At 44.9% G+C, this 72,089-nt stretch overlaps 1 long non-coding RNA gene across 1 annotated transcript; it reads right to left on the reverse strand.

The window, feature by feature from the left end:
* Nucleotides 1-29,877: 29,877 nt before the first annotated feature.
* On the reverse strand, nucleotides 29,878-46,638 carry LOC115077951. The gene is made up of 2 exons (XR_003853010.1): nucleotides 46,439-46,638; nucleotides 29,878-33,456 (listed from the first exon to the last, which is right to left on the reverse strand). It is a non-coding gene; the product is annotated as an uncharacterized LOC115077951 (long non-coding RNA).
* Nucleotides 46,639-72,089: the final 25,451 nt, after the last annotated feature.

Genomic DNA, 72,089 nt, shown 5'->3' on the forward strand with positions numbered 1-72,089 from the left:
AGAAGTTTGTTGAGAGAAGCAATTTTATTGCATTTTTGGAAGTTTGGGGATTTTACCATCCAAGGTCCAGAGTTGAGGATGTTCAGAGACAGTGAGACTTGGCTTTTTGCCAAGAGCCACTTTCAGTCGCCCAGGAGTGTGGGCATTATGGAAGTTCCTACCTAATAGGGATTCTGGCTCAGAGAACATCATAGGCATTGTGGATTTTTTTGTGTCTTTGTGAAGATTTCTGAATTTTATCTTCTGAATGGATTTTTGCAGTTATTTTTTGTTACAGTAAATTTTAATTGAACATCATCTCCAGTGTCCTGCCTGTTTTTTTTTCTGAAGGAAGGTACCCATCCCTGTGAGCCATTGGACCGTGAGTTCAAAGCAGAAAGAGGGAGTGTGACTGGACTGAGACTGGGCCCCCCTTCCCCATTTCCTTGCATGCCTTGGGCCCAGGAGGTTACGCCTCCCCCCCCCCCCTCATTGAGAGAATCCATTCACTGGGATTGAAAGGACTGGTGCAAGAGAACTAGAACTTAGCCCCGGCACTGAGTGTGTCCCCTGCACAAATTTGGCATGAACACCAAATTGGGGGGGGGGGGGGCTACACTTACAAAGACCCAGGATACAGGGGTGGGCAGAGGCCCACAATGTTTTGAAGCACACGGTGCAGGCAGCAGAGGATGCTGTGCTCATATTAGAGGCTCCTCTCCCAAGTCCATTAAACCAGAACTCTCTCAGGATGTCAGGGGGTCTCATGGAAATTTCTCTCTCTATATGGTTTTTCTCAGATTGTGGAGATTTATGACCCCCCCCTCTCTCACAGGCTGGGGGAGGGGGTGGGGTGGGGAGAGTCTTCTGGAAATTTATCTCCTTTCCTCCCTCCTGCAGGAGGCTTCCCACACTGCCCGGCCAGAAGAAGAAGCAGCCCGCAGCCCAGCCAGGGCTCCTGCGAGGACCAGCAGGCCTGAAGAAAGCAACCCTCTCTTCCAGCCGGCAACTTGGGACTCTGCCCCAGCCCAGCCCCACCTTCCATGGGTGGCACCATCAGCCAGGGACTGGAAACAAAAGCCTGTAGCCACCAGAGGTGGATCACTGGTAATGGATTGCTGAAGGGGAGTGCCTAAAGGGATTTTCTTCTTTGAGCTCCTTCATGCCAAAGGGCCTGGATGAATGTATGACCTAGTGATAATACATCTGTTATCTTCTGCTTCCTACCATCCCAAGACATGCTTCACTGTGAATTGTTTCAGTCACCTCTTCTATTGTGACAATCACTGGCCAAAGGAGATATGCGTTGTAACGCGCTTAGAAATTGTTAAAATAAGAGCAAAAGACAAATGTTAAAATAAATAAATAAATATGCTCCCGACTGCACCTTCCATTCCCAGAGATTACTAAGACTCCAGAGATCCATCATCTATTCCCTGAGAGACGCAAGATGCCGACACTACCCAGCTATGCCATAACTGTCCAGAAAGTTTCCCTTTCTTTTGTACCCCCTACAGAAGCAAAAGTGACAGTGGGGTAACAATAATTTTTAGAGACACTCTGGACCTGAGCCATTCTTCCTCGAGAGAGCTGTAAAGGATAGAGTCCATACTACTGTAGGCTGACACCTATCCAAAGCAGGGTGGGGGGAGGGGGGGGGGTTTCATGGTATATCATCCTCCATTTCAGAGTTGAATGCCATTTAATAATAAGAGAGCTCTGTAACAAACAAATTATAGGGTCAGAAATCAAGATTTCTAAGAGACCTCTAGGTTATTCAGAACACTCTAGGAAGGTTGTAAAAGTACATGCAGATATTTATTATCAGGGTCTGAAAAATTCCTGCAGGCCTTACTTGCCAGAGATGAAATTAATTCACCATGCACTCCTGCCACTGTCCCCTCTCCTCCCAATAATTTTTTGGAGGGGGCATTGAGAGTACATAGTGAGTACGTTTCATCCCTGATGAGTACACCCCACCCATGTGTAGCCCTTTCTCTTCTTCCATTGCCCACCTCACCCAGGCACCTCCCTCTCTCTCCTCCTCCAGTACTCACCTTCTCAGTCTCTATATTCCTGCCTTCTCTCCCCTCCTCAATCTATCCTGCCCGGGAACCCAGTTGGAACTAAAAATGTTGTTGCCTGCTCTTCCTCCTTCTGCTCTAAGATGCCACCAGCTTGCTCTCCAAAAATTCCACTCATTCCAGGTAAGCGAGTGAGTGGATTTTTCAAATCCTGTTTAGTTTAGGTATTAGTCTTCTATAAAGCAAAAGTTGAAAATGGCAAGGCCTGAAATAGTCTACTAGCGGAGGCAGTGGAGGCCATCACTCAGAGCTACTAAGTTATCCAGTTTCAGGAGGGAGATTTATTTGGCTAGTTCTGGTTTTGAATTTGCATCCCTGACTCTACCCATTGAAATCAGTACTACAAGAACCAGAATGCATCAGGTTGTCAGACATCCAGGGCCTAAAGTCTCCTTTTTGGCTTTGGGTAACTTGGCAGCTTTGATTCAAGGTAACAGATTTAGAGTATGCCTGGACCATTTTGGTGTTTAAGTGCCATTATTTTTTTAACCCCCCACCATCTTTGTCGGGGGTCACCTTAGCAGCTGCAGGAGTGGTGAGTGACCTTTCTGCAGGTCCTGGAACAAACAAAAACCAGAGTTCAACCAGTTGGAGACTAGCAAAAGTTGCAATGCCCAAGGGGAAACTTACCTCATTTAAAACAAAAATCAGAGGTCCACACAAGATTTGTTGTTCCAAAAGAGATATAAAATGTATACAACGTTCACAAGAAAAAAAAAAATAAAGGCCAAGGAGAACAGAATAACAGTAGGAAAAAAAAAACCTGCTTCAGCAGCATAAAACCAGCACAAAAGTATTGTAGCTTTTCACTTCCAGTCTCCACACAGAAGTCACAAATGTTACTCACAGGGGCTTCTCCAATCCAGTCCCACCAAGATCCTTTCTCCTCAGGATCTTGAATGTTCCTCTCCTGATACACCTCTGGCCCAAGCTGTGGGCTCCCCAAAGCAGAACAGCAAAATCCCAGACTGCTGAGGGATTTTCTTTCCCCTTTGAAATCTTTTTGGGAATCTTCTCACTCTCCCTCCTAGGCTTCAGGTCTAAGTCTCAGCACCACAGGCCTCTTGATGCCTGGGAATTTCAGTCCTGTGCTTCTCAGTAAATGCAAAACAGCAACTCCTCTCAAGTGGTTGTAGATGCTCCTTTTATAACTCCCTCCCAATCTATTCCCTTTGCAGGGAAAGAACTCCTTAACCCTCAGCTCCCTGTGCACACCTCTAGAACCTCCCCACTCTGGAAAATTCCTCGTTTTAACCAATACACCATTACTCTTTATAGTAAGGCCTCATCTGCTTCAGTACTCTTTCATTATGTGGACTATATTCAAAGGTTTTATCTGGTAAACTACCAAAGTTAGCCACACAAATCTTGCTGTATCAATCCCCCCTCCCCTCCTCACCTGCTGACTGACTAAAATTTGTCTGGGCAAGTTGTAGCCTGAATAAAATGTAGTTGCACAAACAGAGGTTTCCCTGAGTTGTAGTGCTGATATTGAGCACCAACCAGTCCAAGTTACCCACTTAACTCTGGATGGCCAAATAACAGGCCTAAATTTAAGCAGTCAACTTTGTCCACTTAACTTTAGACTGAATATTCAACCCAACCTTTTTTTGGGCTGAATATCTGGACAAAGTTAACTGGGCAAAGTTGACCAGCTAACCTTGTCCACCCATGGCCAGCTGAATATTGGTCTCTATGTTACTATATATTTTAGAGATTACATAACAGAATATATTTGTGATAAGCATAACAATTAGGGTTGCCATCTGGCTCCAGATTTTCAGGACAGATTGATCCAGTCCTGGTTTTACCCCATTGCATACAGGGACTTGTTCTCATTTCTCTAGTGCATTCCCTAAGAAAAAGCAAGACTACAAGTCTCTGCATGTGGGGAGTAAAACCAGAACTGGATCAACCTGTCCTGAAAATTTGGATCCAGTTGGCAACCCTAATAACATTGAGCACATCCAACCATACTCAGGCATTATATAACCAATAATGTGCAAATCTCAGAGTGATGCATTTTAATCCACATTACATACCAAGAATTGGCTGGAAACTGTTTGCAGCACCCCAAATGTTGACTTCTTTCCTGCTATTGGATTTGCTACATTCCAAACCCTAACTCTCTAGACCTTTTGTGTTGAAACTTTGATTATAGTCTGTCATGTCAGTTTTGCAGTTCTAGTCTTTAAAATAAATAAATAAATAAATATGCTCCCAAACTGCACCTTCCATTCCCAGAGACTACTAAGACTCCAGAGATCCATCATCTATTCCCTGAGAGACGCAAGATGCCGACACTTCCCAGCTATGCTATAACTGCCCAGAAAGTTTTCCTTTCTTTTACACCCCCTACAGAAGCAAAATTGACAGTGGGGTAACAATAATTTTTAGAGACACTCTGGACCTGAGCCATTCTTCCTCTACTGTTTGTGACCTCTTCCTTGACTCTGGTCCCTGACCTGCAATTTCAATCTACTTCTAGTACCTATTCCAGTCCTGTAAAACCAGCCCGCTGATCTGAGTTCCTGTCCTGCAGCCAAGTCTTGGATCCAGTTCTGCTCCAACCCTTGTTACCTGCTGACGACAAGATCTAGGCCTCTGTCTATCTGAGTGAAGCTCTAGACTCCTGGGTATTTCTCAGCCTGTGTGCCAACAACCGGGGCTTGGGCCTGAGCTCCGTAAGTATCTAAAGGGTGGGAACCTGACAAGATGTCAGCTTGGGTTTGTTTTACTATTGTATGATATGTTGTAACCTGCTACCTTTTAATGTTTGATCCCTCGCTACATCTGGGCGCTTGCCTTCATCATTCTACCTAATTATATGGTAAAACATTTTTTTGAAAGAATGTTTATGGTAAGAGAGTCTATCTAGTCTCTAAATTGCCAGTGAAATGGTAGTCAGTAATATTGTAAAGCTGTAAGTAGCTACTCAATAATTTCACTGCATAGTTATATTTACTAGCCACAAAATAAATGCTTTGCAGTAACTACCTCTTTAGGGAAGCATGAATACAATGTGCTGTGTGGCACTGCTCCTCTTGTCCTCTCAATCAGTAAACCCTGCTGAACTTAGAGGTAGTGCAATATCTATGTCTCCTTAAAAAAAAAGATTAAATGTAACTCCATCTCCTGCCTGTCCTAAGAGAGAGGGGCTCACATTTATTGCCAGGGATAAATCCTGGACTCTGTCTGATATAACTCTGATGCAGGTCCTCTGTTGTGGGGTGGGGGAAGAGGAAAGGATAAATATTTCAAGGTCCTAGGCCAGGGGTAGCTGACTCTGGTCCTCAAGCACCACCCATCCCGGTTTTCAGGATTGCCACAGTGAATATACATGAGATAGATTTGCATGCATTACTTCCATTGTATGAAAATCTATCTCATGCATATTCATTGTGGATATGCTGAAAAGCAGGCCTATTTGTGACTCTTAAAGAGCAGAGTTGGGCATCCCTGCTGTAGGTGTTATGTATACTCTGATCTTCTAAATGTCAATAAAGAAGCCTATGTTCCAGTATGAAACTTTACTGAGGAAGTTGTTCAAAATGATTAATATGGCACGTGATACGAGTTTCTCTGGTTATATCTATAATGCAATTAACGGCAGTAAACCTATGAATCTGTGGGCCTTTAATCGCTTCTCTGGATGCAATGTGAGGCACCCTGCACAAACTGGAAAGGGTCCTCCAATCTTCTTATGGATTCCCCTAAATACCTGAGATCCACAGGTTGATCTTGAACTCTTCAGTTCCCTCCTCTCCTCTCTCTTTCACCTTGTGGGCACCTCTGCAGCAGTTTGCTTTCAGGGAGTACCAGTATGGTGGCTCTTTTCTTCTGCTCTACTCCTGGTTATGTTCCAGCTTAGTACCTACTTCTTCTTCCACCAACAGCCAGATATGCAACAGAATTCCTTGGACAGAAGGACACTCAGACAAAACAAATCTCAACTCTTCACTCCTTCCTCTAGGGTAGGGCAATTAACAAAAATCACACAATAAGTAAACCACTCAAAAAAGAGAGCGAGGTCACCAAGCACTGGATAGGAGTTCAAAATAAATGTCTTAACTGACTAAGACTCCTCAGCCAAGACTTTGGGCCTGTATTATGCAAACTTAAGAGAACTGATAGGAAAGCTCTTACTTCTTCAACTCCAAACTGAAAAATCCACACAGAGACTAGGGGTCACTTACTACAATGTAAGAAGGAATAAAACATTGCAGCAATCTCTCATGGGAGTGCTATAGCAAAGATGGACATGCCTTTACTCTTTACTGCATGACCTTGCTTCTAGGTCACATTCCTGAACCCAGATCCTAATGAGGCCCTAAATAAAGTTTATGATTTTCTATAAATTATTTTATAGTGTGGCAGCTTCTTGGAAGGGGTGTCTCCCAGATGGATACCTCTTTAGAACTTCTATCAAAAACTGCCGAAAAGCTCAATTAAGCTTGGACAAGAAAGAATTGTTTCTGGATAACCATGGATGTTCAGTCCCTGCCTTTCCTTGACAAGCTCTTCTGTCTTCTGAAGTATAAGTAATCTGGCCAAGTTCAAGAAGATAATTTGGATCACATGAGAAGACTTGGATGATTGGATGAAAGTTGACCCAAGGCCAGTAAAACCAGATGGAGCTTGGGAGGTGTCCTGATATGCAGCTGTAACACTGGAGCAAGCTGAGAATCGGCAACCCAGGAGAGAGGTATGGAGGAAGAACACTGGAGCAGGACTGAAGAGCTGGATGCATAACACAAACACTGGAGCAGGACTATAGGACTGGATGCAGAGCAGGAACACTAGAGCAAAAGTGCAGGACTGGAAAACTGTTCTATGCAACCACCACCCTCTGTGTAAAGAAATATTTCCTTAGATTACTCCTGAGTCTACCCCCTTTCACTCTCTTCCCATGATCCCTTGTCTAGAGCCTCCTTTCTGTTGAAAAGTGCCTGCTTCCTGTGCATACCTTGGAGGTATTTAAATGTCTCTATCAATGCTCCCCTATTCCATCTTTCCTCTAAGGTATACATCTTTACATCTTTAAGTCTGTCCCCCCATATGCTTTATAACAATGACCACTGACCATTTTAGTAGATAGTGGTTTTAACTCTTGTTCAAACAAAGCGTTATAATGCCCCTCACTGTAATCTGAAGTGGCTCTGGCATAGTCCTTGGCTAGAACTTCTTGTAGCTCTAGTCTTCCTTTTATAGGTCCTGCAGCTGGGACTTCCTGTGGCACAGGCTGATGACATCACATCCTATATGAGTGTATAAGGAAGCTCAATATTACCAGCCAGTGCATCTGCAACAGATCTCCTGCTTGTTTGGCAGTGCTAGTTGCTACAGCGTGTTTGCCTTGTTCCTATTGGTTCCTGTATGTTCCTGCCTAGCCATTCCATTCCGGCCTGTCTTACCCATTCCTTCCTGCCGCGTCCATCTCCAACCTCCCTTTCCCACTCTTGTCTGTCCTGCTGTGTCTCATCTCCCCTGGACTGATTTCTTATTGCCGACCACAGCCTTGACCTTGACTTCGCCTTGCTCTCCATCTGCCTTTTCCTCAGTCTGGACTTTGACTTTGCTTTTCTTTTTGCCTGCTTTGACCCTAGCCTAGACTCTGACTGTCTTGCGGTGTCTCAGCTACTGCCTGTTATCTGGCTGTATCAAATTAACAGTGGTCCTAGGATTCACTAATCCCCAGAGCATGACAGGAGTATATTCTTCCAAACAGAATCTCTACAAGTCTATTGGGCAAACATAAACTCCATGACTACAGCCATCTTATCAAATATGTCCCAAATTTTTGAGTATTTCTCAGACAACTGTCCCACCTCTGCATTGGTTACTGTATAACACTTGAATACTTGTATGCTCTGCTTTGACTATTTGTCCTCTCCTAAATTGGAAAGACAATTCTGTTGGCAGAATGTGGTAGCAAAGGTCATTTGGTTCATCTTTCACTGAACATGCAGATCATGTCATCGCTGCCATAGTAATCCCAGGATGATTGCAAAGCTTGGGGCATGGATAAGATCAAAATGTATTAGCTCCTGATGGTCATGATTTGTCATCATTATCAATAGCTCAGCCTCTTGAGTCACTGGACCTGATGATAAAAGGAGCTGTCAATCTCTATTGCCATGTTCATCCCCTTCTCTTGCAATGTAACTTTGTGTTGCTGAGCAAATGTGAGGTTATGAAACATTCCAATTCACCACTTTAAGCTGTATCCCTATTACACTTGGTGATTAGTACTACCTGAAATATCAATCTTATATATTGTGATTAGGGCTATGCTGTCCCAGTACAAGCCACAGACTCCACACACATGTTTTATCACTCAACCAAAACACCATGCACACAACCACCTTAGTCAATAATTCTGCAATCATTCCCCCTCCCTCTTCCCAACAAATCCTTTCCAGACCACCCCAGTGATAGACCAACAGTTCCTCACAGCCAAAGTTAACAGTACAAAACAACTAACATCGTGGACCATTTCCCTTTTCCCCCTACTAATCAAGTCCCCCAGGTTTAGTTAGAACTCTCTTCCTATAGCAAGCTAGAGACACCTATGGATGCGTTCAAGTGCCATCCCCATATTCATCTGTGTGGGTATAGTAAGAGCAACACATATATGAACAGGTTACTTCACAGTGGATTAAAAAATTATCAACTTGCTGAACTGACACATAATAGAGCAGCATGAACAGTGGCTAGATCATATCAGCTATGCATCAGTGGACCGACTCAGAGATGCTACTCAGAAGCTTCTGTGCAGATTCCACATCCTCACAAACCAGTGAGGAATCGTTGTTCCAAATTTTCAGTTTCGCAGGATATTGCAGGGCAAACCTAATCTCCCGCTTCACTAGAGTTGAACACACCAGAACAAATTCCTTTCTTTTTGCAGTTACTTTTGCAGAGAAATCTTGAAAAATCAAAATTTTTTGTTCTTGAAATTTTAATTCTCTGTATTTGTGGTATGCTTTTAAAATTGCTACCTTATGCATATAATTCAGCAATTTAATGATTACCACTCGGGGTTTATTGCTGTTGGCCTGTGCTGTTCCCAGTCAGGGAGCGTGTTCAGTTTTAAATAGGTCTTCAATTGCCAACAACCCGAGGGTAACAGGCAGCCACGCTTCCAGTGTACTCAGCATATTGCTCTTAGTTTATTTTTATTTACTTTATTTAGATTTATATTCCGCTTTTCACACTTTTTTCAGCACTTCAAAGTGGATTACATTCAGCTGGGAATTCAGGATTACATTCAGCTGGGAATTCAGTTATGCCTACTGGTCTCAAATTACTCCTCCGAGATCTGTTTTCTAAATCTTCAAGCTTTTCAGCTGGCTCCATATCCTGCTTCTCCAAGTTATGAATTTTGCGCTGTGTTTCCATTGAGTCACCTTCCACGACAATCTGCCCTCAAACTGATCAACTCAGGGCCCAAACTCAGCAATCGAATTCTGAACTTCTAATATTTGTGCTAAGAGGGAGTCAAAGCACCTGTTCAGAGCTGTCACTACTGAGGCGGTCGGTGTTGCCACATGTGAATCACTTAGCTCAGTCTGAGAGACATTTTCCTTGCCAGCTGCCATCTTGGTTTCAGCGAGACGCGGTAAATGTTTTTCTTTCTTTGCCGATCTGGTACCCGTAACCGCTGCAAACAGGCAAAAAGTGAACCAGAACTCGAGTCACCACCAGTTACTTGCAATTTAAGCTTGGTTCCCTACAAAATTAAGCTGAATGGCAAATGATGTTAGGGGATGATGCCCGGACCCTGAGATTAAGCTGCCATCTGTGTTCACCGCATCACGTGACTGCCGCAAAGAATATACTTAGTACAAATAAAATAATACTACTGCAATTCTTATTGGTAAAATAAACAAATTGAATGAAAAAGAAACAAGTCAAGAAATTTAAAAATATAAAACAATAAGTGCTCCTTAAAAGAAAATTACTAATAAAACAAAATAAACTTACATTATAAAATAGGGTTGTGAAAACAAGATGGTCCTAAGGGATTTCCTGAACTTTTCTCCAAGGGGAAAGCAATCAGAAAAGAATTCCATATTTCCAGAGCTAATAATAAGAAACAGACCTCTCAGGTAGTCTCTAGCCTAATTTCCTTTTGGGGATGGTAACACTAATAGTTCTTATTGAGATGAGCACAAAGTTCACTGAGGATGGTAAGGTACCAGAAGGCTTGAAGGGAATGCCCCACTGAAGAGCTTTAAATGCCAAGCACCCAATCTTAAACTGTATGCGCATGGAGAGAGAAAAGCCAATGCAAGTCTTGAGGTATGGGGATAACATGGTCAGATTTCCATAAGTTAAAAATCAATTTAGCGGCTGTATTTTGAACTGTCTGAAGTCTTCTTAACTTCATGTAAGTGAGGCCATGAAATAGCACTGGCAGTAATGCTGCAGTGCCAATCCTAAATCCTAAGCAGGGTAAACCTGTGGCCACCTGGATGGTCCTGCTAAGCACTGCATATGCCTACTTGTACCTGCACACATGCTTCTATACTGGCAACATTCCACTCACCATCTGGGGTCTTGCTTGCCTCTGGGCAAGTTCCCCTTCTTCAAGCTATCCACTGGTGGTTTCTAGGGACACAGGGACCCCACACAACCCAAATGTCACACAGTTCCTAGAAAAACACCCACAGACCAAATACACACAATACCAGGATCAATAGTCAGTCCAAGACAGTCAGAGCTAACAAACTAATATACGTTTATTAAGAAAAGTGGGAATAGTGAATGGATAAAACACTTTTCACTACTTAATAGTGCCTGGGGAGATCAGAAAAAAAGGCTTTCCACAGAAGCTGAACAGTGCTTCAGCACAGAGATCTGTTCCCTTTGTACTCCCATCCGAGACTGGACAGTTCCAGAATACTCATGGCGAGTTCTCTGCAGGGCTATTCGGGGCACACAGCATTAGCAGTTAGCTTTCTGGCCAATGACACTGCAGGGTGTTTCTGCTTTACATTTTCTCAGGGCTGCTGGGATGTGTATGCTGATCAAGCCACCTTTACTCAAGGTCTTTGCTTGAACTACAGTGCAGAGGTCAAACACCACCTACAGGTCAGCACACAAGAAATGAGCTCTCTCAGGAAAAATGTCACAGGGCAGAACAATAAACCATAAAATATGCAAAACCCCTGTTTTGCCATACGCACATTACAGCAATCCAACTGAGATAGGATTAAAGAGCAATTGAGGGACTGAACATCAAAGCAATCAAGAAATAGTCTTAATGCAGAAAAAATAAGATGTTTGTAGTAGATGCAAAATATGATTACAGAAACTAAGTGATGAATTGATTCTAATTCTCAAGCTGGAATTAACTTCATGAACTTAAATAGGAGTATCTGCCATGATAGGTACATAAGAAATTAAGATATGCCATACTGGGTCAGACCAAGGGTCCATCATGCCCAGTATCCTGTCTCCAACAGTGGCCAATCCAAATCACAAGTACCTGGCAAGTATCTAAACATTAAGTAGATCCCATGGTGCTAATGCCAATAATAGCACTGGCTGTTCCCTAAGTCAGTTTAATATCAGTTTATGGACTTCTTCTCCAGGAACTTAACCAACTTTTTTTCAAACCCAGCTACACTAACTGCCCTAACCACATCCTCTAGCAACAAATTTCAGAGCTTAATTGTGCATTGAATGAAAAAGAATTTTCTCAAATTTGTTTTAAATGTGCTTCTTGCTAAACTCATGGCGCACCCCCTAGTCCTTGTATTATCTCAAAGAGTAAATATCCATTTCACATTTACCCCCTTCAAGTCCTTTCATGATTTTGTAGACCTCTATCATATCCCCCCTCAGCCGTCTCTTCTCCAATATGGACAGCCCTAACCTCTTTAGCCTTTCTGTATAGGGGAGCCATTCCAAGTAATGGAAACTGAGATATTGTAAATTTCTTAGAGAACCACATTGCCTTGGATTTACTAGGATTGAATTTAAGTTTAAATTTAACAGAACCAAGACAGTCAGAAGTAGCACTTAAAGCAGTTATTTAAATTCATTATAGACAAAGATAGAACAGAATCCCAGTTAGCTATTATCTGTGTATCTCCATAACTAGAAAATCCATGGCTTTGCACAAGAGCCACTAGAGGTGAAAGATGTAAATTGAATAGAATGGGAGAAAGTATATATATACTTGTGGAACGCCACATGAAAGCGAGATGAATATTGATCTGGTAGAGTTCCAAGCAATGGAAAAGATCTATCTTCTATAAAGGATTTGAACCAATTTAATGATAGATCACTGAACACCGACTTCATGCAGATTATTTAGTAATAATTGATGATCAAAAGTTTCGAATGCAATACTCACGTCTAAGCAGACCAGCAATATAGATTTTTCCCTTATCCAAAAGTAAGCTAATTTCATTAATCAATGCAGTGGGTGCGGTCTTCTTACTATGGCCTTTATAATAACTGGCTTGTGTAGGATTTAACGTGAAAGTATTCTCGAGAAACCCAGACAGCTGAGATAGTACAACCTTTTTGATAACCTTTGAAAGGGTTGGCACATTAGAAATAGGCCGCCCAAGGAGGCTACTTTCCTGGCCATTTCAACTGTTTAAGGACTGGCAATATTCACATCTAGTAAATGGATGGAATGCATTGTAACTGTTTGCATATAAAAAAAATTGGGCTATATTTATGAGCAGGAATTAATTTGTACACAAAAAGGAAGTGGAACTGTGGAGCAAGTGTAGGGTAAGAGCCAAGTGTAACACACACACACACACACACACATACACTGTGGCTGACAGGCATCGACCTCCTGTTTCTTCGGCCTTTCTCCCTCATGGCCTCAATTGCAAAAACCTGAAGGCCATGTGGCTACTCTCCTACCTGGGTAAGCAGCACCTTCACTCTCTGCTCTGCTTCCTTTGGGATCTGAGGATCCAGAAATGATCTGCGCCACCCATGGCTCTGCAGGGAGCTGGAACTGATTTGCACCGCCAGCTCTGCAGGAGGGAAAGAACTAATTTCTCCCGATAGCTCTACTCTGCTGCTTTGGGTCGCCAGAAAAGAGGTGGAAGGCAGCCATTATCAGCCCAGAGGTAACTTTCATATATACAAGACAGGATCTGTTTGAACTATCATGGCGAGTGCCATCTTGTGTGGAAGCCTATCCTCTGGGGACTTCTTGGTTCACGAGAGTCATAACTAACCCTCGTACCTCCTTACAGTTTGTATGGCCTCCTTCTGGCCTTTATTATAAAACAAAAACAAAACCTTTTAATGCAGTGACAGGCCCTTTAGATTCTGCCCATGTTTGCATCTGGGGAAGAGGGGAGGGCTTTCAAATGCAGGGTCTGTTTCAGAAATCTTAGACCTACAAGTACAGTAATGTGACTGTGGCAGCTTGATCTGGAGTTCACAATCTGTCAGAAAAATGATAGAGGCCAGAAGTGTTCATTCCAGCTGGCAACGCTGGCTGCCAGCTAAAGAAGGCACACAAGCCTGTTTAAACAGAATTCTGTACAGAAAGCAAAATCCGATTTAGCTTTTTTTTTTCTTTTTGGATTAGGTAAACTTGTTTCTTATACTACTGCAGCACTCTGTCCCCTCTCCCTTCCTAATCTGTATGTGCTGCCTGTGACCAGCTAAACCTTTTGTAATTTACACCATATGCGCTATTTTCTTTTCAGGAAAATTAAATTTCAAGGTTCCTCTTTTTCTTACAAAGCCAAGAGTTCTGCCTGCTTGAAATGCATCGCCTGGGGTTATTTCCAGGTTTATGTTATGATTGGAACTGGTGCATAAGCCATGTGCAGATTCTGTTATCTTTCACCTGGGATATGCAGATCCCTGCAGTAGCGGCAAGAGTTACAGCAATGCTAGAGTGCATAGGGAGAGTTATTACCAGTAAAAAAAAAAAGAGATGGTAATATACCTGTACATATCATTGATGAGATTCCATCTACAGAAGGACATAGAGTAGAAGCAGCCCGGAGAAGGGCTGCCAAAATGGAGCAGAGTCTACATCATTAACTCTATGAGGTGAGACGTAAGGACCTATATACGTGTACCCCAGAGCAGTGGTTCTCAAACTGTGGGATGCTCTCCTCCTTGCAAGACATTGTGGAAAGGGGAGAGGAGAGCACGAGATATTTGGTTTGTTGAAGCTTTATTTGCAGTTCATAGTACTATAATTGTTTAAAAAAAAAAAAAAGTAAATTTTATTGTTTTTTGGGGAAGGAGGGAGGGTCAAAAGCATTACAAAGAAGAAAAAGGGGGATAAAGCCTAAAAAAGTTGGAGAAGAGGAGGAAGAGCAGAGGGATATAACAGATGTATGTAGAAGATGATTTTCATAGCCATTTCCACAGGTAAAACAGGGCATCACCCTCAGCAATGGGCTTTTTGCAAACTTCCCATCCTGCATGCAGGTCACACTGTGATCACAATGCCTGTGCACGCTCACCTGCAGTAGGGGGAGGCATTCTTGGGGATGAGGTTTATAATTACGTGCACACTTGTGAAAATTCAAACATATGGGCATGCTTTTAGGCTGAAAACATTACCCGTTCAAAATAGCAGGTAGAAATGTGTGCAAGTAATTTTCCTTTGGTAATTTTCATCAAAAGTATGGGAGGACTTTCATGTTGAAAATTGGTGCAAAGTCAGCAAGTAAAACGTACCCTCAGATTTTGCAGTATGTTTTCAGTCTGAAAATTACAAATAATGCACACGTCTTCCATTTTTTTTTTTAAATAGAAAGGAAGCTCTAGAACCAAGGGGTCATGTTGTGAGGCTTATAAGGGATAGACTGAGGAGCAGGGATAGTGCAAGGGTATTAGACACCCTACATGAACCTTCAGCCTTGTGCCTTCCCACCCCTCTAAGATTTTAATAATTAAACTCAATCATGATGACCCCTGCCACCATCCCAGAACAACCCTATAAGAACAAATAATTGGACATCACATTTTTTAATATTAATCTTTTTAATCCATCTATCTATATTACAAATATGTTTCAGAAATTGTGTCAGCATTAGATGAATGTGTCATTTATGATTTTTGGAGGTAGAGTCCAAAAAAAGCAAGAATGCATACATTTATAAATTAAAAGAATCCATACAGCATTGGCTGAAGGAAAACTCTGAAATGGCTGACTGAGCTAAACTTAAATATTTTATTATTTACCATGCAAAAAGATTCAAATTCTGTTGTAACAGTAATACAAAATCCTTCCATTACCAGGCATTTTGTGAAGTAATATAATATCCTGCAAAAAAGTCACTCAGAACCTACATAGTAAACTTGCAATATCAAAAACAGCACTAACTTCTTGAACTCAAACAACGTCAACCCTACCTATGAAAAAGTAGCACTGCAAATATTGCACCATGACCTAAAAAAAAAAAAAAATCCCTCAAAGGAGTGGTTACAAAAGTTTAAGGTTTGCATGAGGCATGTTTAAAATCACCATATCTTGGAAGCCCAGAAAAGATGTATTTGATGCATTACAAAAGGTAGGAATTAGGCCAAATGGTTAAATGTTGAGGTCAAAGAAGATATTAAAGCCAAAAGGACAACTTTCAAAATATCTAAGGTGGATCCAAATGAGGAAAATAGGAAAGAGTATAAGCCCTGGGAAATTAATGTAAAGCATTAATAAGGCAGGCCAAAAGAGAATTTGAAAAAAAAAAGTTGCCAGAGAGGCAAAATCCCAAAATAAAACCTTTTTCAAGTATATTGCATGCAAGAAGCCTATGAAGGATTTGATTGGACTGTTGTGTGACTGAAGGATAAAAGACAAGGTCATAACAGACAAACAGGGAAGACAAGGCCATAGCAGAAAAACTAAATTAATTTTTTACTTTAGTGTTTACTGAGGAGGGTATTGGGGAAATACCTAAGATACACACATTCCTTGAGGGTGATGATTCAGAGGAACTGAAGCAAATCACGTTGAAGTGGGAAGATGTAATAAAACAAACTGACAAATTAAAGAGTGACAAATTGCTGAGTCTGAATGGAATGCACTCCAGAGTTCTGAAAGAACTAAAAAATGAAATTGCAGACTTACCACTAGTAATCTCTAACTTCTCATTCAAATCAGCCATGGTACCTGATAATTGGGGGATGACCAACATCACGGTCATTTTTAAAAAGGGTTCCAGGGGTGATTCAGGAAGCTATAGACCAATGAGCTTGATGTTGATACTGGGCAAATTGTAGACGATATTCTGAAGAACAAACATGGATTTAGCAAAGGGAAGTCTTCTCTTACAAATCTGTTGAATTTTTTTGAAGGGGTTAATAAAGATGTGGACCAGGGTGAACCAGTTGATATAGTGTATCTGGATTTTCAAAATTTGTTTAACAATCAGGGATAGGAGGCCATGTCCTGTTATGGATTGGTCACCAGTTAAAAGCTGGTAAACAGAGATTAGGTCTGAAAGGTCATTTCTCTCAGTAGAGAAAGGTAAATAGTGGAGTGCCCCAGGGACTGATGCTTTTTAATAAATTTATAAATGATCTGGAAAAGAGAGTTATGAGTGAGGCTATCAGATTTGCAGATGACACAATATTGTCAAAATAGTAAAATCACAAGCCGATTGTGAAGTATTGTAAGAGGACTTTGGAAGATTAGGGGATTGGGCATCTAAATGGCAGATTAAATTTAGGGGTAGATTTTAAAAGGAGCACGCGCAGTGTACATGTGTGCGTGTTATCTGGTGCTCGCACATGTACATCCGATTTTATAACATGTGCGCGCAGGCGCACACATGTTATTAAATCAGGGATCAGCACACGCAAGGGGGTGCACAATTGTGCACCTTGTGCGTGCCGACTTCCCCTGTTCCATATCCCCCCACCCCACCTTCCCTTCTCCTACCTCCCCCGCCCTTTCCCCCCTACCTTTTCCTTTTTTTTCTCGTAACTTACTTCAGCCCTGTGACTATGGCCGCTGTGCCAGGAGCCTGACCCTGCCCGCCCCGCCCCTTTTTGCAAGTGCCAGGATTTACACGCGTCCCAGGGCTTTACGTGTGTCGACGGGCCTTTTTAAAATAGGCCCGGCCCGTGTAAAACTTTTAAAATCCGGCCCTTAATGTGGACAGGTTCAAAGTGATGCATATAGGGAAAAGTAATCCAAACTATAGTCACAAGATGCTGAGTCCATATTAGACGTCACCACCCAGGAAAAGGATTTTGGAGTCACAGTGGACAATACTTTGAAATCCTTGGCTTAGTGTGCAGCGGCGGTCAGTACATAAAATAAAATAGGTTTTATATGGAAAGGATTGGAAAATAAAACAGAAGATATCATAATGCCTCTGTATCAATGCATAGTGTTAGTGCACACTGTGTAGTATGTGTAGTTCTGGTTGCCCCCCATCTCAAAAACTATATAGTGGAACTTGAAAAGGTGCAGAAAAGGGTGACGAAAATGATAAAAGGGATGGAATGGCTCCTCTATGAGGAAAGATTAAATAATTTAGGGCTCTAAACCTGCAGAAGAGACGTCTGAGAGGTGATAAAGATAGAGATCTCTAAAACCATGAGTGATGTGGAATGGGTAAATAGAGAATGGTTATTTAGCCTTTTCAATAGTACTAAGACTAGAGGGCACTCCTTGAAGCTAATGGATAGCAATTTTAAAACAAATCAGAGAAAGTATTTTTCAGTCAGCTTACAATTAAACTGTGGAATTTGTTCCCAGAGGATGTGGTGAAAGCAATTAGGGCTGGATTTTAAGAGGTAAGCGTGGGCGTACATTTGTGCGCGCAACCCGGCACGCACAAATGTACGCCCGATTTTATGACATGCGCACACAGCCGCGCGTATGTTATAAAATCCGGGGTCGATGCGTGCAAGGGGGCGTACACTTGTGCACCTTGCGTGTGCCGAGCCCTAGGGGAGCCCCGAATGCTTTCCCCGTTCCCTCCGAGGCCGCTCCGAAATCGGAGAGGCCTCGGAGGGAACTTTCCTTCTGCCCCCCACCTTCCCCTCCCTTCCCCTACCTAACCCACCCCCCAGCCCTATCTAAACCCCCCCTCACCTTTGTTTAATAAGTTGCGCCCCCCTCCTGGCAGGCGTAGGTTGCACGCGCCGGCCGAGTGCCGGCATGCAATCCCCTGGCACGGCCGCTGTGCCGGAGGCCTCTGTCTCGCCCCACCCCTTTCACAAAACCCTGGGACATACGCGCGTGCCGGGGCTTGCGTGTGTTGCCGGGCCTATGCAAAATAGGCTCAGTGCACGCAGGAGCGGTTTCGCGCGTAACCCTTTGAAAATCTGGCCCTTAGTGTAGCTGGGTTTACAGAAGGTTTGGACAAGTTCCTGGAGGAAATGTCCATAAATCACTATTAGTCATGTAGACTTGGGGAAGATACTGCTTTTCCTGGTTATAAGCAAAAATGTTTGGACCTATTCTTTGGGATCTTACCAGGTATTTGTGATCTGGCTGGATTAGCCACTGTCGGAGACAGGATGCTGGCCTTGATAGACTTTTGGTCTGACTCAATATGGCATTTCTTATGTTCTTACTATTACTTCTGTTAAACATTTATATAGTGCTACAAGGCATATGCAGTGCTGTACGGATACAAATGAAACCCTATTCCAAGAAGTTTATAATCTAGTCAAGGCAGACAGATAAAACAAATAACGGTAAGCCTTTAGAGAGAATAAGGGAAAACATTAGGAGGTCCATATTCAGTCACTGTCCGGATAGCAAAGTTAGCCGGATAAAGTTTAACTGGTTAACTTTAGGACAGCTCTTTGGCTGGCCAGACTTAGCTGGCTAACCCCGGGATTTATCAAAATGCTATAAATATAGCAAAAATAGCGCCTGTGATTAAAAAAAAGGGGGCATGGTTAAGATGATTTTCCTGATATCCTTCGCATAGGGAGTTCATGCAATTTATCGCACCCACGCTACTTTTCACGCTGTGCATTCTGTCTGTGTTAGCAAGGAAAAGATTTTTATCACACATATGTGTGAGAGAGAGAGAGATAGAACCTCTGAATAGACCTTAACATGTTACTATTTATATCACTGTAAGAGGGGGTACTTTTAGCTCTGTGTGCGGTTTCAGGATGGGGTAGGTTTTTTTTTTTTGGGGGGGGGGGGTGTTACAAACACAGTCAGAGTTATCAACAGCAAAGTTGACATAACTGAAGAATTTCTGTTTGAGTCAGTAAAAGGTACAAGAGGACTTTGAGGCTCATCCTGCCGGCGGCCTAGAAAAGAAGAGGTGGCCTAGCAGCATCCGAAAAAGAAGAACAGACTCAATGGGTTGTGGGCAGAGCCCATCCCACCGGTGGCCGAAAAAGAAGAGGAATCCCAGAGGGGAGTTGATGGCGCACATCCCGCTGGCGGACGGAAAGGAAAGAAGGTCCAGAGGGTTGCTGGCAGAGCCCATCTCGCCAGCAGCCAAAAAAGAAGAAGAGGCTCAGTGGCGGCTGAAGTAAAAAGAATTCAGCATATGCCCAGTCCAGTAGCCAAAAAATATAAGTGAGAAAGAGCACGTGTGAGTGAGGTAGAAGGAGAGTATGTTTGTGAGACAGCATATGCATGGGTGTATATGGGGAGAAAGCATGTGTTTGCATGTGTGAGAAAGAGCATGTGTGGGAGCATCTGTTTTGTGAGAGAGAGCAATTATGAGACCATCTGCATGCATGTGTGAGAGATAGCATGTGTGAATGCATCTGTGCATATGTGAGAGAACAGATGTGAGCCTCTGTGTTTGTTAAAGAGCATGGTGAGAGCATCTGTGCGTGTCTGAGAGAAAGCATGTATGAAACCATCTGTGTGCATGTGTGAGAGAAAGCATGTGTGAGAGCAAGCATGTATGAAACCATCTGTGTGCATGTGTGAGAGAAAGCATGTGTGAGAGCATCTGTGCATATGTGAGAAGGAGCAGATGTGAGCATTTGTATGTGAGTGTGAAAGGGCATGTGTGTGAACATCTGTGTTTGTAAAAGAGGATGTGTGAGAGCATCTGTGTGGGTATGTGAGAAAACATGTTTGAAAGCATCTATATGTGTGTGAGAGCATTATGAGACCATCTGTGTACATGTGTGAGAGAAAGCAGGTATGAGCATCTGTGAGTAAGTGTGAAGGAGCATGTGTGAGAGCATCTGTGTTAGTGAAAGAGCATGTGTGAAAGCATCTATGTATAAGAGAAAGAGTATGTGTGAGAGCATCTGAATGTATAAGTGAGAAAGCATGTTTGAGAGCATTTGTATGTGTGTGAAAGAGAGTGCATGTGAGAGCATCAGTGTGTGTGTGAGAGAACATGTATGAGATCATCTGTGTGCATGTGTGAGAGAGAGCATGTATATGTGTGAGAGAAGCAGGTATAAACATCTGTGTGTGAGTGTGAAAGAGCATATGTAAAAGAATCTGTGTGCGAGTATCTGTTTGTGAAAGAGCATGTGTGAGGGCATCTGTGTGCATGTGAAAGAGCATCTGTGTGTGTGAGAGAGAAAGTATCTCTGAGATTATCTGCACACGTATGAGAATATTTGTGAGAGCATCTGTTTGCGTGTGTAAGAGCATATGTGTGTGTGTATGTATATAAGAGGCAAAAGTCTACTCATCCTGCCTTCCCTACACTAATCTATGGAAATCTCAGTGACTGGAAATCAAAAGTTCCCAGGTAAGGAAAGGGGATTTTTTTATCCTCAGTTTTAATTATTTTGTGTTAATTGATGCCTGCAATTTTGAAATATTATCATTTGGGAAATTTTATAATTTTTATAAATTTTTAATGATTGGTTGTTATGAAATATTCTTTTTATTAGTATGTTTTGACTATTATGATTGATGTTTTCTATTGCTTGATTTTATTGTTTTGAGATATGGCATTTCTATTTTTCCATTGTTGCTGTGCATACAGTCTGACATGTTGAAGTTGTTGCGCGCCCGGCCCGCACACTGGCCTGCTCACCTTGCTAACTCCTCTGCATGTCACGGATCGGCCTCCCCAGCGGCAGCCGCAAGCTCCGCTAGGCCTCTGTGTCCTGCGGCGGCGGTCGGCGGGTCTTCCACTCGGATTCTGACCTCGGCTACCATTGACTACATTTCCTGATTCTGGCTCTGTCCCTTGCCTTGTCATCGCCTACGCTGTTTGGGCCTTCCTTTCCTCTCCAGGCCAACAGCGTGAAGTCCGACAGCGCTCCCTTGCTGATCGTGGGCACGCCTCTCTACTACCTCTCTGGGAGACCCTGCGAGGCCCACCTAAGTCCAAGTGCCCCGGATCCCTACGGGCTCCACCCGGGGGGGACCTCGGGTTTCCAGTGGTGAAACTCATCCAAGCCTCTGTCTCCTCCTGTGCTTTGCCCCCTGGTCCCTACCAGTGAGCCGTTCTCCACTGCTCCAGGACAAGGGTCCACCTCCAAGCGCAACAGAAGTTTCCAGTTCATTTCTCTTTATTCTGTATTTGGTGAGGGTCTGTCTGTGTTCTGCATGTGTGGCTGAGGTGAGGTATTCTGCTAGCTTCTGTGTAGGGATCTTTTAATAACTTGGCTTGCTCTATTTTCCTAATAGGCAGTGTGTTGGTGTTTAGGGCCTGGTGTAATATTTGCAGTGTTGCCTTTTCATAGTTGAGTTTTTACTGTTTGAGGGCTGGTAGTAGTTAGTGCTCTTTTAGTTTGAAGGTTTAGTATATTGTAATTGTAAATTGGTTTACTCTGGGCTTTCTGAGGGCAGAGCCCACATCCAACATGTATTACTATAATACCATATGCATTCCAGGTGTGTTTTTTTGCTGGGTTGTGATACTATTTTCTGATATTTTTACCTCTGAAGACTGTACTCTCAATGTCCTTTTTCATGTAAAATTGATTAGTATAAATGCAGAATTTTTAATTTTGTGTGATGAGGGCAGGAGGGGCATGGGCACAAGGCTGTAAAGTTCGGCTAGGTTGCCTAATGCCCTTGCACCGGCCCGGAGAGAGTGTACCACACAAAGAGCCCCCACCATTTGCCCATCTCCCACCTTTCCAGGGGAAAATGCTAGGGAAAAGTTGGGAGAAAGGTCTTACAATTCCTTGCAGGGTTGCCAGCTTCCTAGAAACATTACCCCTGACACTCTGTCTGCCACTCCTGGGGGGAACTCTGACCCTTGCATTCCTCCTTCTGCAGCATTTGAAATCACCGAAAGGACCAGACCACGGAGACCCTTCTTGCCTCTTTTGATAATTTGACCTGAACCATGCTGGGGGGGAGGGGAGGGGAGGGGAGTGGGCGCCATCTCATCCCTCGCCTCAAGCAGCAGCAGATTGCCTTGAGCCGCCCCTGGCTCTGAGGAAGAATTAATGATAGTGTTGGCTTTCAAGCACAAGGAAGCAGAAGCACATGGAATAATGCCACCTCCTGCACGTGCATTCCACATATTGTGGCAGGCGTATCTTCTGCACGTGCGCCCCTCCTCCTGTTTCCAGAAACTGACTGCTCACCGTAGCCATAGCAAGTGCAGTAGAGGAGGAGAGAGGGGAATGCTGCCTCCATCATTGTCACTTTTTACTGCACCTGGGGGCGCATTTTCTGGAAGAGGCAGGGGAAATGCTGTCACTATGTATGCCCTTCCTGTGGCTCACATACCCACAGGGGTACATGTACCACAGGTTGGGAAGCCCAAATGGATTCTTTAGTAGGTCATGTAGTCTATCACCCTACCTGCTGTTGGGCCGCCCACAGCAGAGGGGTTCTGGGTAATTGCCCAGGCTGCCCCAGAGGTAAGACCATCACTGAGCCTGGGATGCTCCTTATTTCCACTTTTGTTTAATTTTGCATTACAGTGTTTAATGTTGCCCCTGGACTGAGGTCCTATGTAAGAATCCATGAGGCATACACATAAATCCCAGGGCTAAATGGCCTTCCCACTTTACTTAATTTTTTGCACACATGCTTGATTTTATATTGTGCATGCAAGTACGTGTGCACCATTTAAAGTAGAGAGAGAGAGAGAGAGAGAGAGAGAAAGAAAGAGACTCTTTTAAAGGGCCAATCTGACACTCTATATATATCTCCCACTGAAATAGGGGAACTATCAACAGGGTGGATTTTGGGAGTGCGGTATTACATTGGTCCTGCCTAGGGTGCAAGAGTTGTAGACCCTTGCAACACTGCCCCCCAGTGTTCAGGATCCCAAAATCTCCAGACTTGCGCATCAGCCCAGTAGTAAATGTACGCAGGTAACATGGTGCGCATTGGCATGGTCAGCCTTGCAAAGTTCAGGGGTTACGCACGTACATCTTGGCCCCATCCCAGAATGCCCATTCCCCGCCCCTTTTGTGCCCCCTTATTCTTGACATGTGCACAGGTATGTACTCGCGTGCTTCCCGGCTTCTTAAAACTCGGGTTGCTTGCACGCGGCCTGCATATATGTGTATGGGGATGTTTTTGCGCAAGCAACACTTTTAAAAACCTACCTGTAAGAGAGGGAGCTAACCTCCTGGGTCCTGGGTGTGAAATTTCTGCTTCTTTAATAGGTGCTAGTAACCAAACTGGTGTTCCAACACAACTTTACTGATGATTTGGAGTAAACGTAAAATAAGGCACTCTGTACAAATGTCTTTGAGATGATACCTGTAAAGCAAGTCAAACTGTCAAGGCAAATATATGAATCTGTGATTCTTGGATCCCTTAAACCAATCCTCATGGTCCCTTCCTTATTCTGGATACAAATTTTGAAGCCTCCCTGGGGTACTGTAAATGGCAGGGCTGTCTTCCCAATTTTAAGTGCCATTTTCTGGACATCAGTTTTTCCAGTTCTCCTCTCCTTTTCTTGCTTTCTTGTATTGGATGGGCACAAGTGGTAGGCAACACCAGATGGGTCCTCCGGGCTCTCCTCTCTCTTGCCTCCACCACCTACACTGGAGTCCGGACAAAGCATTCTACCTTCTCCAATAATTCCACCTTCTCGGCACTGACCCTCTCAGGCTGAGAGAGAAGCAGACAAGACAATTAAACAAGTTCCCAAACAACAAAGAAAGGAAGGGTAGAAAAACGTCCTTTCAGCTGAAATACTGAAAGAGAAAAAAAAGTCATCTCTGACCTCAAAATGTAAAGTAATTCAAAAGGGCTCTCACATCTCCAAAATTCCTTGTCCACTGACTGGGCCCTAGGAGTTTCCAGAGATAGGAACTGAGAAGAATATTCCTCTCCCTCCGACTTCTAACCCAAAAAACCCACAACTCCTCTAGGGGGTCTCTGTCTTATAAAGACATAGGAAACCACCACTGCAGCCGCCTCACATGGGGGTGCAATGGCATAGATTGTATATTCCTCTCTCCTTCACTAAATAGAGAGTCTTTCTAGGGGCCAGACCTTCATAGAGATCCCAGTGGTGCCCTACATCAATTGCCATTAGGAAGACTAAAAATAATCCATGGGTTCAGGGTTAATGATTCTGAGAGGTCGATATTCAAAGGCTTTTTTCCAGATAACTTTTGCAGTTGCCTGCACCAAAGCTGAGATTTCAACATTTCTTACTGCTCCCCGGTCAAACTTTGTACAGGTAACTCAATACCCATATTAAATTTACCTGGTTAAAGAAGAGGTTCTGGGTGCAGGGATACATTTTAGCCTGTGAATGCTGGCTAAACTTAGGTGGAGAAGTCTGGTTGGAAAAATATCTATCCTGAAGTTACCTGGGTATTCCACACATTAAGAAAGTTGGAAGGAAGGCAAAGCGATTACCATCATGGTTAAAAGGTGAGGTGAAAGAGGCTATTTTAGCCAAAAAAAATCCTTCAAAAATTGGAAGAAGGATCCATCTGAAGAAAATAGGATAAAACATAAGCATTGTCAAGTTAAGTGTAAAACATTGATTAGACAGGGGAAGAGAGAATTTGAAATGAAGTTGGACATAGAGGCAAAAACTCATAATAAAAACTTTTAAAAATATATCTGAAGCAAGAAACCTGTGAGGGACCGAGGGGTTAAAGGGGCTCTTAGAGAAGATAAGGCCATTGCAGAAAGATTAAATGAATTCTTTGCTTCCATGTTTACTAATGAGGTTGTTGGGGGAGATACCAGTTCTGGAGATAGTTTTCAGGGGTGCTGAGTCAGACGAACGAAATAAAATCACTGTGAACCTGGAAGATGCAGTAGGCCAGATTGACAAATTAAGAGTAGCAAATCACCTGGACCAGATGGTATGCATTCTAGGGTATTGAAGGAACTAAAAAATGAAATTTCTGATCTACTAGTTAAAATTTGTAACCTATCATTAAAATCATCCATTATACCTGAAGGCTGGAGGATGGCTAATGTAAACCCAATATTTTAAAAAGGCTCCAGGGGCGATACGGGTAACTATAGACCAGTGAGCCTGACTTCAGTGCCAGGAAAAATAGTAGAAACTATTCTCAAGATCAAAATCGTAGAGCATATAGAAAGACATGGTTTAATGGAACACAGTCAACATGGATTTACCCAAGGGAAGTCTTGCCTAACAAATCTGCTTCATTTTCTTGAAGGGGTTAATAAACATGTGGATAAAGGTGAACAGTAGATGTAGTGTATTTGGATTTTCAGAAGGTGTTTGACAAAGTCCCTCATGAGAGGCTTCTAAGAAAACTAAAAAGTCATGGGATAGGAGGTGATGTCCTTTCATGGATTACAAACTGGTTAAAAGACAGGAAACAGAAAGTAGGATTAAATGGTCAATTTTCTCAGTGGAAAAGGGTAAACAGTGGAGTGCCTCAGGGATCTGTACTTGGACCGGTGCTTTTCAATATATATATAAATTATCTGGAAAGGAATACGATGAGTGAGGTTATCAAATTTGCGGATGATACAAAATTATCCAGAGTAGTTAAATCACAAGCAGATTGTGATACATTACAGGAGGAAGATTGGGCATCCAAATGGCAGATGAAATTTAATGTGGACAAGTGCAAGGTGTTGCATATAGGGAAAAATAACCCTTGCTGTAGTTACACGATGTTAGGTTCCATATTAGGAGCAACCACCCATGAAAAAGATCTAGGCATCATAGTAGATAATACTTTAAAATCGTAGGCTCAGTGTGCTGCAGCAGTCAAAAAAGCAAACAGAATGTTTGGAATTATTAGGAAGGGAATGGTTAATAAAACGGAAAATGTCATAATGCCTCTCTATTGCTCCATGATGAGACCGCACTTGAAAACTGTGTACAATTCTGGTCGCTGCATCTCAAAAAAGATATAGTTGCGATGGAGAAGGTACAGAGAAGGGCAACCAAAATGATAAAGGGGATGGAACAGCTCCCTTATGAGGAAAGGCTGAGGTTAGGGCAGTTCAGCTTGGAGAAGAGACAGCTGAGGGGGGATATGATAGAGGTCTTTAAGATCATGAGAGGTCTTGAAAGAGTAGATGTGAATTGGTTATTTACACTTTCGAATAATAGAAGGACTAGGGGGCATTCCATGAAGTTAGCAAGTAGCACATTTAAAATTAATCAGAGAAAATTCTTTTTCACTCAACGCACAATAAAACTCTGGAATTTGTTGCCAGAAGATGTGGTTAGTGCAGTTAGTGTAGCTGGGTTCAAAAAAGGTTTGGATAGGTTGTTGGAGGAGAAGGCCATTAACAGCTATTAATCAAGTTTACTTAGGGAATAGCCACTGCTATTAATTGCATCAGTAGCATGGGATCTTCTTAATGTTTGGGTAATTGCCAGGTTTTTGTGGCCTGATTTGGCCTCTGTTGGAAACAGGATGCTGGGCTTGATGGACCCTTGGTCTGACCCAGCTTGGCAATTTCTTATGTTCTTATTGCAGTAATATATGCCCTTGAATTGTCAATAGGTTTTACTTGTGAATGTGCACTTAATGTGGGTAAATGGGCTTTTGAAAATTGCTAAGATAGTATTTTACATTTACATTTTTCTTAGAAAATTACCTCCTTAGAAAATCAGGATATAAGTTAGGTGTTTCCAATTTTTAAAAGTTTACACATTATTGCCTTGTTTTTGGATCTGGCAAGTTACAAAATCAATTGGTCCAAATCAGAAGCCCCTTCCCTTAATATTCATTGTACAAAGGCCTCTATAGATCCGTACTAGAAAAGTGAATTAAGAAAGTGGACCACAAACATTTTGTAATTCCTCAGAAAAAAGAAACCTCCGCATATCGTGCTCTGAAACATGACGGGGCTGATGCAATACAGCGTGCTCAGCTGAGCACACTGTATAATCCACAGTTGGACACGGGTTGATAGGCGCTAACTAATCCCCTTATGCAATAAGGGGAATAGCGCCTCTACAACGCTCGTCCAACGCGGAGTGAATCTAATAGCGCTCATCACATGCAAATGCATGTGAATGAGACTGTTAGCTATTCACTCCCAATGCAAAAAAAAAAAGCATGCCTAGGTTGCACATTTAGCAATCAGAAATTAACGCCTTCCTGTATCTATGAGTAAATCCACCAGATTTACTCCCCATAGGATCAAGGAGTGAGCATACAAAAGGGTCACCAACCCCCAGCTCATCCACCTCAACTAGACAGGGAAGGACCCACTAGGATCCAAAAACCACCTGGGAGGAAGGCTCACAAAACCAAAATAAACTCATGACTGCAGAACTGTTGTAGAATGTACTTACTGGTGGCTGCCAGGTGCTGTGCCTCATTACTCACAGGGCAATGATGACACCAATAAAAATCTTCACATTAATTCTCAGGAATATGTTGGTTTTGTCACAAAGAGATAGGGACATTCTCATCGTGCAAGGGCATTTTGAATGGGGGCATGGGGTGGATTAAGAATACACTGAATATCCAATGTGAGTTTTCATTTGAAATTATTACTTGAACGTCGATAGCAATTACAGAAGATGTTTTTACTTGTACTAAGCATTGATAGATATTTTTACTATTTTTGAGATTAAAATGCATCCTTATCAATTGGAAGGATAGTTTTCTCCTAGAGATACATACTTGCTGGAATATGGTATGTTTGATGTACAAATGCAAAACTGTTGCAGCTGAAACATATAATAGAAAACTTCAGTAAGGTTTTATGTATCCTTGGTGCTCTAATTGCAACCTTCTTTTGTTGTATCATTAGATAAATTATGTTGAACAATAGTCGTGTCTTCTAAGATGAGTTAATTTTATGTTCACTTAAGGGAAACAGCATATAAAAAAAATTCTTGTGAATTCAGTAAAAATATATGAGCACAGTGTTATGATCTGCATGTATGTCCCAAACAGAATTTAGGTGCTGGAAATAAGCTGAATCTGATTGATGTGACCTTTTCCAGTCTGTTTCCCTTTCGTACAGGACATATCACTGACAGACTGAACTGGGTCACCACTTTGTAATGGCAAAGTGCTTCTCAGGGATCAGAAAACTGTGTACTTTCAGACTAGGATGGCTAGTACCATGGGAACAAGTGTCCCAGATTTGCCCACCAAAAATCTGGTCACTTTAATATTGCATTGGTTAAGTGCAGAAGAAAATTAAGCAAATGGAGATTCAGGAAGGCCAGCGAAATCAGCTTCTGCTAACTCGAGAATGAGATTGGTGCTTTGTAATGGTACCTTTTATTAAGAAACTGAATTTTCATTTGGCTCATTTCAGAAACTAGCCTTGAATACAACACGTGTTTCTGAAGTTTTGCTAAGTATAATGATAATAATCCAGACTCATGTGTCCTGTAATCATCCATCCTGGACGTTAATGAATTCCTTCTTTCCTTGCCTCTTTCATCTTGCCTTTCTGCCACTGCTGCCTGCATGAATTCTCGTTATCTGATGCTAAATCCCATCAAAACTGAGCTCCTGCACATCCTATCTAACCCCTCTGGCTCTGTTGCTTCCCCTGCTGCCCCCTCTGAAGTCATCACCCTTAGTAAATACCCCTCCGATTTTATCAAAAGCCCTTGACTTGTCCCTATGTACACCTCTGTTTCTCTATGAGCTTCTAGTTAACAGAATATCATGAAACCTTGTTCTTCCTTGCCTTTCATCTCCTGCTGCATTCTGCCTCAAGTGCATCTAGACTGGTTTATTGTAATGCCCTGCAGGTTGGTCTTTCTTGTTTTCTCTCAAACCCCTCCATGTCCGACCATGCTCTGAATCTCACCTTGTGTGTCAAGTCCTCCTCCTCCTCTGCCATGCCAGATCCCCCTTTCTGTAGGGCTCTCCTTGACTTCCGGTTCACTATAGCTGCAAGTTTAACATTCTTCTCCTCAAATTCAGGAGCAGCGGTCTCCCATGACAGGAGGAGAAAGAGGAGACAGGCAGTGCGGGGCTGTCCTTGTCCCTTTGATCTGCTGGTTAGAGTGGGGGAAGGAGAATGCTGCAGCCATCATCCGTCATGGGATGAAGTTTACCTGTGCTATGCAGCTTCACAGCACATCTGGTCCAGGAGGAGGAGGGGGGAAAACATTGAGGTCCATATTCAGAAACAGTCCGGATAGCAAAGTTAGCCGGATAAACTTAATCCGGCTAACTTTGGAGGTAAATTCAATAGTGCAGCCGGCTTACTCCTCCCAGTACGCTAAATTCTTGTTACCCCAACTTATTAGCTGGCCCAAATATTCATTCAGCTGGCCAACGTCTGAGGTAGCTGGCTAAATGCTTTTGAATATGGACCTCATTAAGGAGGTTAATCGGGTCACTATGCTGTGATCTGTACTCTTGGGGGCTCTATGTGCAGAAGCAGCCTGAACCACCTGGTGCCTTAACCTTGGTCTCATTGCCTGGGATGGTAGAAAATGCAGGGGAGGGATGTGCATTCGTTTGAACTGAATGGGTAAGTTAAAAAAAAGGCATTTTTGTTTTATTGTATTTAAAATGAAACAAATGGACAGTGCCCTTGAAAATAACAAAACATCTTTATTTGCATTCATTATCATTCAAGTCTACAGGGCAAGCAAAATCGCAGATTTTCTTTTTTTACTCAAGGCAAGCCACTGAAGCCTGACAGACCAGAGCTGGGGCTAGAAGGAACAAGGAAGGAGCAGGATCATTTGAGGTCAAGCAAATTTGTGCTGGGCTCTCCTTTGCTGGGGTGGATAAGCTCCCCCTGCTGCCAAGTACTGAAGCTAGGGCCTGTGTCAGGATAGCCCTGGGGGCAGGGGAAGATAAAAATGGAAGAGGAAGTGGTAGCTGACAGGGTGCTGCTCATGCTGATGATACTTTGTGGGGTGCCCACTCTTTTCCCCACTCCTCCGCCTCTGGTGCTTCCATTCTCACCTCCTTTCAGTGAATAAGACTGTTGGACTGTAAGGCAATACTACTTTTCACCTCTGGGTCACACAGGATGTCCATGGACAGCAAGTGCCAGTCTCTGCTCCTGCCTCTAACTTCTCCAGGATATCGACTGTAGGGATCACCTTGCTGAGGGTGGCTATTGTAGAACTCAAATCCCCCCTACTGCCAGCCACACCACGCTTACAGTCCCATATGTTTTTCGGTTTTCCTGGGGTAAAGGAAGGGAATTCCCACCCACTAACACTTTCTTCCCCAGCTGGAGGCGCCAGGCGCCCAAGGACTGATGGGAGCTTGACTTAGGGGAGGGGGGGGGAGGGCTCCTGTTAGACAGGTCTTGGACCCAGGAACGGCCCCCGCAAGATGACAGGGCATGGGGGGGTACACAAGTAGCTGTATTAAATGCTCAATCGTAATTTTCCCACCAGCGTGCAGCAGCCGAGTGTTGTAGGCGGGCGTCTCTCCTGGCTATTCCGTGGAGCCGCCGGAAATACTCCCAGGCAAAACCAAAGGAAACAGAGAAAAACAGCCCTCGCCAGGCATTACGTTTTAGAAAAGAAATGCTTCCTTTACTCCAAGCTTATAAAGAGTGTCAACTTCTGTATAGTGTTTAAAAAACAAACAAACAAACAAAAACACCCAGGTGAACGGAAAGCAAATTCTAACACCTACCTGGGTCTAACCTGCTCACCAGATTTCCTTCGGTGTGTCTAGGGGAAGGTAGCTCTCTCTCTATCTCTCTCTCTCACGCTCACTCTCTCTCTCTCTCACGCTCTCTCTTTTGCTCTATGTTTGCTGTTTCTGCTTCCCCCATCCCCCAAGCCTCTCTGACTTCCCTCTGGGCTGTTTTTAAGAGGAGCTTCCTTAATTGAAATCGCTTCTAATTAGGTGGTTTGGAGTCCCACCCCACCTTTTGCCTAGGAGTTCCCTCAGGGAACCCTTATTAGGATCCTTGCTGTTCCAGGCCCGGATCCATTTAATTACCTGCTTTTTCCCTGAGGTTTTCAGTATTTCTACCAATTTTCAATTCCCCTTCAGGAAACAGAGATCCCCGCATGCTTTGACTGACATTTCTGCCGGGTTGTACTCTTTCACAGTGCACAGTAAACTTTCAGCATCCTTGTAAAAAAAAATGTGGCCACTATTGTTTTGTTTTGAGATCGCTCACTCTAAATATCATTATCTTAGTGACTAGCATGGTAAATAAAATATTCCCTTTCATGCTAAAAAATTTAGCTCCTCCATGCTAAAAAAAAATATATTTAGCATGAGTTTTAATGAATCGGTCCTTAGCCAGATATGATTGATTTAGTGGGTTAACTCTAATTTTACCTGTAGAAAAAGCACCTTAGCCTTTGGAAATGTACCCCTTAACCTCAAACACAATGTTAATGACTAAACTAAGCCAGCTGAATGTCACTACAAATGTCAGACACCCTGGCAATCATAGGCAGCAGCACCTGAATACTTGCAGGTAGGTGTAGTTTAAAGGTTGATATTTTGTTCTCATTTTATTTCCTAACTGCCTGAGAAAAATCAAGTGATTTACAAGGCAGATCACTCTGAATTCCAATCTACCAACAGCCTAAAAGCAGACCCTTGAAATGGCAGGGAGGAGGAAGGTTGAGTGGATGGAAGGAACCTATTTCTATCTAGCTGAGATGTCACAAAGATAACTAAAGAGGCTAAAAGATTCTGTAAAGAGACAAGAAATGCACACAGCAAGTACTGAACCAGGCCGGGCCGGTGCGTCCCAATAGGAGAACTAAGCAGTCGCCCAGGGTGTCAGCCAATAGAGGGTGGTAAAGAGCAGCCATATGGGGCCGTGAGCAGAGCCCATCCAACTCACTTGCACAGATAGAGGGAAAGACTGTAAACCAAAAAGACCATCTGTGGTGCTGAGGACCTCGTTAATTGTGCCATTTCTTCGCCTGATTCATCATCAGTAAACTATTCTATTTGGGCACTCCTCCAGAGTCTCCCATGTATTATTTGGCACTGACAGCACACACAGTAGTGAAAGAAAGCATTACCTCTCCGCGGGGAAAAAGAGTAAGAAGGCACCCCTGCCACTCCGGGCCCTGAGAGGGAATTACGTTTCCCTCCTCCAACAAAAGACTCAGGCTCTGTGAAGGAAGGCGACCGTAAGAGCTAGCTCGTGTGATCCAGCCCTAAGAGACTTCCAAATTCTATTATGGCCTCATGGGTGTGCAGCCTACACCCGGAGATGGGGTCACACTCTCATTCAAAAAAGATACATCAAACTTTGTTACCTTGTTCACACATCCCTTCCAGCCTTCTTCTAAGTCTGGATCTTTAATCTGAAAGATCTTGCAGCAAAGGTTTTACTCCACACTTCTTGTGGGTAAAACGTCTAATGGGTGAGAAAGCTCTCACACAAAAGAAGGGGGTGCAATTGTCCATAGGTGCTTTAAATCTACGGCAAGTTTCAAAGGGATCCATGGGTAGATTTTACCAGTTTTCAACATGCTTGCACTTTGAAACTTGCCGTAGATTTAAAGCACCTGTGGACAATTGCACCCCCTTCTTTTGCGTGAGAGCTTTCTCTATGGAAAATAATGTATGGTACAATTGAAAAGGCACACTGGGATCAGCCCGTTGGCTCAGTGGCAGTGCAGCAGTGCCATCCGTAAGGTCTCCATTTCTATTCCCGAGTTGGGTCTTCTGCTTCCTGGGTTGGCCAGGACTGGGGATGCTTTGAAGGCAGCGTTCAGAGCCCTCTCACCCCCCCCCCCCCACTCCGGGGGGAGGCAGAGTCATGGTAATTGCCAATGGTTGGATGGATTCAGGGCTCATGATTTCAGGGTTCTGGAAAGAGCATAAGGCCCGGCCCATGACTGTCACTATAATACTCAGACTAGCTATGCTGGGGATAAGGGACATATAAAATAGAGAAAAAATCCCCAGGTAGTTGTGAATGAAGGGTCATGGTACCAGATCCCAGCCCTGCTTCTGACTCAGTTGGAAGCAGTAAAGAGCAGGAGGAAGCTGCTGGGTCTTCCCATAGATTTAATCCTCAGGATGACATTTATATACTCTAATATCTCAAAACAGCAAGCTTAGACCATACTTCAGAGACTACTACTGCCAGGTTGCTGCCTGGTGGACAACAAAGGCATTAATTATTTTTCTCCAACTGATGCCTTCCATGGAGGGTCACCGCCTGAAAAAACAAAAATTATTATTCATCTCAATTGCCTGGGTAGGACTTGAAAGATCCCTGTAAGGTTCAATTGCATTACTTATGATTTTTTTTTCTTACTGGAGCAGCTGAAAACCGTTATAGATTCTAAGACGTCAAGCTTGCCATCTCCCCTTCAGAATGTGAGCACAGAAGAGACAATCTTGTATGATGCAGACATTTTCATGCTATTGCCATTTCTATTTTTATTTTAGTGTCTTATTGCACCCCGTTTATATTTCTCCTCCTCTTCTTTTGGTTTTGTGGGCTAATAATGTTAATGAGAGAACTTTTTTCCCCCCTTATTCATTATGGGGTAGATTTTGAGAGAAGCATGCGCGCATGCTCTAAAATTGTTGGGCCGCATGCACACATGCGCACCGGATTTTCTAATCCATGTGCGCATGTGCGTGCAGCGCGTGCAAGGGGGTTAGATTTTTGCTAGTTTCGCACGGCGACGCATCCCGCCCTTCCTCAGTTCCCTCCCAATCCACTCTAATTAAGGAGAGGACTGGGAGGGAACTTCCCTACCCTACCCTCCCTTCCCCTTCCCCTCTCCTCCCAAACCCCAAATTCCTACCTTTCTCCTTGTTTTTTTTTTAATTTCACAACTTACTTCAGGGCCTGACCTGAAGTAAGTTGCGTGCGCTGGCAGCCTGCCGGCGCGTGATCCCCCGACACAGTGGCAAATGGCCGCTGTACCCGCTGCCTCCAGCTCCACCTCTCCCCGCCCCCCGGACCATCCCTTTTGCGAGGCCCGGCTCTTGTGTGCATAACGGGGGGGTTACACGCGCAGCCCGGCCCCTTCTAAAATGCGCACAGTGCGTGCAAGGCCCAGCCGCGCGCGCGCGTAACTCCCGGATTTTACACGCAGGGGGTTTTAAAATCGACCCACATGTTTCTAATTTTAATTTGATTTCAATGTAATTCTCATTTTTGTTTATGAGCAGAGTTGATTGCTTGATATTGCATGATATATAATTAATAAATATAAAGATATAAAAAAAAAAATAATCCTGTGAAATGAAACCCAGAATTGGTTAAAGAGGGCAACAGTAGTAGAGGTTCCCTTTTGTACCATATATCCTGTGAAAGGAGTCAGATTAGCACAGCAAAAGCTGAAACCAGGAGACCTCACAGGAACAAGAGTTATGTTTTTTTCAGTTTTGCGTTATTTTCAAATTAAAAGAACGGAGGTAAATTTTCAAAATGATTCCGCATGCGAAATTGGAAGGCACTCGCGTAAATCGTATTCACAAGAGCCTGAACTGTGAGCAAACGTGCATTGTCGCATGTAACGGTGAAAGGAAATAAGGGAAGGGGGGAGGGGGGAGGGGGTGCAGGGAGTGTTTGGTTTTGGAAGTTTGTGCATGGGTTTGCTATTTGTCCGTACTCTTTTACCCCTGCTAATGAAGTAGCAGAAGTGAAATTGCCTTTGGCTTTTTGGGTGAGATGTCTGGGTTAAGAGGTGGTGGTCATGGTAGTGGGGTGGGGGATCAGGGCGAAGTGCTGGAAGGTGTGGGTGAACCAGTGGAGGTATTGGCGAACTGGTGATTGAAATTACATGCACGAGTAAGTATTTTCACATGCAGAGTATACGCATTCGTTATAAAATGCAGGCGAGGACTGGAAGGCTCATCTGCATACCATTCCCAGCAGCTCCTGGGAGAAGACTCCAGAAGAAACAGCAAGTGATGCAGCCTTTGAGCTCCACAGCCTCAGCTTCCAGAGGCCCCGCACCACTTGTAGCAGAAGAAGACTGGAAAGCTCATCTGCATACCATCCCCAGCAGCCTCTGGGAGTGTTATGGTTAATGGTGTTTGGGTGGATCCTTGGAAACTGTGGCAGCTGACCACACCCACAGGGGGAAGTCCCGTGAGGGACCACAGTGTCAGGCTAAACTCCGGACAGACAAACACAGATTTGAATCTTTTATTAAACAGTGTGAATGACCACAAGTGGTGGCAGTAGTGAGTAGTGGTTGTAGAGCCCGGCTGGGCAGGTCTCTCACAGAACGCTGGAACAGCGAATCCTCTGCTAGGCTGTGCTGTAGTGGAAAGAGACTGAGAGTTATGAACACACAATAAGATTAGCATTCAGAGTCCCAAATAGAGTAGGAGAGCTCCGAGACAGGGAGAGCAGGACCTCGAGGAGCGAGTACCTTTTCCCTTAGAGCAAAGAGACTCAGTAGTGTTGTACTCACTAGCAGTAGCAGAGATTCCACTAGACGAGAGGTCTGGCATCGGAGCAGAGAGCAGGCCCTCGAGGAGCGAGTACCTGATTTCGGCGAAGCAGTACTGTGGAGAAAGATGTTTTCTGTACTCACTGATGTTGACTGTAAGTTTGTTCTTCCAAGTAGGAGGGTAGAGGTAGCAGGCACAGACACAGGGAACATGGGCCCTTGAGGAGCGAGTACCAGTTTCCTGATAGCACCTGAAAGAAGCAGAGAGGCCCCCAAGAAGCGGGTACCCCGTTAGTGACCCCGAAGGGTAGTAAGAGTTCCAGGTAAAGCTGGAGTGGCAGAGTAGCTTAGGAACGGAGAGCGAATCCCATCCATAAGAATCCTGTTGCTAGCTCAATGAGCTAGCAAATACTGTAGGCAGATGTACCCTGGAGTCATGACGTCAGAACAGGGGGATGAACCTGAGGTTCGCGCCAATGTGAAGTTAAAGATGAGGGCGGCGTGCGCACACACACCCTAGAGGTACCTTAAAGGAGAATGGCGGGAGGCAGCACCAAAGCGGGTCCGGGGACGCCGAAGAGAACAGCAAGCAGACACCATGGCGGCCATCAGTCCAAGGTGAGCGGGAGGAGCCGCAAGTAGAGAGAGGTAGGCGGGGCGAAGCCGTCGAAGACTGACGGACGCAACAGGGAGAGGACTCCAGAGGTCACAGAGAATGATCCAGGCTTCGAACTCCACAGCCCCAGCTTCCAGAGGCCTCACACCCCTTGCAGCAGAAGAGGACTGGAAAGCTCGTCTGCATACCATCCCCAGCAGCCTCTGGGAGAGGACTCCAGAGGTCACAGGGAGTGATCCAGGCTTCGATCTCCACAGCCCCAGCTTCCAGAGGGCCCACATTCCTTGCAGCAGAAGAGGACTGAAAGGCTTATCTGCATATTGTTTCTAGCAGCCCCTGTAAGAAGATTCTGGAGGTCACAACAAGCATTCCAGGCTTCAAACTCTACAGCCCCAGCCAGTGGCGTAGCCACAGGTGGGCCTGGGTGGGCAGCTGCCCACCCAATTTAGACCCAGGCCCACCCAACTGGCACCGGAACTGCAAGGCTGTCATGGGATCCCATCCCCGTGACAGTGAAGAGGAGGACCCAGGCCTGGCGCGCCATCACGGCACACATGGAGAAGCAGTGCTGCGGCCGTATGGCCGACCAATCTTCCTGTTTGGGGGGGGGGGGGGGGGGGGTGAGCAGAAGCGCCGTGCACAGCTTCCACTTCCTCCCCCCAGAGCAGGAAGATCAGTTAGCCTCTCCTGCTGCCACCGGCCTCCTGCTCTCTTCGGGCCGTACAGCCGACCGATCTTCCTGTTTGGGGGGGGGGGGGGGGGGAAGAGAGCAGAAGAGCCATGCACAGCTTCTGCTCCCCCCCCCCCAAGCAGGAAGATCAGTTGGCCGAACGGCCCGAAGATAGTAGGAGGCCGGTGGCAGCAGGAGAGGCCAACTGATCTTCCTGCTCTGGGGGGAGGAAGCGGAAACTGTGCACAGGCTTGAATGTGTATGTGTATGTGTGGATGAGAATGGGAGCCTTGGTGTGTTTGTGGGTGAAAATCGGAGCCTGGGTGTGTATGGGAGTGAGAATGGAGTCTTGAATGTGTGTGGGTGAGAATGGAAGCTTGAATTTGTGGGTGAGAATGGAAGCTTGAATATGTGGGTGAGAATGGAAGCTTGAATTTGTGGGTGAGATTGGAAGCTTGAATTTGTGGGTGAGAATGGAAGCTTGAATATGTGGGTGAGATTGGAAGCTTGAATTTGTGGGTGAGAGTGGAAGCTTGAATAGGTGGGTGAGAATGGAAGCTTGAATTTGTGGGTGAGAATGGGACCTTAAATGTGTATATGTGTGGGTGAGAATGGGAGTCTGGGTTTGTGTGTTTGGGTGAGAATGGGTGCTTGAATGTGCATCTGTGTGTGCTTGAGAATATAAGCCTGGGGAGGGGTGAGAAAGTGAGAGCTTGTATGTATGTCTGCAGAGAATGTGAGCTTGGGGCAGGGGGGAGAACATATGAGAGTGAGAGCTTGAGTGTGTGAGGGAGACTGTGAGAGAAAGTGTCTGTGTGTGTGTGTGGAAGGGAAGAAGACAATAGTAGAAGAAAGACACTGAAAAGGAATTAGGAAATGAGCGACAAGGGAAAAAATGGGAAAAAGAGACCAGGACCAACTGATTAAAAAAATACAAAGATCAGACAACAAAGGTAAAAAAAAAAATATATATATATTTTGAGATGTTAGCAATTTAAATATGTCATCTTTAGGAATGTGCATTTCTTATATTTTTGAATTTTGCTCTTTCTTAAGTATTCCACCATTCAGACATTTTAGTTTCTCAGGCTTTGTATTTTGGCTTTATCTGCATGTTTCTGTTTCTAATTTATAGTCTCTTATTTCTATATTAGGTAAGGGTCATCTCTGTTTTGCCTGTGTGTGACAGAAATGCAGTATTTCTGCTAGCGTGTAGTTTCTCTGTAGTAGTAGTCCAGCTTGTTCTGTTATTCCCGTAGGTGATGTATTAATGTTCTAGGGCCTGGTGTAGTATTTCCATTGCTGCTGTTATTTGAATCCTGAGAGTCAGTGCTGTGACTGTATGGCAAGGTTCTATATGCCTCTTTCTTTGCAAGAGTTTGTGTTACTTCACAAAATAGCAGTGGAGGGTTATTTTTTGTTGAGATGCCACCAGAATTTGAATTTGTTTTTTCATGTTAGCTGTAATGTGAATTGCCCTAGCTCTGCGCTGCACCTGTTCTGATGATTAATTATATTTTATTGTATTTATGAAGATTTCTGGGTTTCTGCAAAGACGGTTCATGAAAGAATACATTAATTTTTGTTTTATTACACGATTGGATCTGATTGTTTTCTATACTTGAAATAATTGAAGTAAATTATTTTAAAGTTTCATACATGACACATAATGGCTGTTGCAAATTACTTAAGCCATTCTAGGGTGCAGTATATGGCATTATTTATCAATAAGAATATAACTAGTAGGTCTCAGACCTGCATGCCTTCAACCCACCCATGTTAACCTTGTGCCCACCCAAAAAATCAATTCTGGCTACGCCACTGGCCCCAGCTTCCAGTGGCCCCGCACCCCTTGTCACAGAAGAGGACCAGAAGACTCATCTGCATTCCATTCTCAGCCCTTGGGAGAGGACTCCAGAAGCTCCCTTGAGCGATCCAGGCTTAGAACCCCACAGACCCAGCTTCCAGAGTCCTTGCATCCTTTGCAGTAGAAGAGGACTGGAAAGCTAATCTGCACCTCAAACATTCTTTCTATACCTTACCTATTTACTAGACCTTATCTATTTGGTTTTATATGTTTTGATTTTATATGATAATTGTGTTTGGTAGGATTAAGTTGGACCATTAGATGATCAAAGGGGTAAAAGGGGAACTTAGGGATGACAAAGCCACAGCAAAGAGACTAAATGGATTCTTTGCTTTGGTATTCACTGAGGAAGATGTCAGAGAGATACCCGTGCTGGAAATGATACTCAAAGGTGATGAGTCAGAGGACATGAAACAAATCCCAGTGAACCTCGAAGATGTACTAGGGCAACTTGACAAACTAAAGAGCAGCAAACCACCTGGACCAGATGATAAACATCCCAGCGTGCTAAAACATGTGAGAACTGAAATTGTTGACCTGCTATTTGAAATTTGTAAACTATCATTAACATCATTTATGATACCTGAAGGCTGGAGGCTTGCCAATGTAACGCCAATTTTTAAAAAGGGATCAAGGGATGATGCAAGAAGCTACAGACCAATGAGTCTGACATCTGGCCAGACAAATTGGTAGAAACTATTATAAAGAACAACATTTCTGAAATATAGATAAGCATAGTTGAATGGGACAAAGCCAACATGGATTTAGCCAAGGGAAGTCTTGCCTGACAAATTTGCTACATTGTTTTGAAGATATAAATAAACATATGGATAAAGGTGAGCCAGTTAATATAGTATATCTGGACTTCCAGAAAGCATTTGACAAAGACCCTCATGAGAGACTTCTTAGAAAATTAAAAAGCCATGGGATGGGGGCAGTGTCCTTTTGTGGACTGCCAACTGGTTAAAAGAATGAAAATTAATAGAGTAGGAATAAATTGTAAATTTTCCCAATGGAAAAAAGTAAATAGTGGAGTGCCCCAGGGATCTGTTCTGGGACCACTGCTTTTTAATATATATAACCTGGAAATGGGAACAAGTGAGGTGATCAAATTTGCCAATGACACAAAATTATTCGAAGTTATTAAATCGCAGAAGAGAAATTGCAAGAGGACACTGCAAATCTGGGAGACTGGGCATGCAAATGGCAAATGAAATTTAATGTGGACAAGTGCAAAGTGATGCACATAGGGAAGAGTAATCCAAATTATAGCTACATAATGCAAGGCTCTACATTAGGAGTCACCAGTCAGGAAAAGGTTCTAGGTAACATCGTTGAAAATTAGTTGAAATCTTCTGTTCAGTATGAAGCAGCAGCCAAGAAATCAAATAGAATGCTAGGGATTATTAGGAAAGGAATGGAGAATAAAACAGAGAATATCATAATGCCCCTAACAAGGGGAGTCAGACCCTTGGGTACCCAGTTCTCAGACAACAGAAAAGAAAGGCAAGGCAGGATGGAAGGGTGTGCAAATATTCTCTTTCCATGGTCCTGCCTGGGTCTTGGCCTTTTGGCTGAGAGGTGACCCATCCAGGCTAGGTAACAGTGAATGACTGTCATGAGCTTAGCGTGTTAAAATCACTGAAAGCTGAAACTGAGGAGGCCCTGAATCACTGTAATACTAAACAAGCCATGAGCCTAGTGGAACTGTAAACCCAAGCCAGGAAAAACCCTCCTACCAAGGGAGAAGAACCGAAGGACGGCAGCAGATCTGGAGGTGGAGTGGTCCCCCATGAGGGTGTGGATCCCAGAGGCATATCGAGCGGTCCCCCAGTACGAAAGGGGACCCCAGCAGCAGATCGGGAGGTGAGCCTGGGTCCCTCTTGAGCAAAGGTACCCCAGTGACAGATCGAGCGGTCCACCAGGTAGAAGGGGACCCCAGAGGCAGGTCCAGAGGTGCAGTTGGGTTTCCCAGGAGGGCATAGACCCCAGCGATAAGTAGGTGGAGTCAGGTCCCCAGGAGGGCGTGGACCCCAGTGCTGCACGGATCTTTCAGCGGAGCAGAAGCGGCACCAAGGAGAAGGCAATAGTTTAGATACAACGGACCCCCCAGGCCAACACTGCCCAACACAACAGCCCAGTTGCATCTTTTCACATGGGTGAGACTTGGGAAAAAAAAGGGGGGGGGGGGGGATAATAATAACACTTGATTAAGAGGGAAGTGAAGAGGTCCCTTCTATTCTATATGGTGGTATACTGTGGGGGCCAACAACCCCAAATTGCCAAATATTAAATGTTCTTACTATCTTGTAGAAATATATGTAGTTGTATGGCCTGAGACTACTAACCACAAATAGATAAGTGTGCTTTTTTGACATCCTATTAGCAATGTACATAGTCATGTAGAAATATATGTACTTATATAGTCTATATTTGTACATACTGCCAGCTAGAGATGTGAATCGTTTTCCATATCGTCTTAACGATAGAAATCGTGTGGCAGGGCAAGAAAATCGTGTTAGGCACGATTTTTTAGTTAAAAAATCGTTAAAAATCGTTTTTTCCGATTAGTGCGCACTAACTCGAGTTAGTGCGCACTAACGGGAGTTAGTGCGCACTAACTGAAAATGATACAATTTGACACTTTTCAGGTCAGTTAAGGAATGAATATGTATTCCTATTGGCTGCCCTCTTATTTATTCATGTTACCAAGCTTCCCACTGACAGTATATGGGGGATGGGAAATGGAAACAGTTGGTAGCTTGACAAAACAAGTAATGTGATCAGTCAATGTGACTAGAACTTGTGCCCTAACCCTGATACCAGGGGTATTGTGATCTTCCTGCACACAGTGCCCTATCCCTATTAATACCAGGAGTGTTGTGATCTTCCTGCACACAGTGCCCTAAATCTGGCACCAGGGGTGTTGTGATCTTCCTGCACACAGTGCCCTATCCCTATTAATACCAGGAGTGTTGTGATCTTCCTGCACACAGTGCCCTATCCCTATTAATACCAGGAGTGTTGTGATCTTCCTGCACACAGTGCCCTAACCCTGGCACCAGGGGTGTTGTGATCTTCCTGCACACAGTGCCCTATCCCTATTAATACCAGGAGTGTTGTGATCTTCCTGCACACAGTGCCCTAACCCTGGCACCAGGGGTGTTGTGATCTTCCTGCACACAGTGCCCTATCCCTATTAATACCAGGAGTGTTGTGATCTTCCTGCACACAGTGCCCTAACCCTGGCACCAGGGGTGTTGTGATCTTCCTGCACACAGTGCCCTATCCCTATTAATACCAGGAGTGTTGTGATCTTCCTGCACACAGTGCCCTAACCCTGGCACCAGGGTTGTTGTGATCTTCCTGCACACAGTGCCCTATCCCTATTAATACCAGGAGTGTTGTGATCTTCCTGCACACAGTGCCCTAACCCTGGCACCAGGGGTGTTGTGATCTTCCTGCACACAGTGCCCTATCCCTATTAATACCAGGAGTGTTGTGATCTTCCTGCACACAGTGCCCTAACCCTGGCACCAGGGGTGTTGTGATTTTCCTGCACACAGTGCCCTATCCCTATTAATACCAGGAGTGTTGTGATCTTCCTGCACACAGTGCCCTAACCCTGACACCAGGGGTGTTGTGATCTTCCTGCACACAGTGCCCTATCCCTGGCACCAGGGGTGTTGTGATCTTCATGTACACAGTGCCCTATCCCTATTAATACCAGGAGTGTTGTGATCTTCCTGCACACAGTGCCCTATTCCTGATACCGGGGGTGTTGGGATCTTCTTGCACACAAACCGGTATCAGGGATAGGGCACTGCGTGCAGGAAGATCACAACACTCCTGGTATCAGGAATAGGGCACTGTGTGCAGGAAGATCACAACACCCCTGGTATTAGGGATAGGGCACTGCGTGCAGGAAGATCACAACACTCCTGGTATTAATAGGGATAGGGCACTGCATGCAGGAAGATCACAACACCCCTGGTATCAGGGATAGGGCACTGTGTGCAGGAAGATCACAATACCCCGGAGGAGTGAGGGTCAGGCAGCTCCCCCCTGTCTGTGAAGCCAGCCTCTCACTAGTAATGCAGGGAGGGAGCTGTCTCAGACTTCACCATCCTCCCCCCCCCCCCTCACCCACACACCATTCACTAGCTGGGACATGGGGGAAGTCAGGAGTGAGGGTCAGGCAGCTCCCCCCTGTCTGTGAAGCCAGCCTCTCACTAGTAATGCAGGGAGGGAGCTGTCTCAGACTTCACCATCCTCCCCCCCCCTCACCCACACACCATTCACTAGCTGGGACATGGGGGAAGTCAGGAGTGAGGGTCAGGCAGCTCCCCCCTGTCTGTGAAGCCAGCCTCTCACTAGTAATGCAGGGAGGGAGCTGTCTCAGACTTCACCATCCTCCCCCCCCCCCCTCACCCACACACCATTCACTAGCTGGGACATGGGGGAAGTCAGGAGTGAGGGTCAGGCAGCTCCCCCCTGTCTGTGAAGCCAGCCTCTCACTAGTAATGCAGGGAGGGAGCTGTCACAGCCTTCACCATCCTCCCCCCCCCCTCACCCACACACCATTCACTAGCTGGGACATGGGGGAAGTCAGGAGTGAGGGTCAGGCAGCTCCCCCCTGTCTGTGAAGCCAGCCTCTCACTAGTAATGCAGGGAGGGAGCTGTCTCAGCCTTCACCATCCTCCCCCCCCCCCCCTCACCCACACACCATTCACTAGCTGGGACATGGGGGAAGTCAGGAGTGAGGGTCAGGCAGCTCCCCCCTGTCTGTGAAGCCAGCCTCTCACTAGTAATGCAGGGAGGGAGCTGTCTCAGACTTCACCATCCTCCCCCCCCCCCTCACCCACACACCATTCACTAGCTGGGACATGGGGGAAGTCAGGAGTGAGGGTCAGGCAGCTCCCCCCTGTCTGTGAAGCCAGCCTCTCACTAGTAATGCAGGGAGGGAGCTGTCTCAGACTTCACCATCCTCCCCCCCCCCCCCTCACTCACACACCTTTCACTAGCTGGGACATGGGGGAAGTCAGGAGTGAGGGTCAGGCAGCTCCCCCCTGTCTGTGAAGCCAGCCTCTCACTAGTAATGCAGGGAGGGAGCTGTCTCAGCCTTCACCATCCTCCCCCCCCCTCACCCACACACCATTCACTAGCTGGGACATGGGGGAAGTCAGGAGGGAGGGTCAGGCAGCTCCCCCCTGTCTGTGAAGCCAGCCTCTCACTAGTAATGCAGGGAGGGAGCTGTCTCAGACTTCACCATCCTCCCCCCCCCTCACCCACACACCATTCACTAGCTGGGACATGGGGGAAGTCAGGAGTGAGGGTCAGGCAGCTCCCCCCCTGTCTGTGAAGCCAGCCTCTCACTAGTAATGCAGGGAGGGAGCTGTCTCAGACTTCACCATCCTCCCCCCCCCCTCACCCACACACCATTCACTAGCTGGGACATGGGGGAAGTCAGGAGTGAGGGTCAGGCAGCTCCCCCCTGTCTGTGAAGCCAGCCTCTCACTAGTAATGCAGGGAGGGAGCTGTCTCAGACTGGTATCAGGGATAGGGCACTGAGTGCAGGAAGATCACAACACCCCTGGTATCAGGAATAGGGCACAGGTTCTAGTCATATTGACTGATCACATTACTTTTTTTGTCAACTACCAACAGTTTTCATTTCCCATCCCCCCAACCATCACCTCAGTTGGAACCTTGGTAACATCAATAGATAAAAGGGCAGCCAGCCAATAGGAATACATATTCATTCCTAACTGACCTTTACTGACCTGGATAGTGTCAATAATTTGTATCATTTTCTGTTAGTGTTCCTGAGTTTCCATTTCCATTTCCCATCCCCCCAACCATCACCTCAGTGGGAACCTGGTTAACATCAATAGATAAGAGGGCAGCCAGCCAATAGGAACACATATTCATTCCTAACTGACCTTTACTGACCTGGAAAGTGTCAATTTGTATCATTTTCAGTTAGTGCGCACTAACTCCCATTAGTGCGCACTAACACGATTTAACGATTTTTAACGATAAATCGTTAGAATTTCTATTGTATCGTGTTCTATAACGATTTAAGACGATATTAAAATTATCGGACGATAATTTTAATCGTTAAAAAACGATTCACATCCCTACTGCCAGCCTTGTTCACAATCCCATTTGTTTTCCTGGGGTGAAGGGAGGGAAATCCCACCCACTACCACCTTCTTCCCCAGGTGGAGGCACCAGATGCCAAGAACATGAGGACCAATGGAAACTGCCCTGGGGGGCTCCCGCCAGGTCAGTCCCAGACCCAGAAATGCCCCACAAGGTAAGCGGTCAAGGGGGTGTTACATGAACATGATAGAAGTTTACTGCACTACCATAACCTAGGGATGTGTGCCATTTGTTTCATTTAGTTTAGTGCATACCAATTTTTATCAGGTCACGCATGGATGCTCTCGAGATGTGCATGTAAAAACCCATCTAATGCACATTAAATTGGTTTTGCATGTACTTAAAAACGTTATGTGTGCTAAACTAAAACAAAAAATATATGAAAACCTCCCAACAATGAAACGAAACAAATGAAAAAATGTTTGGTTGCAGACGCCTACCATGGCCATGGTAATAATGAGTGCAGTAGCCAAAACTGCAACTGTCAGGCCGATGCAATTCAGTGTACTCAGCCGAGATTACTGTTTAACCCATAGTTGGACACAGGTTTTGGACGCACAACCACAGCCTCTTATTCTATAAGGGGATTAGCACGTCCAAAACATGCGTCCAACCCCCTGCGAAACTAATAGCGCTCATCACAAGCAAATGCATGTTGTCGAGGTTATTAGCAATTCTCCCCAGATCCAAAAAAAAAAATGTGCACCCGACCCGCACATTTTTACTCTCAGAAATTAACACCTGCCCAGAGCCGACATGGTGATATTTAATTTGGAGGAACAAAAAGGACAAGAATGTATAAAAAAAAACAATTAAAAAAAATTGTGCTGGCGGTCAGGTTAGGAAAAGGAACACTGAATTAACAAGCGTCCATTTTCCTAACCTGTAGCTTGTAAAACCGAGCGTCCATTTTCCTAACCCGTTGACAGCCACCTCTCCTGGGTGCCCGCTGCCGAGAAGGCGGTAGGGGTGCACATTTGTCCCTAGTGCCTCCTTGGCAGCGCGACCCCTCATTTAAATAATTGATTACGCGCCCAGGTGAGGTGGCTGGGCACGCGTTAGGAAAGCGGGCGCTGAACACTGAGCACCCGCTTTCCGCACTGATTTATTGCCTCGGCCTGTGTGCGCACTCGCTATGGGCAGAAACCCCCCTCGTGCTGGCCAGCCAAAAATGAAACAGCCATGTTCCATGAGGGATTCCCTCTCCCCACCCCTCATTAAATAAGACACCCCCTTGAGAACCCTCTATCCTTCCCACAAACATCCTCCCCAACCCCCCCTCCCTGTGTATAATCAGGCTTTTCCCCAGTCCCTACCTGAATCGTCCCTCTTCCAACAGAAAGGTATCCCCCCCCCCCCAACAAGTAAGGATCCATCCTCACAAACGATGCAGAACTTCCCTAAGTGAAGCACCCTCCAAAAGCCTCCGCCCGCCAACTCACTCCTCTGGAAATAGGTACTTACCAGCCTGGGGTCTTCATGACATGGAGGATGCCGGAGTTCTCCTGCCAATACAAGATAGTACAAAAATCCAAAATCTGCAGGAAAGTACTGAACATACACAATATGAAAATCCTGAGTAAATATATATATAGTGGATTGATTATTCTATAATATTTCTCTGCGTGGCCTTATATACCGTGCCTTAGGGGAAACGGGCTACGGATGCTACAGGCTCAAATGAAGAGTTTTCAGCAGCGTGTTTATTTTTAATCATTGGCCACTTAGAGGTATTTTGTAAGTTGCTCCCATGGGCGGAGCTAACTGAATTGCTCTCGTATGCGGAGCTGAATGTGAAGTACACTTATCTTGCTAATGGAATGTTATGAACCTTCCAGTTCAGTTTTTGCTGGTAAAGTCCATACATACAGTCCATGCACCGTGAGGAAGACCGTCTGGGTGAAAGATCCGACACTGTCCGACACTCGGTGTTTTGGAGAAACCTCCTTCTTCAGGGAGTCGGATGTAGTATTTGTCGGTACAGGAACTATGAGTTTAAAACAAGAAAGTGTACAGAGTAATCCACATACAATTTGTAAAAAATGGTACCGATGTTGGGGAAACACTTACATTTGTGTGGTGCTCATATGTTGCTGTGACACTCGTTTCAAATTGTGCTGCAAAAAATGATATGCATGAAGAACCACAAAAAAATAAACATATCGGCATGGATGTATTATTACATACCTAGAGGGCTAAGATGCTTACTTGTGCACTGTCAAACGAACAGTCTACGGCCCCACTGAGAACAGTCTGTCAGCAACAGCACTGAATGCCGGGCTGCTGATATTTAAAGCGCAATCGCCCGCCAAAAGAGTATGTTAATTAATTGGGAAAATTCTTATAAGGTTATCTACGTCATCCGGCCACCATCTTGGGTGAGGCGCATAGGAGTTCAGGCTGGGGATAGTCCCATACATCAGTGTTAATTGATTGGGAAGATCCATATAAGGTATTCTATGTCATCTAGTCGCCATCTTAGGTAATATACATGGATGTTCAGACTAGGGATAGTCCAAATATGGGCACCTGCGTCAGCGGACGCCATCTTGATTTTAGAATCTCCAAGGGGTGCAAATGAGGAAAAATTCTCTGTGCGATCTTTGCTTATGCGTCTAGAGATATTATTTTAATTAAACAATCCACTATGTTATGATCTCTAGATGTGCCAAGCAAGAACATTCACGATGCTTAGTGCTGTCTTCGTTTGTATACTTTAAAGTCAGGCTTCATAGAACCCTATGAGGTTCTAAACGATATCGAGACCCTATGAGGTGATATCTGTTGGATTACATATGGCATCTATGTGGGAAAGAATTGCTGTGTGTGAAAACATTAGATTAAAGTGAACCATTCTACCTTTTCATTCAAACCAGTAGGTTCTACTGTCTGGAGGCGGTGAATCCATTGGTTTTCTTTATAATTGAGTATAGATGATCTATCACCACCCCTCCAGAATAGAGTCACTTGTTCCACAATGGTCCATTTGATTTGTTCAAATGTGTGCTGGTGTGTGATACAATGTTGAACAACTGGGGCTTTTAAATCTGCATTTTTAACCCTGCTTCTATGTTCCACTAGACGGACTCGGATTTTGCGCTTGGTATGGCCAATGTATATTTTAGAACGGGCATATGAGCGCATAGACTACAAATTTTGAATTGCAATCTACAGACTGTTTGCGGATGATTTTTGTCCGATTATTAGGTTCATGTCACTCTGCCCCGGTGATGGCTTGAGCACAAAAACTGTCGGACAGTGTTGGATCTTTCACCCAGCCAGTCTTCCTCACGGTGAATGGACTGTATGTATGGACTTTACCAGCAAAAACTGAACTGGAAGGTTCATAACATTCCATTAGCAAGATAAGTGTACTTCACATTCAGCTCCGCATACGAGAGCAATTCAGTTAGCTCCGCCCATGGGAGCAACTTACAAAATACCTCTAAGTGGCCAATGATTAAAAATAAACACGCTGCTGAAAGCCCTTCATTTGAGCATGTAGCATCCGTAGTCCGTTTCCCCTAAGGCACGGTATATGAGGCCACGCAGAGAAATATTATAGAATAATCAATCCACTATATGTATATACTCAGAAGTTCTCCTGCCTGCATCGCAGCGAATGGTGAATGATGCTGCTACGAGGCACTTCTCTATGTACGATGAATGACACGCTCCACCATAAATTGCGAAGCGCCTCGTCGCAGCAACGTTCCTGTCAACTGGGCAGGAATTCTCCCAGCATCCAGACAGCCCAATCTGTCTCTGGTTAATATAGGTTGCTATGTTAATGACTTAACTTTGACATTGTAATTGAGGCAGTGTAGCTATTATCACTTCCCCCATCCTCACTTTGGTCCTACTGCACCACACCCAAAGGGCAGAGTTTTCTTATAAGTCCCTGGGAATATAGAAGGTGGAACAATGTTTCTCCAGACTCTTCCCTGTCTCCTTTTCAAAACAATATTATACTTTTTTTTACATCTATTTAGAAAACTTGAGTCGCCCTAGCGTAAATTATTAACAGATGTCCCTGCTACACTTCCTCTGCATACCTTTCAAATCCCACACATTTGATTATGTCACCCTTGCATACAGAAAGCCTCCTTAACCATGCCAATCACAGTAAAAGAGTTCACATCCATCATCTTCTTATACAGGACGGGAGACCTAATATTAGGACTATTGAAAAGGAGGAAAGCTTCACTTTTTCCGTGACTTAGCCAGCCAGGCACAAAAACACTTCAGTGCAACTTGTAAGAGACTTATGGATGGTTAAGTGAAAGTGCTTGTTGAACAGAACAGGCACTGCCTGATGCTCAGATCCAGACCAGCACCTGAGCTCTGCTCTCTGGCAGCAACAAAGGACACCAGCAGTGGTTCTTAGACCGACAGGAGCTCCTTTCTGGGAATGCGGCTAACAGTGCGTGCCTCTTCTTCCTAGCTGCAGCATGAGCCCTGGAGTGGGGGCGATTGCCGGGCAGCCAGCAGGGTATAGATCGCCGGGGCCCGCTTTGCGTGGCACACCCACGCCGTTCACAGCGCCCCCTCGTCTTCACCCTCTCGGGCTTCCTCCTTCGAGTCCATCCAGCCACGATCTTAGCCCCAGGCTGTGTGAGACAGGGAGAGTGTGCCCCCACGCGCTGGATGTGACTTACTCTGGCTGCTGGGAGCAGCAGCGGCGGAGGAGATCTGGCAGCCACATGTGGCAGGCATGGTAACTAGGCCGGCTGCCTGCACCACATTGACTTCTCCCTTCTCCTCAACTTGTGTATAGAGGGAACCGGGCCATTGTAACAGTTTCCTGTGTATCTCCACCGCCCCCCCCCCCCTCCCTTTGTTTTAAAATTTGTAAGAGCGACTGGTGCACTTTCAGCTCTTCTTTCGACCTCTCCATACAACATTTTGGTGAATGTCGGTGCCTTGGGCTTGAAAAGGTTGGGAAACACTGCACCAAAGCAAAAGCTATTCCCACTTCTCCAGATCACTAGCTGGCCCCCCGGGTTCCTGCTCAAGTAAATAACGTTAGTACTGCACAAAGGCAATTCTTTGCCCTCACCCTTCCTCGACTCTCTCCCACTTTCAAGCTCTCTCCCTCCCTGACTCCCTAGACAGCACGCCTGGATCTCTTATATTCACTTTTTAACCAACAGCCGGAAGGGCAGTCTCCTCCGAAACTAAGTCCGCACCGCCATTCTCGTGCCGGCAAAGTTTAGCGTGAATGTGAACGTGAAGGAGCCACCTTCCCTCATCATGTGCCCGGCACCCTGCCAGCCTTTCCAGGCAGGAGACTGGAACACAAGTCTTCTGAGCTGCAGTGCACACCACCGGCCCACACAAATAGAGGCTCCGTCTATGAGCGTGATCCATGCTCCTGGCAGGTACTGACAGCTTCTGTAATGTAACCAAAAATACCTTCCCCAGGCACCCATGCTATATTGCACTTTGGCTGGAGTAACATAGAAACATAGAAATGACGGCAGAAGAAGACCAAACGGCCCATCTAGTCTGCTCAGCAAGCTTTTGCACTTTTTTTTTCTCTCACATACTTATCTGTTTCTCTTGGCTCTTAGTAACCTTTTTTTTATTCTATTTCCCTTCCACCCCCGCCATTAATGTAGAGAGCAGTGTTGGACCTGCATCTAAGTGAAATAGCTTAATTTAGTTAGGGGTATTAACCACCGCAATAAGCAAGCTACACCCATGTTTATCTGTTTATTCAGACTATGTAATTCAGTCCTTGTTGATTGTTGCCTGAATATAGATCCACCTTTCTTCACAGGTATCGGAAGAGATACTGAAGAGAGGCTATATATGTGACCTCTGGGAGAACATGAGCAAACATTATGCAATTTATTGCTAGTTCCATCAGTGAGAGAAGAGTGTGTATGTGTGCGTGTATGTGTTTGTGTGTGTGTGTGCATGTGTGCGAAGGCACGCATGCACACACACATTCATGTGCAACTAAAAGCAGCAGTAGTCTTCAGAATTTCATGTCTGGATTGCTAACTACACAGTAAGAGCCAGCACAAGGGCAAGCCGCCAGGTATATGCCAAGAACAGGAGACAGATATGCCTTTCTGTTGTCTAATCTCTCTGTCCTGTGCCGTACTCCTCCTGCATACTAATGATGTGCCAGAGACGAGAGAGGCGACAGTTTCGCAGAGAAGATCAGCACCTTGGCCCTGCTCCCTGCTATCACATCAGACAAGGATTCCACAGCAGTGCCCCTGGAGGCCTCTGCCCCGTCACAGATCTCCAGTATGTGTCATGATTCATTTCCCTAATGCACTGCAGGGGCAGCTGTGCTGCCCAAGGAGCGGGGCGTCTGTCTGCACTATGGCAGTGTGCAGTTCTGCTCAGTAATTAAGGAGAGCCAGCCAGCTCAAGAGGAAGGGGGAGAGAAGGAGAAGGGGAAAGGCATTTTCCTTGGTGACATGTCTGTGCAGATAAAGTACTTAACGCTTCGGTTTTCAGCAGCATGCTCACATTCGGCCCGAGTTTACAAAAAAAAAGGCCACACTTGGCAGTGCTGCATTACTGCGCAAGCGGAAAGGAGACAGACGGGCATGAACAAGCAGGAAAGTTTCACCCCCAGAAAGAAAGAATAAAAAAAAATTCCCTCTGACGGTTCAGCGAAACACTGACGGTCTCTCGCCGGTCGTGGGAGGGGTGGGTGTCGGCTTCCCAGGGCCCATGCTACCAAAATTCACCCTAGCAACAGCTAGGCCTTGGCAACGTTGATTCTCGCCACTAAAGCAGAACAGAGGTTCCTTAAATCAATGTAGAAAAGAGTTGCTCTATCCAGACAAAATACTTGTGTACCATGCACATGTCAGGGGACCCCAAAACCGCCCCCATACCAGAGTCGCGTCAGTGCCTCCACAGACACTGCATGCATGTTATGTCCAAGTGGAGTCGGAGTGGAAAAGTGTGGGAACCGTCACGGGTTTAACAAGACTCCTATGCCCTCCTGGTTCAGGGCTCTTCTTTGGGGGCGTCTCTCTGATTAAGAGAGATGCTGGGGTGTGGGCTCTCCAAGGGGAGAGGACAACCAGTCCTGCGTCTTCTCCCAGGAAAGTGGCCGGGGCCCACGGTAGGGGCACCCAGGCCTTCAGGACTACGGAGGGGTTTGCCTTGGAGATCTGAGAGGGATTCCTGAATATATATTTTTTTTTTCTGAAGATGAGAGGAAGAGGTCTCTAAGAAGAAGGGAGTTAGGCTCCTACTTTTCATTCTGCCCAAGAGGGATTTCGCCACCGATTGGAGAAAGAGGACTGTCCAGTTGTGGGAGTCAGAACGCCTAAGAGGGAAAGTTCCCAAGAGCTGCTGTCTGAGGGAAGCATCAGCCAGAGACCCGTCTGTTACTGCCTGTTGGATTTAAGAGAGCTGCCCAGACAGCGTTTGCCTATGCCCAGAGCACAAACTGCCAGGGATGTGCAACATTGCTGGTAATTGGGACTGGGATTTCATTTCTGGGCGTCATTTTCTGCACTGATTGTGATTTTTGTTTCCTGCAATCAAGTGGCCAGTAAAGGATTTTATATTTTGAAAAAAGCTGCAGTGTTCTGTTCCCTTGCTGGACTGCTTACAGGGGAGCTCGCAGAAGAAAATAAAACCTTGTGCAGGGGCCTTGTGCAGGAAGAACCCGGGAGCCCCTGAGGTCCAGAAGAAGTTGGGGCAGGAGCTGCATGTGGAACACCTATCTAAGTTTCTGGTTATACCTGCCTCTCTTTATTATTAGAATCATTCTGTGATCCTCTCAGTTGCTTTTCATTTAACACAGCTTATAAGGCTCAAAATATGTCATTCCCACTCAGATCATCATCAGGGGAACAAGTCAAATCAAATCAAATCAAGATTTTTTTTAATCACCCATCTTGTCCACTAAAGCTCAAGCTGAGGTACAAAAATGAATCTGTAACAAATACAAAATAAACACAAATCAAACAGACATACATCATAAAACAGAACATAATAAAATAATAAACCTAAAAGTCATACTAAGCAGAATACATAAAGCCGTTACCATCTGACATCTTGCTCAGTGACCACTGTCCTCAGAATGCACAGGCACAGGGACTGAAGAAGTACCCTCTCATGCCACATCTCTGGAAGGACATGGGGTAACAGGCACTGCTCCCGTTCTGCAGATGAATGGAAGACTCTGGTTTCCAGAGCTGTCAATCTAGCACTGAGCTGCCGTGATATGGAAGTCATAATGAAGCCTGGCACCATTTAGGAGCATGGGGACATTGCTCCCAATACGACATGCCGACATTTGGGATGGAGAGGCAGCAAATTATGACAGGGATGCAAATTTGAATTCCTCAAATCACTGACTCTTTGTGAGATGTGGGGCAAAATGTATTCAGTATGTAATTTTAATGCAATTGGGAAATAGTAATATGGTCATTTTCTCCTGCACCATAGAGAATCTTTGATATGGTCCAGTCACTTAAACTCTGCACTTTGGGGCTATCTAACACTAGAATCAGAGGGATGTATTTTGCTGAAATATTAAACTATAGTGTACATATATCTACATGGGATTACCTACACAGCCTTTAACGTAGTATGAGAAGAAGGAAGTAAATCTGCGCAACCTTTAACAAAAGAACATAAGATTTTAGGCAAGTTCCCTATGTTAAAGATAAGAAAGGTAATGCAATATTCATATTCTTCCCACACTTATCTGCCAAATGTGGGGCCAGCCTGATGTATAGGAGACCTAGATTTGAGGTCTTGACTCATTTGGGGATATTGAGGAAAGCATTTTTAACAGTCCTGAAGGGGCCTCACCTGAATTCAGTGCATTCATTCTGAAGAGGAAGGTAGTCTGTCCTATAAAGGCCACTCACTGAGAAGGCTGGGTTATAAAGAGCTGAGGAGAAGGAATAGTCTTGAGGAATAAAGCAGAGCGCTGACCCATTCTGTGTCCTGATTCTGGATTCTGGCGACCAGCGGGATTTAGTTGGATTCCTAGGGCTATCCAAAGAATGAGAGTCTAAGGCCAGGGAAGGGTCAGGGCAGGCAGCAGACAGCGGATACCGGAAGACAAGCCAGAGGTTGGGGCATGCAGCAGACAGCGGATACCAGAAAATAAGTCATAGGTTGGGGCAGGCAACACACAAGGCAAGGTCAGATCTAAGGCAGCAATCACAGAGAGAACAAGGTCCAAGCAAAGGTCAGAATCCAGAGAAGAAAGCCAAAGGAAGACGAGACAAAGACCAGGACAGTGACAAGATACGACAGACTAGAACAATGCAGGGCTCAGGAACAAGACAGGAACACCGGAATACAGGAACGCAGAAACAAAGGCAACACACATGGAAGACCAAGGCCCTTCAGGAGACCTATTGCTGAGGTTTCTGCTCCTCAGGAGGAGCTTTAAATACAGGAAGCCAGTGATATCATCACAGGGTGCCTTGGCCATCTTCATAAGAACATAAGAAATTGCCAAGCTGGGTCAGACCAAGGGTCCATCAAGCCCAGGATCCTGTTTCCAACAGAGGCCAAAAAAGGCCACAAGAACCTGGCAATTACCCAAACACTAAGAAGATCCCATGCTACTGATGCAATTAATAGCAGTGGCTATTCCCTAAGTAAACTTGATTAATAGCAGTTAATTGACTTCTCCTCCAAGAACTTATCCAAACCACATCCTCTGACAACAAATTCCAGAGCTTAATTGTGCACTGAGTGAAAAAGAAATTTCTCCAATTAGTCTTAAATGTCCTAATTGCTAACTTCATGGAATGCCCCCTAGTTCTTCTATTATCCAAAAGTGTGAATAACAGATTCACATCTACTCATTCAAGATCTCTCATGATCTTAAAGACCTCTATCATATCCCCCCCTCAGCCCTAACCTCTTCAGCCTTTCCTCATAGGGGAGCTGTTCCATCCCCCTTTATCATTTTGGTTGCCCTTCTCTGTACCTTCTCCATCACAACTATATCTTTTTTGAGATGCGGCGACCAGAATTGTACACAGTATTCAAGGTGTGGTCTTACCATGGAGCAATACAGAAGCATTATGACATTATCCGTTTTATTAACCATTCCTTTCCTAATAATTCCTAACATTCTGTTTGCTTTTTTGACTGCACAAAATAATCTCATTCCATGGCAGACCTCATACGGGGCATACGTATCTAATGCCAATTCGCAGTAGTACAGCAGCAATATAATCATTGGTCTATTGCCCGATATATATTGTTTCAAAAAGTTTTTCTCATGCATAAGTGCATAAGTGCATAAGTGCATAAGTGCAGAGAAAAAATACTACCGTCAACGATGCTGCTGCTACTCTCAATTTCACATATTGTTGGCCCTTGAAGAAGGCTTTTAGCCGAAACGCGGTCCGTGTCGGGCTTGACTCTGTGCATGTCCTCACGCCCATGTCTCTGCTAACCTCTCGAGAATAAAATCTGCAAAGCTTCAGAAAAGATAAGTGCAAAAAGTTGCGATGCTTTATATCCTGTGATATGCCAATGGGCTACCCTACTGTTCACTTGCTATACATCTTGTGATACGCCAATGGGCTATTTTACTGTTCACTTATGCATGAGAAAAACTTTTTGAAAAAATATATATCGGGCAATAGACCAATGATTATATTGCTGCTGTACTACTGCGAATTGGCATTAGATACGTATGCCCCGTATGAGGTCTGCCATGGAATGAGATTATTTTGTGTACCTACACCACTATATAGTTTTTATTTTGTGGGTTTGTAGCTTATATATCTATTACATGTTAGTTAGCTTCCCCCTTTTTTCAAAATCAGGTGCTTGAGTGCTGTTGTGGTCACATTTGCTTTTTTGACTGCTACAGCACACTGAGCCGACGATTTAAAAGTATTATCCACTATGATGCCCAGATCTTTTTCCTGTCTTATGGAACCTAACATCGTGTAACTACAGCAAGGGTTATTTTTCCCTATATGCAACACCTTGCACTTGTCCACATTAAATTTCATCTGCCATTTCGATGCCCAATCTTCCAGACTTGCAAGGTCCCCCTGTAATATATCACAATCCGCTTGTGATTTAACTACTCTGAATAATTTTGTATCGTCTGCATATTTGATAACCTCACTCGTCGTATTCCGTTCCAGATCATTTATATATATATATATATATATATATATATATTGAAAAGCACCGGTCCAAGTAGAGATCCTTGAGGCACTCCACTGTTTACCCTTTTCCACTGAGAAAATTGACCATTTAATCCTACTCTCTGTTTCCTGTCTTTTAACCAGTTTGTAATCCACGAAAGGACATCGTCTCCTATCCCATGACTTTTTAGTTTTCTTAGAAGCCTCTCATGAGGGACTTTGTCAAATGCCTTCTGAAAATCCAAATACACTAGGGATGTGAATCGTGTCCTCGATCGTCTTAACGATCGATTTCGGCTGGGAGGGGGAGGGAATCGTATTGTTGCCGTTTGGGGGGGTAAAATATCGTGAAAAATCGTGAAAAATCTAAAAATCTAAAAATCGCAAAACCGGCACATTAAAACCCCCTAAAACCCACCCCCGACCCTTTAAATTAAATCCCCCACCCTCCCGAACCCCCCCCCAAATGAGTTAAATAACCTGCGGGTCCAGCGGCGGTCCGGAACGGACTCCTGCTCCTGAATCTTGTTGTCTTCAGCCGGCGCCATTTTCCAAAATGGCGCCGAAAAATGGCGGCGGCCATAGACGAACACGATTGGACGGCAGGAGGTCCTTCCGGACCCCCGCTGGACTTTTGGCAAGTCTCGTGGGGGTCAGGAGGCCCCCCACAAGCTGGCCAAAAGTTCCTGGAGGTCCAGCGGGGGTCAGGGAGCGATTTCCCGCCGCGAATCGTTTTCGTACGGAAAATGGCGCCGGCAGGAGATCGACTGCAGGAGGTCGTTCAGCGAGGGTTCCGGCGCCTCGCTGAACAACCTCCTGCAGTCGATCTCCTGCCGGCGCCATTTTCCGTACGAAAACGATTCGCGGCGGAAAATCGCTCCCTGACCCCCGCTGGACCTCCAGGAACTTTTGGCCAGCTTGTGGGGGGCCTCCTGACCCCCACGAGACTTGCCAAAAGTCCAGCGGGGGTCCGGAAGGACCTCCTGCCGTCCAATCGTGTTCGTCTATGGCCGCCGCCATTTTTCGGCGCCATTTTCGAAAATGGCGCCGGCTGAAGACAACAAGATTCAGGAGCAGGAGCCCGTTCTGGACCGCTGCCGTTCCGGACCGCCGCTGGACCCGCAGGTTATTTAACTCATTTGGGGGGGGTTCGGGAGGGTGGGGGATTTAATTTAAAGGGTCGGGGGTGGGTTTTAGGGGGTTTTAGTGTGCCGGCTCACGATTCTAACGATTTATAACGATAAATCGTTAGAATCTCTATTGTATTGTGTTCCATAACGGTTTAAGACGATATTAAAATTATCGGACGATAATTTTAATCGTCCTAAAACGATTCACATCCCTAAAATACACTACATCTACCGGTGTGGTGCTTTATGTCCAGGATTGCATAGAGTCAAACAGGATAAACATCCTGCATGAGAATAAATGCAAAATTGAATCTTTATGGGTAGAAATCCCTTGTGTGTAAGGGAGGACTATAGTGATAGGATTATTCTACCGTCCACCTGGTCAAGATGGTGAGACGAACAGTGAAATGCTAAGAGAAATTAGGGAAGCTAACTAAATTGGTAGTGTGGTAATAATGGGAGATTTCAATTTCCCCAATATTGACTGGGTAAATGTACCATCGGGACATGCTAAAGATAAAAAGTTCCTGGATGGAATAAATGACATTTTTATGGAACAATTGGTTCAGGAACTGACAAGAGAGGGAGCAATTTTAGATTTAATCCTCAGTGGAGCACAGGATTTGGTGAGAGAAGTAAGAGTGGTGGGGCCACTTGGCAATAGTGATCATAATATGATCAAATTTGAATTAATGACTGGAAGGGGGACAGTGGGCAAAATCCATGGCTCTCGTGCTAAACTTTCAAAGGGGAAACTTTGATAAAATGAGAAAAATTGTTAGAAAAAAAAATCTGAAAGGAGCAGCTACAAAGGTAAAAAGTGTGAAAGAGGCGTGGTCATTTTTAAAAATATCATCCTAGAAGCACAGTCCAGATGTATTCCACACATTAAAAAAGGTGGAAAGAAGGCAAAAATATTACCCGCATGGTTAAAAGGGGAGGTGAAAGAAGCTATTTTAGCCAAAAGATCTTCATTCAAAAATTGGAAGAAGGATCCAACAGAAGAAAATAGGATAATGCATAAGCATTGGAAAGTTAAATGTAAGACATTGATAAGACAGGCTAAGAGAAAATTTGAAAAGAAGTTGCCCGTAGAGGTAAAAACTCACAGTAAAAAATGTTTTTAAATATATCCGAAGCAGAAAGCCTGTGAAGGAGTCAGTTGGACCGTTAGATGATCGAGGGGTTAAAGGGGCACTTAGAGAAGATAAGGCCATCGTGGAAAGATTAAATGATTTCTTTGCTTCGGTGTTTACTGAAGAGGATGTTGGGGAGGTACCTGTACCAGGGAAGGTTTTCATGGGTAATGATTCAGATGGACTGAACCAAATCACAGTGAACCTAGAAGATGTGGTAGGCCTGATTGACAAACTGAAGAGTAGTAAATCACCTGGACCGGATGGTATACACCCCAGAGTTCTGAAGGAACTGAAAAAGGAAATTTCAGACCTATTAGTAAAAATGTGTATCCTATCATTAAAATCATCCATTGTACCTGAAGACTGGAGGATAGCAAATGTAAGCCCAATATTTAAAAAGGGCTCCAAGGGTGATCCAGGAAACTACAGACGGATTAGCCTGACTTCAGTGCCAGGAAAAATAGTGGAAAATGTTTTAAACATCAAAATCACAGAACATATAGAAAGACATAGTTTAATGGAACAAAGTCAGCATGGCTTTACCCAGGGCAAGTCTTGCCTCACAAATCTGCTTCACCTTTTTGAAGGAGTTAATAAACATGTGGATAAAGGTGAACCAGTAGATGTAGTATACTTGGAATTTCAGAAGGCGTTTGACAAAGTTCCTCATGAGAGGCTTCTAGGATTGCAAACTGGCTAAAAGATAGGAAACAGAGAGTAGGATTAAATGGACAATTTTCTCAGTGGAAGGGAGTGGGCAGTGGAGTGCCTCAGGGATCCGTATTGGGACCCTTACTTTTCAATATATTTATAAATGATCTGGAAAGAAATATGACAAGTGAGGTAATCAAATTTGCAGATGATACAAAATTGTTCAGAGTAGTTAAATCACAAGCAGATTGTAATAAATTGCAGGAAGACCTTGTGAGACTGGAAAATTGGGCATCCAAATGGCAGATGAAATTTAATGTGGATAAGTGCAAGGTGTTGCATATAGGGAAAAATAACCCATGCTATAGTTACACAATGTTAGGTTCCATATTAGGTGCTATAACCCAAGAAAGAGACCTAGGCGTCATAGTGGATAACACATTGAAATCTTCGGTTCAGTATGTTGCGGCAGTCAAAAAAGCAAACAGAATGTTGGGAATTATTAGAAAGGGAATGGTGAATAAAACGGAAAATGTAATAATGCCTCTGTATCGCTCCATGGTGAGACTCCACCTTGAATACTGTATTCAATTCTGGTCGCCACATCTCAAAAAAGGTATAGTTGCGATGGAGAAGGTACAGAGAAGGGCGACCAAAATAATAAAGGGGTTGGAACAGCTCCCCTGTGAGGAAAGACTAAAGAGATTACAGCTTGGAGAAGAGAAGGCTGAGGGGGGATATGATAGAAGTGTTTAAAATCATGAGAGGTCTAGAAAAGGTAGATGTGAATCAGTTATTTACTCTTTCAGATAATAGAAAGACTAGAGGGCACTCCATGAAGTTAGCATTTGGCACATTTAAAACTAAATCGGAGAAAGTTCTTTTTCACTCAACGCACAATTAAACTCTGGAATTTGATGCCAGAGAATATGGTTAGAGCAGTTAGTGTAGCTGTGTTTATAAAAGGATTGGATAAGTTCTTGGAGGAGAAGTCCATTACCTGCTATTAATTAAGTTGACTTAGAAAATAGCCACTGCTATTACTAGCATCAGTAACATGGAATAGACTTAGTTTTTGGGTACTTGCCAGGTTCTTATGGCCTGGATTGGCCACTGTTGGAAACAGGATGCTGGGGCTTGATGGACCCTTGGTCTGACCTAGTATGGCATGTTCTTATGTTAACCCCTTCAAAACAAATGAAGTAGATTTGTTAGGCAAGACTTCCCTTGGGGAAAATCCATGTTGATTGTGTTCCATTAAACCATATCTTTCTCTATGTTCTATGATTTTGATCTTTAGGATAGTTTCCACTATTTTTCCCGGCACTGAAGTCAGGCTAACTGGTCTATTGTTACACGGATCGCCCCTGGATCCCTTTTTAAATATTGGGGTTAAATTGGCCACCCTCCAGGGACAATGGATTATTTTAATGATAGGTTACAAATTTTAACTAATAGATCAGAAATTTCATTTCTGAATTCCTTCAGTACCCTAGGATGCATACCATCTGGTCCAGGTGATTTGCTACTCTTTAGTTTGTCAATCTGGCCTACTACATCTTCCTGGTTCACAGTGATTTGGTTCAGTTCGTCTGACTCCTCACTCTTGAAAACCATCTCTGGAACTGATATATCCCCAACATCCTCATTAGTAAACACAGAAGCAAAGAATTAATTTAGTCTTTCTGCAATGGCCTTATCTTCCCTAAGAACCCCTTTAATCCCTCGGTCTTCTAATGGTCCAACAGACTCCCTCTCAGGTTTCTTGCTTCGGATATATTTTAAAAAGTTTTTATTATAAGTTTTTGCCTCTATGTCCAACTTCATTTCAAATTCTCTCTTCACCTGTCTTATAACTTGACAATGCTTATGTTTTATCCTGTTTTCTTCAGATGGATCCTTCTTACAATTTTTGAAGGATGTTTTTTTGGCTAAAATAGCCTCTTTCACCTCATCTTTTAACCATGACAGTAATTGTTTTGCCTTCCTTCCACCTTTCTTAATGCGTGGAATACATATGGACTGTGCTCTAGGATTGTATTTTTAAACAATGTCCATGCCTGTTGAATACTTTTAACCTTTGCAGCTGCACCTTTTAGTTTTTTTCTATTTTCCTCATTTTATCAAAGTTTCCCTTTTGAAAGTTTAGTGTTTGAGCTGTAGATTTACTTATTGTCACCCTTCCAATTATTAGTTTAAATCTGATCATGTTATGTTCATTATTGCCAAGTGGCCTCACCACTGTTACCTCTCTCACCAAATCCTGCATTCCACTAAGAATTAAATCTAAAATAGCTCCCTCTCTTGTTGGTTCCTGAACCAATTGCTCCATGAAACAGTCATTTATTACATCCAGGAACATTATGTCTCTAGCAAGTCCTGATGTTACATTTACTCAGTTATTTTTGGGGTAATTGAAATCTCCCATTATTATTGCACTTCCAAATTGGTTAGCTTCCCTAATTTCTCTTAGCATTTCGTCATCTGTCTGACCATTTTGTCCAGGTGGACGGTAGTATACTCCTATCACTATACTCTTACCCAACACACATGGGATTTCTACCCATATAGATTCTACTGAGCATTTAGTCTCTTGTATGATCTTTATCCAGTTGGACTCTATACCCTCCCGGACATAAAGTGACACCCCCCCACCGAGTTGATCCTCCCTATCATTGTGATATAATTTGTACCCTGATATAGCATTGTCCCATTGGTTATCCTCTTCCACCAAGTCTCTGTGATGCCAATTATGTCAATCTCATCATTTACTGCTATACACTCTAACTCTCCCATCTTACTTCTTAGACTTCTGGCATTGGCATACAGACATTTCAAAGTGTCTATTTCGTTTGTATTAACAACCTGCTTTTCAGTTGTTAGGGATAATTTGGAAATCATTAGCTTCAGTGATTTTTTACATATAGGCACATGGACTATGTTTGCATTTAATGGAACCTCTCTGTTGGGATGCCCTAAGTCTCCTGTTTCATTAGTATCCTTCAAGGATACATTTCTCTGAACCATGCACTGCTGAGTGACTGCTTTCCCCCTTGTTCTAGTTTAAACGCTGCTCTATCTCCTTTTTGAAAGTTAGTGCCAGCAGCTTGGTTCCACTCTGGTGAAGGTGGAGCCCATCCTTTCGTAAAAGTCTCCCCCTTCCCCAAAGGTTTCCCCAGTTCCATACAAAACTGAATCCCTCTTCCCTGCACTATCATCTCATCCACGCATTGAAACTCTGGAGCTCTGCCTGCCTCTGGGGACCTGCACGTGGAACAGGAAGCATTTCAGAGAATGCCACCTTGGAGAGTCTGGATTTCAGCTTTCTACCTAAAATCCTAAATTTGGCTTCCAGAACCTCTCTCCCACATTTTGCTATGTTGTTGGTGCCCACATGTACCACGTCAGCCGCTCCTCCCAGCACTGTCTATAATCCTATCTAGGTGACGCGTGAGGTCTGCCACCTTCCCACCAGGCAGGCAAGTTACCAGGCGATCCTCATGTCTACCAGCCACCCTGCTATCTACATTTCTAATAATTGAATCACCGACTATGATGTCCAGCCTAACCCTTCCCTCATGGGCAGGAGCCCTGGGAGACTTGTCCTCAGTGCGAGAGGACAATACATTACCTGGAGAGCAGGTCCTTGCTACAGGATCACTTTCTGCTACACCAGGGTGATGTTCTCCTACTGGGAGACCTTTCTGATCCAAGGCAGCACTAGGGCTGCCGGACTGGATTTGGGTCTTGGCTACTATGTTCCTGAAGGTCTCATCAATGTACCTCTCTGTCTGTCTCAGCTCCTCCAAGTCTGCTACTCTAGCCTCCAGAGATCAGACTCATTCCCTGAGAGCCAGGAGCTCTTTGCACCGAGTGCACACATACAATCTCTCGCCGGTGGGTGAAAAAATGCAAAAGACTGGAAAGCCCCCCTCTTGCTGCTGGACTGCTGCCTTCATCTTAGTTTTATTGAGTTCCTAGTTACTAAGGGAGTTGGACTTAGAGTTCTTTAAATTTACAAGTGAATTTACTAATTAATCAGCTAGTGTCCTACAAGGGGATGATTCAACTTTCAATAAGGGCTGGTACAATAGTATGATTTAGATAAAACCATGATTGATTTTTAATGAGAAAGTGTCTCATGCCTAAAAATCAAGGGTTGAGTGGGTGGGAAAGACAGACACTAGAATTAACTATCTCTGGCTTGCTTATTATCTCAGACACACACAAACTCTAAAGAATATACCCCTCTATTTCACCTTTCACCAAACTTTTATAAGTCCAAATATTTCCCAAAGCTATACTTACCAATCGTCTTTAACCACCATTAAATTGATCTTCACTCAGTTAATTAAAGGGTTTGAGATTTGTGTGTCATTAGGCGCGCGCTTCCGGTCCTCTTCTACTGCAAAGGGTGTGGGGTCGCTGGAAGCTGGGGCTGTGGAATTCAATCGCTGGATCGCTAGCGGTGACCTCTGGACTCCTCTCCCAGGGGATGCTGAGAGCAGTATGCAGATGAGCCTTCCGGTCCTCTTCTACTGCCCGCCACGGGCCCTTTAAGAACAGCGACATTCGACGTGTGTGCACCTAGGGGCAGCCAGGAAGGGAAGTAGTTAGGTGTCGTGTGAGCCATGTGGAGCGGCTACAGAAGTTAGAAGCAGCGTCCTGACCGCAGTAGTCCTAGGCAGCGCTGGGGATGAGTGAGGTGGCTCATGGGGCTGACCCACGAGCTGCTAATCGTAATACTCCCTAAGAAGTGTGATTTAAGGGATTCAAGGCTATATGTTGATTATGCTTGATAACTTGGCAGCCTTCAAAACAGTGGATCATGATATCCTTCTTTATTGACTCAGAGAGGCTGGTTTATCAAATACTGTTCTGAATTGGTTCATGTCCTATTTGCGTGGTACACAATAATGTTGTAGAACCGCAGAAATGAATTTGGATTGGTTTTCAGGGCACACTGGTGTTCTTTAGGGGTCATCACTGTCAGCCCAACTATTCAACATCTATTTGGCACCTATATGCCAACTACTTACAACCGTCAGTGAGGGTTTTCGTATCTATGCGGACATCTGACCAATCCCTGTTCAAAACTAATTTCTAGGGAGCCTGTAAGCTAAGGGACAGAGCCAGAGGGATGCCGAGGTGAATAGAGAGAGGCATAAGCAGTAGAAAAAAGGAGGTAACAATGTCTCTATACATGTCATTTGTTGCCCGTCCCGGCCGTGTCCGCTTCGTGGCCGGCCCTGCTCACCTCGCTCTTCCGTCCACGAGCTCTGGGCTCACCTCCTCCACAGCCGCAGCCAGTTCGCGACGTGCCCGGCTCCCCCGCTCTCAGTCTCCCATTCAGGCCTCACAGTGGAGTTCCCGTCGGGGCTCCGCATCCTTGGCCCGGCCCCTAGGCATGCACGCGGCCAGCCTGCAGCCCTTTAAAGAGCCGTGCAGGAAAACCCCGAGAGGCGCACGCTGATGACATCACAGAGACTTCATATATAAGGCAGGGCTCAAACCCATGATCCCTGCCTTGGCAATTGGGTTGTACACTCCGATGTTATCTAGTTTGCCTGTTCCAGCGTCTCCTGTTCCAGCATCTCCTGTTCCAGCATCTCTCCATTCCTGGTAGTACCCTTCGGACTGATCTCACGGTACTGACCTCTGCCTGTTCACTGACCTCGTCTGACTGCTGCCCGGATCTTGACCTTTGCCTGTTCACTGACCATGTCTGATTGCTGCCTGGAACCTGACCTCTGCCTGTCCACTGACTTCATCTGACCGCTACCTGGAACTTGACCTCTGCCTGACCTGACTACTCCTGGATTGACACTGACCCCTGCTTCGGCTGACCATTCTGGACTGATACTCTGGCCTTGATCCTTGCTATCCACTCGGACACTCTATTCTGGCCTCCTGTGACCTCTGGACATCCTCGCTTGAACATCGACTGCACACCCTTGTTTGTGGTGGGCACGCCCCTGCACTTCCTCTCTAGGAGACCCTGCGAGGCCCACCTAAGACCAGGCGGCCCGGGTAACCAAGGGCTCAACCTGATGGAACCCCAGGTTGCTATTGGCAAAGCTCCAGCTAGCCTCTGTCTCGCCCTGTGCTCCGCCTCCTGGTGGCAGGTGTTCTCCGGGTCCAACCAGAGGGCCGTACTAATCCTGCACCAGGCCAAGGGTCCACCTCCAGCGCAACATAATTGGGGAAATCTCACATTTGGGATGTCTTTGGCTAGATCTCTATCGAGTTTCTCCTGCGTTGGATGTAGTTGGATTGTGCCATCGCCTTTTTGCAAGACAGCCCATGGTGCTTCCTTCTCTTAATTTCATTCACTTTGATATTATTTTTCACATAGAGAACTTCTCCCCCCCTCCTTTTTTTTTTTTGCCACACCTGTCCTTCCTAAACAGATTATATCCCGGTATGGCCATATCCCATTCATAGGACTTGTTGAACCATGTCTTCGTAACAGCAACAATATCCAGGTCTACTTCTACCATGAATGCACGCACATCAGGAGTTTATTGCTTGTGCAACATACTTGTTGCCTTCTAGATTGTTATGACCATCGGTCACAGACGGCTGCAACTGTGTCTACTCACGTCCTGCACCGCCCTGCTTCCCTCTCTGGGCCTGCTCGTGGCAGGAGCCAGTCTCTGCCGCCGCATACCCCATGGTTCCTTGTGGCGGTCGGGACGTCGCTGCCACCCAAGCCAACTCTGGGCCTTCCTAGGCGCGCGTGAGCACCACCGGACCCTCTTTTGAAGCTGCCACGGCGGGAACCTTGGAGGTGTCCTGGATTGATTATGTCATTAGATCTGGTTCTTAAGCTCCACCTTTGCCCCCAGCTAGCCGACTTGGCAACAAGTTCCATCGTTACTCTATGAGCTCCTGTCTCCATTGGACCTGTGGTGATGTTACCGGACCCTACTTGGACTCTGGACCCTGGCTGGTACCCGCTCCTTGGGGGCCAGCATGCGCTCTCTACGGAGACCTGGTTTCCTGGCTTCTCCCACTCCTCGGCCTCCTGCACCACTCCTCAGCCTCCTGCGCCTTCCAGAAGTCCTATTCTACTGGCTCCCCGCTCCTCTGGGCTGCCTCTGCGAACACCTTCACCACTTGGGAGTTCTTTCTCCGTGCTTCCCCGCTCCTCAGGGCAGTGCTTACGTTCTATACCAGAGACTGTCAGGGCTCCCCCGCTCCTCAGGGTAGCACCTACGTTCTACACTTGGGACTGTCAGTGCTTTCCCGCTCCTCGGGGCGATACCCTCGTTCAACCACCAGTCACTGCCGGTACCTCCCGCTCCTCGGGCCTATGTCATCATCTGGAGACCTGACTTGGGCTTCCCCGCTCCGTGGGTTAGCCTACGTCATCGCATCAGTACCTCCCTTGCTACACAGCTCCGCCCCTCGGGGTTGCCTCTACAGTATACCTCTTGCACATCCTGTCTCGTGCTTCCCGCTCCTCGGGTCTGCCTAGCGCCAACCCCTTCAGGAGGTCTCTGCCCAGGTACTGATCTCCAGTCTGCCTGCTCACTGTGGGGGTCCCTCCTGACTGTGTCTCTTACCCTGCTTCTTGGGACTTCTCCACAGATTAGCACCTAGAGCTCCCGCTGTGCCTTACCTTGCCTCCCGTCAGTGTGTACCTGTGGGGGCTCCTCCCCACAGGTGGTAAGAACTCTCAGCTCGGACCAAGGGCCCACAAAACCACAAACCATTACCTGGTTATTTCTCCTCAGCTTGTCTATACTCCATATAGCCTTATATTTGCTACTGTCATCTAATCTATTGCTCAAGAGTAGACAAGTGAGCTTCTCATGTTTGTGATTTTCCCTGAAGTCTTTGGGCCCTATTTATTAAGCAGTTTTCACATAGACACAAAATGGGAGAAAACCTTTAGATCCCTTTTTTGGTGGTGACAGCTCAAATCCATCAGCTTCTGTCTGACATCCCCTCCTCTAGTTTAAATGTTGTCTATGGATGATCTGAATGTCTCTCCTAGTGTGGACAGGTTAAAAAAATTAAAAAAAAAATTGACCTGCTTGTGGAAGCACCCAATGCCCCTGGAAGAGACCCCTGGCCAGGCTGAAGAAGCAGGCTGGCAAACTAAATAAATAAAAGGAATACAATAAAAGGGAAAGGGAAAAGAAGAAAAATAAATTAAAATGAAAATGGGTGCAGGAAATTGCAGGGGGACTGCAGCAATCCCCACTGCATGAAAGAGGGCCCTCGGCCCCTCGGAATTCCCAGGTAGGCAATGGGGCAGAGGGGAGAGCAGGGACAGCAGCAAGGGATTGTGGATCAGCCCTGCTGCCACTGCTGCTGAGATGGAAAACTGGGAGCTTGAGGGCAAAGTAAGACTGACCTGGGAGGTAAGTCCATGCAGCCCCTGGGGGAAAAAACCTTTCAAACTTTAAAACATGTTAGTAATAAAATGGAAGTGGCTGTCACCTCTGCCTTGTCATTGTGATGGCTGAGAGTGGCAGCGCTAGAGAAGCTAAGAAGGTTTTAATAGCGGCACTACTCGGGTGACATCAGCAGAGCAGGACTGTAGGGGAGAGCGGACGTGCTCTGTCTTTCCCCCAAAGAACTAGGGTGGAGCCAGCCTGCACCAGAGAGGAACGGCTCTAGGAACCAGCAGCGCTGCTATTACTGTGTTCCTGAGGAGATTTGAAAGCAGAAGTTTGATTCCGGTTTCCAGAGTGCCTCCCATGCCCTGGAAGGTAAAGACAAAAAGGGACAAGGACGTTAATGGTAATAAAACTGAACAGGAATGAGGTCTAATAGAGCACTGTTCCAATTAGAGGGGAGGGTTAAGATTGAAAACGTTAATGCTGTTCCCTGAAGTTTTAAGGCAGGACATTTTTTATTATCTTTTGTTTTCCATAATTAGATATAATCAGTTTCACCAAGCCATCAGACATCCACACTAGAAAGATTTTAGGTTTGCGGGAGATAATTTGTGCCAGGGAGAAAATCTTTACTATTGATTTCTTACAGATAGGCAGTGGGTCCCCGGAGGCAGACACCAAGCAGAGGAAGACCTGATGCCAAAGACCACAGGGCACATCGCAGGAGGTGACTGTGCCTGAGATCATCACACAGTGACAGACAGAGCTCGGCCTCAAGACCTCAGGACCACAGATAAGTGTGTGACTCATCTGAGGGTCACACTCTAGGTCTAGGTCAGACTAGTAAAGTAGGAAAGTCACAGAAAAGAGAAACAACACAGGAAAGAAAGGCAAGCAAGACAAAGATAATTATCATAAGAGGGACTCTTTTTGTTTTGGCAGAGCCTAGAAGAGAAAATATAACCCACAAAGACTCAATTTCTTAAAATACAAATTTGAAGTTTGGATACAAGTTTGGGACACAGCTAGAGTCAACTAGAAGTAAAACTAATCTGACTCTGAGTTGAATCCAGCTTAAGATTCTGCAAGAAAGAGAATATAATTATTAATATTGGTTTAGTACTGCTATATGTAAAAAGAACAGTTTAAAAGCATTTACATTCTAAGGGGTAGTTTTTGAAAGAGTTACGCGGCATAACCCTTAAAAAACCCTCCTGTGCGCGCTGAGCCTATTTTGCATAGGCTCGGCGGCGCACGCAAGCCCCGGGACGCACGTATGTCCTGGGGCTTGCAAAAAGGGGCGGGGAGTGGGCGGTCTGGGGGCGGGGTGGGGGCATGGCCGGAGCTTCCAGGCACAGCAGCCATTTACTGCTGTGCCCGGGATTGCGGCCCGGCCATTGGCCGGTGAGCGTAAGCTACGCCTGCCTGGAGGCAGGCGCATCTTAGGGGGGTTCTAGGTAGGGCTGGGGGGTGGGTTAGGTAGGGGAAGGGAGGGGAAGGTGGGGGAAGGTATGGGGAGGCCTTCGATTTTGGAGCGGCCTTGGAGGGAACTGAGGATGGCTGCGCGGCTCGGCGTACGCAAGTTGCACAATTGTGCACCCCCTTGCGCGCGCCGACCCTGGATTTTATAACATGCGCGCGGCAGCGTGCATGTTATAAAATCGGGCGTAGATTTGTTCGCGCCGGGTTGCGCGAAGAAATCTACGCCCGTGCATGCCTTTTAAAATTTGGTCCTAAATATGTTTAATTGTTGATTACTGTAAAAAAAGAAAAAAAATTTTCTTGAAATATTGTTTCACCGATACCTATTGAGAGAACTTCAATATTTGTTATTGTTTATTGCAATTTCTAATCCTTTCCTTTTTAGAAAAATAAAATTTGTTAAACCTTTTGTCTTACAGAGGTTCTCCAGATAACATCCTCCCTCAGGACGGTTAGTCTAACTTTACCCCTGCCTCTCATCCCTACTCCCGAGAGACTTGGCTAGGTGGGTCTAGGATCCCATTGCTACACAGGAGACCCAGTTGGGAAGAGGGCATCAAGCAGTACCCCCTGTGAGGTTCCATCTAGAGAGCTTGCAACACAGAAACATTTACCACCTAGAACCCCACTGACCTCAGTCATGAGAGCGGGAGAAGGCCTCTGCCACACGGAGACACTATTTAAACTAGGATCTTTTTCCCTCTCATAGAAAGATGTAAAGACTTTTATTGTTCCATATATGACCCCAGCCTCCAATATATCTAAACCTTTTTTCCTTGCACCAGGTTTTAAAATCAGTGATACAGCCTTTCCTCTTCCTTGCCTTGAAAATGCAATGGCCTTTTCCAGATGCCTACATTCTGGAAATCCCTTTGAACTACACTGTCTTCTTTTCTTGCTAGGACGGACTAGAACATGAATGTGTGATAGCAGAAAAAGCCCTTATGACCAGACTAAGTCTGCATTAATTTAATTAAACACAGCTCTTTAAAAGGCATGAACACAGTCTACAGAGAAAATCGAAGCATGGTTTAAGCAGAATTTTTTTTTTTTTGCAAAGACAGAACAGACACTTTAGACATATAGAAACTTATACTTTGCCTGGATACTTTGAAAAAAAACAATAATTTAAAAGTTAGCCAGAACCAGAGTGCTGCAGTCAAGAGCCCAGTTGTCCTTGCAAAATCTGGAAGCAAGCAATCCTTGATTAGCTGAAACCACTAGCAAAAAAACCCCAACAGTCTAATTCCTATAGCCAACCACTTCCTAGGGAACTCCTGCTGCGAGAGCCCTGCAAACTGGAAACAGCACAGAACTCTCCCAATGCAAAATAATGTCAAAATAGCAAGAATGCAGTTTAAAAACCACCCCCTTATGACCACACCAACGTTTCTATGTTAATCGAGCCCATGTGTTTTGCTACCTTTTTTCTTCTTCTTTTTAATCAGTTGACAGGCAGCAACAAAATCAGAGAAAAAGGACCCAATCCTTACATTATAACTAGTATGTATTTATTTATTTGCCTATCTGTTTAAATGTATACGTCGCCTGTGTGGTCACATGGTGCAGTGAGCAGGGGAAAGACTTGACTTCCTTCTGCTCCTAGGGCTACTCACGCGCTTTCCCTAATCAACAAATTTCTTTTGTGCTGAATATAACTCGGTAGACTTGCAAGCCGTGGGGAGCAACATGGTACTATCAGGGGATCAAATTATGTGGTCAAAATCTACAAAAAAGTCAAAGAAAAAGGGAAAGACATCAGATCCCAAGATGGTGGAGAGCCAAGCAATGGAAAGTGCCATGTATCGGGCCCTTGTATCTGAAGTCGTGCTGGAAGTAATTGCAACAGTGGATCATGCACTAGACTAGACAAACATTTTGACCAAGTCATCAGCAAATTGGAAGATATGAGCATGAAATTAGTAGCTCTCAGAAAGGAATGTGGAAATTTGGAAGAGGGTCTCTGGGATGGAGGAGAAGGTTATCGGGTCTGAGGCTGAGCTGGCAAGGCTGCAGGAGATTATGGAGTGCCACGAGGGAAAGACAGAGGAACCTGAGACTGTCTGTGAGAGAAAACTAGCTGTGTGATTTCTGCAGACATGGCTAATAGGCAATTAAATATGAACAAAACTGTAGGTACTCTAAGAATTGAGTGTTTTCGCAGAATAGGGTTGCTATGGGAAAATGTTAGTAGGCCTACAGTGCTGCTGAACTTTGTGCACAAAATGGTTATCTTATGAATTGCCTGTATAGATGACCACCTCTGACATGAGGGCAGAAAGATCCTTAGCTTTCAGGATTATTCTGCCAAGGTGGCAGTGCTGGATCGAGAGTTTTCTCAGATGCGCTCTAAGCTGTTGGAGCAGGAGAGGCCAACTCTGGACCTCGAGAGCCACAAACAGGCATGGTTTTCAGGATATCCGCAATGAATATGCATGAGATAGATTTGCATAAATGGAGGCAGTGTAGGCAATTCTATCTCATGCATATTCATTGTGCATATCCCGAGAACCTGGTTTGAGTGTGGCTCTCGAGGACTGGAATTGGCCACCCCTGTATTAGAGCAAAGCATTCCTTTTACTGTTCAATATCCGGCTCAGTTGCAGGTGTTTCATGGCCGCGAAGTTACAGTCTTTAACACTCTAGCGCAGGGCTCCCAAACCTGTCCCGGGGACCCCACAACCAATCAGGTTTTCAGGATATCCACAGTGAATATGCATGAGATACATTTGCATACCATGGAGTCTCGGCATATGCAAATTTACCTCATGCATATTCATTGTGGAAATCCTGAAAACCCGACTGGCTGTGGGGTCCCCAGGACAAGTTTGGGATGACCTTGATGGAAGAGCATTTGTAGCAAAATTACAAGGATCAATGCCTGCAGATGAATCTTCATGATTTGTTTGCATGCATCTCACATGTACAAGCAGTTAAATATGAAGACCTTTAATTGTGCTTTTCTTGGGAATAGTTTTATATTGCTATTCAGTCCCTTGCTGACTGTGGTCATGGAACTGAGAAGATAAACTAATAGCTCTAAAGCAAGCAGATGATTTGGATGATTCAGTTGCTTTGCTTCTTTTTTTTTCTCTCTCTCTTCACTCGTATGGAGCCACTATTCTTGATACAGAAATATGAGCTGAGACAAGTGAGAGATGGAACTGCTAGGAGCTCGGCCATGCAGAGATTTGTTGGATTGTAATGAAAAGCCTTCTGGGAATTGACCATTCTTTTGA

Source organism: Rhinatrema bivittatum, chromosome 1 (assembly GCF_901001135.1).
Source record: "Rhinatrema bivittatum chromosome 1, aRhiBiv1.1, whole genome shotgun sequence".
Lineage (NCBI taxonomy): Eukaryota > Metazoa > Chordata > Amphibia > Gymnophiona > Rhinatrematidae > Rhinatrema > Rhinatrema bivittatum.